The 72,089-nt window shown below is 37.3% G+C and overlaps 1 protein-coding gene across 1 annotated transcript; it reads right to left on the reverse strand.

Moving 5' to 3' along the window:
- Positions 1-418: 418 nt before the first annotated feature.
- Positions 419-45,872, reverse strand: ptprc (protein tyrosine phosphatase receptor type C). The gene is made up of 20 exons (XM_039734901.1): positions 45,658-45,872; positions 43,475-43,535; positions 41,918-42,026; positions 39,264-39,298; positions 35,901-36,010; positions 32,802-32,892; positions 32,641-32,717; positions 31,816-31,852; positions 30,342-30,439; positions 27,979-28,104; positions 27,295-27,452; positions 21,404-21,539; positions 18,401-18,550; positions 16,947-17,037; positions 13,843-13,982; positions 11,853-11,987; positions 11,355-11,477; positions 8,296-8,474; positions 7,669-7,804; positions 419-1,351 (listed from the first exon to the last, which is right to left on the reverse strand). The coding sequence occupies exons 1-20, from the start codon at positions 45,838-45,840 to the stop codon at positions 1,034-1,036; spliced, it is 2,493 nt and encodes an 830-aa protein (XP_039590835.1). The 5' UTR covers positions 45,841-45,872; the 3' UTR covers positions 419-1,033.
- Between the last annotated feature and the right edge of the window lie 26,217 nt (positions 45,873-72,089).

Consider the following 72,089-nt stretch of genomic DNA (forward strand, 5'->3'; position numbering starts at 1 on the left):
ATGGAGGATTAAACTGAAATGTGCATTTATTATGGACAATTATTTATATTTATGTGTAGATTAGGAGGCGTGTACAAGGGAGTATCTATCTATCTATTATCTAGTGCCTTTCATAATTATCTATCTATCTATCTATCATATAGTGCCTTTCATATCTATCTATCAATCATATAGTGCCTTTCATAATTATCTATCTATCTATCTATCTATCATATAGTGCCTTTCATAATTATCTATCTATCTATCTATCATATAGTGCCTTTCATATCTATCTATCAATCTATCTATCTATCAAATCAATGTATTCATTCAATTCAATTTTTAAAGTAATGTTTATTGAAGACTTTAAAATTTGGCAGTTCATACTCAGGTAAAAGAATATTCATCCTTCATACACTCATTTACTTTTCACTAAACACCTGCTTTTCAAATCTAATTTTGCAATAATTTACAATTCAAGCAATTTTCAACTTTATCATATACCATGACACAAAAAATGTAATTTTCATATAGAAAATTTAAACCTATATATACACTGCTCAGAAATGTTGCTAGAAATAGTTTGTTACTCACATTAAGTACCGAAAATTATTTTGTAACACACATAAAGATTTGCAAATTTTTGAAACTCGTGTTTTCATGGATCACACAGAAAAATATTTTATATGGCATTATATTAAAAAAACAATGATGGTCAGCATGATTATTCTTTGATATTTTTTTAGAAAGAAAAGCTTTTAAAATGTGCAAAAACAGGAAAAAAAAATAGTTTGTTACAAAGGAAGCACGTTTGGGAAGTGCAAAAAGGTTACCTGAAAGAAAATGTCCCATGCCATTCCATACCTAACCCTTCCCAGTTGTGATGTGTGGCTCGTAAGTGGAACTGGACGATGGCACAGATCACACAGATTACAATACATTCACACCCTCGCTCAGCATCTGCTACTGGCTGCTCCAAGGGTAGAGTTGTTCAGAGAATTGCAGCCCAAACATACTAGCGCACTGTGTGTGCACATGAATTTGAATTTTCAGATCACTGAACTTCTGAGGCTACGGTGGGGCCATTGGCTGGGTTTTCCGCCGAAGACTTTTCGGCTTCTTTGGGAGCATCATTCTGTGACTTTGCTTCCTTTTCTTCCTTGGGTGGTGGTACAGCTGTAGGATGGGCATTGGATTGATTTAAAGCAGACTCTTGGTTTGATTGCTTTTCTTCTAAATTGGTTGTTTCTTGTTTTTGCTCATTGACCACCTCAATTTTGTCCTCTGTGTTGCAAGGGCTTGCTTTAATATCTCCATTCTGAGGAGCAGGGAATGTCTGAGCCATTATATTATAGAGAAAGCTGTACTGTTCCTATAAAAGGAAAAAAGGGATACAAACAATCAACAATTTTATTACAAGAGTTCTAAACTTTAGAGTGCAAAGAATGTACTCCATTCCAGACAAGATATACCATATAATCAGTAATACTTTTGAAAAGATTAAATTAATGCTTTTTTGCAAGACAATTTCCTTAATTAATACAAACTTTGGCCACACTAGAGGACATTAGGTTGAAGACATGTACTTTAAAAGAAACAGTTAGTGAGTTAAATTATTAATCTTTCATGCCAAGATGTAACAGTTCTAATCAACACACACAGGAATGGGGAATATACGAGGTTCAGGGTGTCAGATGGAAGGGTTTTTTATGCATTAAAAGTGGACGTCCATGTTCTTTTAACCACCATTTTTCAGTTTTTATGAAAATGCATGCAGTTTAATGTCTAAATGTTTCATGAAATCATGGCATAGAACAAATAAACAATGGCAAGTAAAAAATAAGTCAAGGAGTCATTAAGTGTTCAAAATGTTATTCCAATTCTTGAATTATCAAAGTAGCCACATTTTGCTGATATAACAGCCAAGCTGTGGTAACCCCTTTTGATTTAGAATACCAGTCACCCAGTTCAAGTCACCAACTTTGCTTCTAGCAAAAGAACCCCAGACCATTACACTTCCTCCTCCATGTTTGACAGCTGCTGTCACACACTAGGGGGACCACCCTTTCACCAACCTGACGAAGTTCAAACATGCTGCGTGATGAACTGAACATTTCAAATTTTGATTCAAGAGTCCATAAGACTTTCTTCCAGTCTGCAGTAGTCCACAGCCTGTATTTCAAGGCCCGCTTTTGACCTTTAAGGAAAGACTTTCTTACTGCCACTCGGCATGTCAAACTTGCAGCACAAAGTCTCCTCTTCACAGTACAAACTGACACTATCAACCATTCTTAAGTTGTGCTTGAAGCTTTTGTGCTGTGAGGCGCCTATCATGCACGTTAGTGACTCTGACAAACTTGTGTTCTGATTGGGATGTCACTTTGGCTCTGCCAGATCTCTTCCTAGCAGGGTTTCTTCCAGTTTCCAATTACCTTTGGATTGTGTAGGACACCACTGTACTCACTGGCAGTTTCTGTACATGAAAGCCTACACTGTTAAGGGTAACAACACTCTGTCTCGTTTCATTTCATTTGTCAATTGTCATGTTCTTGCCATTATCACTGGAATTTACAAATTTTGGGGGGGTAAAGTGTGTAGTAACACAGTCTGTTCCAGCTCTGCTTTAAGACAGAAAGAGGGTTTTTAAGTAATCAACAGAAGTTGGGACACCTGTTCAAATTGTTTGCTTCAACTTGCAAGGCTCAATTTACTTTAATGGCTCCAGAATATTTGTAGGTTGTAACCTATTAGTTGTTCCCTGGAGAAGGCCTATTTGTAATCCACATCCATCCATCATCCAACCCACTATATCCTAACTACAGGGTCACAGGGGTCTGCTGGAGCCAATACCAGCCAACACAGGGCGCAAGGCAGGAAACAAACCCCAGGCAGGGCACCAGCCCACCACAGGGCGTGCACACGCACACGCACACACACACACACACACACCCCACTATGGACAATTTAGAATCTCCAACCTAACCTGCATGTATTTGAACTGTGGGAGGAAACCCACGCAGACACGGGGAGAACATGCAAACTCCACGCAGGGAGGACCCGCTACCCACTGCACCACCGTGCCGCCCATTTGTAATACAGTATTCTGATATGTCTTTTAGTTTTTGTTAAACAGAACTATAAATTTAAACCTTTGCCAGTTTACTGCCTACCTTGTCACCATTTTCAGGTCATTCACTACATTTCAACTGATTAAATGTGAAGAAAAACTGAGGTATTCCAAACCCTTTATTTATATTAGTGTAAATACAGTAAATGTTCCTGATTGACTCACTGATTGACTTGGCTATTTGCTGACATCTTAAGAAAAGGGGCTGTGGACCACTGTTACGTATGGAGAAGACACAGGCAACAGTGCAATGTGAACAGCATTAATGGGGGCCAAAATTAAAAATCCCTAGTGGTAAACAATTCCAGAAATATTCCACAAATTGATCATTATGTATTTAGGGTGGAGTGGTGGCTCTGAGGCTAAGGATCTGTGCTGATATCTGGAAGGTTACTGGTTCGACTCTGCTGGGTCCTTAACCTGCAATTTTCCCAGGTGTGTTTTATAATGGCTGACCCTGCGCTTTAACCCCAAGGGGTATATGAACACTAGCAAATTCCTAATATAAAAAATTATATAAAGAACAAAAAGAAAAAAAAAACGTGCATTTAGAAAAGATGATTTTCACATGCAGACATAATGAACAGGAACGTCAGGGACTTGAATATACTGGTGTCATATTCTGTGTGAGTGTTCATCTATCTTCTAAATTCATGGTAGTTAGCAATGCCATACAAAGAGGAGCTAGAACAAGATTTCTTTTCAATAGTTAACCAAGCTGGTATAGTTTACATCTTTTTAACATACACTCGTCCATCCATCCATTTTCAAACTTACTTATCCTGAGCAGAGTTGCAGTAGATGCTGGAGCCTATCCCAGCAAACTTTGTAAGAACAATCCCTGGACAAGTTGGGAGTCCATCGCAGGGAGAACACACTCTACACACACACACACACACACGCACACACACTCTACACACACACACACAACCCAGTTTATCATCATCCACCTATCCTGCATGTCAATAGACATCAATCGAACATGCAAACTCCATGCAGGAAGCACCTGGGACCTAAACTCCTTGTTATGGGACAGCACTATAGGCCTTTGAAGAATTTAAATGTTGAATTGAATATTTCAGCAACCCATTTCACTTACTGCATGCCAGTCAGAAGTATTTTTAAAAGATATCAGCCAGGCTTCAATAATCTTTTTTCAGTATTGGTGATAGAAACTAACACTACAATACAAGATTTTCTTTCAAAAAGTTCAACCTTAGGTATCTTGGGACAGAATTAGAAAAGCGACTTTTCAGTCAGAGTTTAAAAAGATGGAGGATTGTATAGTTGCATTTTTCAAATTTTCCATGATAATACAGATATAGCAAAAGTGCATAAAATATGATACAAGCAACTTCATTTTCAAACTATTAATAAAATTCAAACTAAAACAAATCACAAGAAATGAAGGGGAGACTTAATGGCAAAAAAAGAAAAGACTACTCTGTGAAGTTTCATTTTCAGGCTTTTATATCTATGTCATATTCATTATGTTAAATCCATTATATTCATAATGAACACATGTACCGTACGGCCTTATATCTTGTAATTCACAACAAAGCTGAGCCTATTTTACTGCTTGTAGTAGAATTAAGTATGAAATTAGGTGACAGGCTGGGGTGAGCTATTGTAAGCTATCAGTAATAACAGTTGTGCTTACCTATATTAACTATATATAATCAAATATCTATCTGTGTCAGTACATAGCATGAGTACTAAGAAAATAGACAGAAAATAGTCATTGCAAATATAAACTCCTCATCAATTTGTGCAAAGAGGCATTTCAACCAAAAATCATGAACTGACCTCACTTAATCTCATTTTATCTTGACTCAAGTGCACCTTAATACCCTAACTGTGAGTGATGTCATTGGATACCTGCCCTGCCCAGCCACATTTTGGGGCCTTGTCATCCTCAGACTGCACTAGGAAAAAACTTGCATAACTGTAGGATGTTACTGGACTCAGTATCAGTCTTAATCAGTTTAACAGCAGTGTTCAGAGGAAAAATATTGCATTGCAAAAATCTGTTATAATACATTACTCATTCATCACCTTATCTTATTCATGTTAAAAATGACAACTTAGTAACCTTTCTCTAATAGTAGAAATGACATGAATAGCTGGTCTGCCATTGACTGATAAATATGTATGCAAAGAAGCACAAAAGGTGGCACATTCTTTATTCACAGAACGAAGCAAGATTGTTACTTCCAGTGCGGCAAAAAGTAAACTGCATTGCTATATATGAAACAATCAATAGGAAAAAAATGAAGAGGTACTCTAAGTATTGTAAACCTACACAGGCTGAAGGATTTACATTCTCATAATACATACAGTTTGGAGTACCTTTTGAAACAGAAGAAAAATATGAACAAGACATTTCTGTAACACAATGAATTGCCTTTGTCAGTGAAATGAATGCAAGCATTAACTGGAAAATAGAATTGTTGGTTTCTCTTTACAGACACATCAAAATGAATACTTAATTGAAAAGCGTAATCATCATGCACTACTAATACTATTACTACTACTACTACTACTACTAATAATAATAATAATTTGATTACTTCACTCAGTATTAGTTAATTTTTCTTATTTTCTAAACATATAAGAAAAACTACTCCCCAGTGAGAGGTGTCTCCAGTGAGAGTTAGCTTCATATCAATAGATAAACATTCTGGGTCCTTTATTTGGACATTCTGTAATGTTTAAATATGCTAGAATAATATTTGACCCCAGTCTGTCATTTCAAACACACATTACATTACTCTCTAAAACCTGCTTTTATCCAGTTCAAAACATAAAAAATGAACACAGTTTCTCAATATGGAGGATACTTAGAAATCCAATCATGCATTTACTCCTGCTGGAATTGACTGCTACCAATGTGTGACTGTTCAGTTTAACTCTATTTGAAGCTTTCAGTTTATTAATGAATTCAGTGAATTGTTACTAGAACTAGAAAGTACAACTACATAACTCCTGTTCTTAAGTCATTGCAATGGCTACCAGTTAACACTAGAATTACCAGAGCCTACGAAAAAACTTGTAGATCTGGCCCACCCTAAATGCATTCACACCTCTCTGCCAGCGTTGTCATCTAAATGTGCTGATAAAGACAAGCTGCAAGCAGCCGGCTATTCCATCCCCCACCAACTTAGAACGTGCACGAACTTCTCTCAGCTCATGCCTTGATTGAGTATCTGGGAGTGAAGTGGAGTTTTAGAGTGGAAATAATGGATCGTTATTTGGAACACACGCATTTCATGTGTGTTCCGTTTCTACAGTAATCTGTGTAAACACATTGTTAAAACAGACACTTTTTCATATTTTAGTAATAAATAGTACAAAATGTAGGCATAAACTATAAAATGCATGAAGTCCAAAGATCAAATAAACACTTTCACAAAAGGTTCAAGAACAATACAACAGCATCCGTGGTGTACTGGTAAGAGTTGCCGACTCATTTTGTAACATTTATTACGATGAGTTTTTTCGTAGACTTTGGTTAAGTTTAAAATTAATTTCGATATATTTCGATATCCTTCCTCATACATATAAAGCCTTAAATGGCCTTCTGTATGCCTTACTTGACTTATATGAACTTCTCTTTACATACAAACTATGCATTACAATGTTAAGATCCAAAAATGGAAGGATTTGGTCTTTTTATTAGACTACCCAACACATATTTATATAATGTGGGAGATCCATAAGCAGGTGAGTCAATAAATGCCCATTCATTCATCCATCCATCTTACAAACAAACTTATCTACAGCAGGGTAATGAGGTTGCTGGAGTCTATCCAAACAAACATCAGGCACAAGGCAGGAACAATCCTTGGATGGGGCGCCAGTCCATTGCAGAGTAAACACACTCCCACACCACTGAACACCAGGACCAGTTTAACATCACCAGTCCACCTAACCTGCACATTTTTGGACTTTAAGACGAAACCCACATGACCATGGAGAGAACATGCAAACCGGACCTGAGAGCACCTGGGACGCGATCCCTGGTCTTCTTGTTACAAAGCAGTAATGCGACCACCATGCCACCCTAAGTGTCCAGAGTTGGAATCAAATGCCAGGTCACAATCTACGTATGTGGGCTTAGCACATTCTCCTTGTAACGTTATATGGTTTCCTCTCAGTACAGCATGAACTCCATCATTAAACTCATTAGTTTTGTGCCTGCTTCTTTTGTGACCAATTCAAAGCTTTGAGTTATGGCTTAATGTGGAAAATTATACATAAAAATAAAATTGTTATTTTGTTGACTTAAGTATGTTAATTAGAACAAATAAGATCAAACTGAAAATGAAATAGCTATGCATTTTCAAGTTCTCAATCCAGTGATGAAATTACGCCGCACCTTTTTCATTTGAAATTCCCTCAGAGTGCTTTTAATGATACACTAGTACGCTGGTGTGCATTACATGTACATTTGCATCATTAATGTGTTAACCTTGGCTTTTTTATTCATTATTCAGGCCAGAGTGCCTGAATAGTTGCTCCAATACAATACTGGCATTTTGAACAAACAGGAAGCTACTTACAAAGGACATCAGCATTCCAGGCCTTTCTTTTCGCAAAGCTTTTGCAGTCTGGAAAATATCAATCACTTTTTCTGTATTGGCACAGTCGAGTACATTCCACAGGGCACAAAACACACCTGTCCTGCTTGCGCCATCACTAAGAAGAAGAGGAAAAGAGAAAAATAAGTTAACTTAAATTCAACATAATATTGTGTTAATGGATGCTTATATGTACAGTAGTAGTCTAGACTTGTAGGTCTGCAGTAATTTCTTAACACACAAATACTGTAGGTGTAAAAATAAATGTAGCCTCTTGTTCTCTTTACCTGACGTGAGCAAAGGGAGACATTCAGTCAAATCAAGGCTTAGCAAAGCACACAAAGTGGGCCAGACTGGACATAGAGACACAGGTCAAACCACCCACTGTTTTTGCATTATGAGAGGAAGTAAAAAAAAAAAGACAAAATGCAGAAGAACACTGGGAATTGATTTTTTCAGAGATTCGGCACCAGTCTGAATGCTTGAAGACTTTTATGTACATTGTGGAAAATAACTAAACTGATCTAACAGTGATTAAATCTTGACTTTATGTACATTGTAAATAAAAACACCTAACAGTGGATTTTCAAAAGCATCACGTCCACTTACTTGCAGTGGATTACTACTGGCCCATTGCTACTCTGCTTGGAGTCCTCATTAACACAGCTCTTTGGCGTGTTCTCTTTCATTTTTCTTATCATGTCAACCAACTCTTCTGGCTTCTCTGGAAGATCCTGACCAGTCCATTTGTGAAAATGATACTGAGAAATTACCCGACTTTCTTTCCTCTGCAATGAAAAGATGGCAAAAAGTGTCATAACCCTTAAAAATTCACAAAATAAAATATCATTATATGATTATTATTAAGGCAACATGAAAACCAATTATTAACACAACATTCTCAAATCAGTCCCGGGTCATGGGGAGATGCAGTCTACCCTGGCCACACTGGGTGCAAAGCAGGAAACAGACCTGAAGAGGGCGACAGTCCATCACTGGACCCGCTCATGCAATCACTCACAGTCACACAGAGCCAATTTAATGCCACCAAAAAAAAATATTTAATAACAACAACAGTAATGCTGATGATCTATGACAACATAATTTCTAATAATAATAATAATACTAGCAATTTGTTTTCAATAATAATAATAATGCATTCTAGTTATATAGCACCTATAACATCAGGAATGCTAACAATCTATGAATATTTATTATATGAACAATAATAACAATATTCTGACTTCAGTTACAATTTGTCCTAATATGCTCAGCATGCAAGCACAGTCAAGCTAAAATAAAGAATAAAACTGCAAAAACACAAAAATACTCATTGACATGTAACCTAACGATTTATAGATCTCAAATTGGCAAATGATAAATGCATCCTATTCAGTACAAGAATAGGTGGCAAAAAACTGATAAGGGCGCACATATCTTTAAACACATGGCTGTTGGTTCAAATATTATTTAATAAATAAAAAAAGTAAAAAATGTGTTGTTATTATAAGAGGTGATGTGAGTATTCCTTAAAAACTGTATGCAACTAAATATCTGGAAACACTTGCATATTTCCCAGGAATCAGAAGCAGTAGAATCTGTTGGCTTTGACAATGTGGTCTACCACTCTTAGCTTGTTATTGATTGAGCCTTTTAAAGATATGCAATCTAGCAGATGAAGATATGGAGAAAAGCAAAGTTGGGTCCTGTTCTCATCCTGGACCTGTGATGAGTAATCGACCCATATCACAATTTATGCATATTCAGCAGATCTGTTTGAATAAGGTCCACATCATACACACACACATATACACATTATACGTATGGGCTGCAAATGACTTTTTAGTAAATGGGATATAAAAAATCAGATATAAAACAAGAATATAAAAGAGCATTGTATTCCTATCTCGAGAGTTTTTTAAAAACCGAAAATTTGAACAAAATAAAATTGTATGTATTTTAAAATATATTTCAGCATGTTCAAATGTAGTTAAATATATCAGAAGAAAACACAGGCATGAACTTCAGCTTTTTCCAAAATGTACTGCGATTTGGGTTTACGCACAATAAGAAAATTAAGGATTTCACTGTAAAACATAATATTACTTATATAAATACAGGTACTTTGGGGGCTGACATGATGACAGAGAAAGTAGAACATGTTCCCTGTTTAAGGTGAAGAGGCTGAAACAATGTTTTTGAAAGGTACAACAGTGCAACTAATTAACAGTTTTGTTAACACTCACACACACACACACGAGAATAGGAGACAACTTCAGGGCTTCTTATTGTGGTAATTCCACCCCGAGTCGAGGGATGGCACTGTTACTTACTGCCTCTTCTGTCTCCTTTCGCTCAGATCAGAAAAGAGATGGTGTGAGGAACTCCTAAATGTCAATTCTGGTTCTGGTGACCTTAAACCCACTCCTTCCTGCGAGACCACCTTAAATAGAACGCCACCACCTAGCATGGCAGTCAAAACTTGGACTCACATTTGAAAAGATGTTACCAGACAGCACTAGCTGTTCTTACTTATTTTTTCTTCAAGTCTTGTGTGCCTTTTGTATTCACAGCACATTGGAAATGCAGTTCCAAAGGGTGTATATGGCCTTTGCACAAACAGTATTTAGAGAAAATAAACCGGTAAATTGCACTCATAAATTAATGAGCATAAAAATAATATTATACGGGATTATTAAATATCCAGTAGCTAAATATTTCATAACGGGACATAAGGTGGAAAAATGAAAATAGGATTAGAAAATGTCAGATTCCAATTAGTAACTCCTCCATCGTGAGGCAAATTTAACTTAGAACATGAGGACACAGGCCACAATGTGGTTAATGAACTGGATTTTTAAAAATAAATAGCACCAGCAGGTAACAGAATATCAGCAATTCACCTTCATATATTGAGGTGGCTGCAACATGCAACAGTACTGTACGGATGTAAGCTACAAACTGGTTTTATGTATTCATAATACTGTTTATATGTACATATTCAAACAGTTCTTAATGTTTGGCTAAGAAGAAGATACTGAGGGTCTGGTAAGGTGTCAGAATGTGGAGCATCCTACCTTATTGTGGATGTCTATATAATCTGAATGTGAGGATTTGGTTTAATGGACTGCTTTTATTGAACATTTGGGGACTGTAAATTGATGACTAAATAAATATCTTTATAAAGTTTTAAATATACAGTATCTATATAAGAAGGATTTGCTTTTAATATTTAATTTTTCAGTTTCAAGCAGAACATGCTGAGCTGTGTTTGTTGATGATCTGGAAGGTTTCCTGAGCCAATAAAGATCATTATTATAAATTATATATTATTATTTGCGTTATGTTTTTGACAGTATTGGCTTATATTCTCTACAAAAGAAAAGCTTTAACATGTTTAACTGTTCTTGTGCCCTGATTAAATTAAATACTCATGTGTAGGCATACTGTGTGTCCTGTGCTGAATTCTATCAGGGCTTAAAAATGCATTCTCGTTTAATGTGTGTCCTTCCACCCAGGTAGACATTTTACTTACTAATGTATCCTTACATAAACTTTCAACAGTGATGTGTAACATATAACAATACATTGCACACACATTCCTATCTTTCGTTCTTATCATTATTAACTGCAGATTCAGATTCAATTTAAAGAGTACAATCCACTACCTTTGAGTGTCTAACTTCAATTGCACGGACTGTGAAGCCAGGGAATGTATTGCATCCTGTTTCTTTTACTTGCATACTTCCATACGTCGTCATTTCATCATTCCAGTATTTGGAGCAGAATTCCTACAAGTGACAGAAGCATCAATTACAAGTTAGTTTAATCGGTAGGTTTCCTTACAGCTGCAATCATTTTTTTATCCTGTATTTAAATGCATGCTTATGCTAACAAAAGTTTACATGTATTAACTTAATTTGAGATTGTTTTTAAGTTGTAAATAATCAAGTGATTACCAGTAGAATACATGCATTCATAAAAAGCAATATGTAAAATAAATATTTTGTCAAAAACAGTCATTTGTCATTTAGAAAAGAAAATCTGTGAATGGAATCATTAGATGTGCCACTAGAGGGCAGTGTACAGCAGCATTGATGCTCTCTGTGTTAAATGGCCACTATGGCAGGTAAGCTTAAGCATAATAATTTGTGTCAGTTTTTAACCTTTTCTCCCTCTTTGAGTTCAGAAAGCATCACAATGATTTTTGTTTTGCGCTGGAAGACCATCAGCCAGAAATCTTCAGTGGTTTCAGGAAGGGGTCCCTGAGTTGCAATGAGGCTTCTCTTGCTCCAGTAACCCTGAAATAACAATAAGTGAAAAGTTTGAAAAATCAGAAGCATTTTCATGAATTTTAATTGTGATCACATTTTTCATGATTACTTAGAGAATACATAATTGCAAATGGAATTGGAGAGCAGTGTTTTTTGTTCCTTCTAATGTAAAACTGTTTTGCGTGTTTTAGTCCATTTGTTAAGAATGAACAGAAAAGAGTGTTCTTTAACCATTTACATATTTTCATCATTATTTGTCTGTGTGATTTGCATCACATGTTGGGAAGGTAATTCCAGGATATATCACTTTATTAAAGATTTACATCCTGCTCTTTGCTTTCATATGAATTTATGCATTTGCCACAGCTTTTATGTCCTTCCCTTATAATACACTTACTCTCTACTTATAGATACAGACAGCCAGAAAGTCTATAGCATACAAGGCTATTAGTACTTTGAAAAATTAATATTAAACTGTTAGACTACAAGTATGCATCTATTCATAACTTTCTTCATTACAGGGTTGCAAAAAACCAAAGACTAACCAGGTAGCTATGGATGCAAACAGGGATACTAGTTCACCAATTAACCTGCTCTGCACGTCTTCAGGATACCTGACAGCAAAACCCAAGTAAAGTTCATCACGTGCCAACTTCACACAAACAGTGGACAGGCCAGGAATCTAATTTGGGTCATTGGAGCCCTGATTTGCTGCTTCTCAAATAAGCTGTTTTCATTAAATGACATTCTTCCTTAAAAAATAATGAAAATGTATTCTGTGTAGTGGCTCCCATAATTCATCATGTTTATAGAACTAGCCAAAGTACAGGTTGACATTCAAAAAACCAGCAATCTACAGACCTAAGGACAGTGGCGTAGTGTAGTGGGGGCCTGCCCGGGCACTTTAGGGGCGGCAAAGAATTACTGTATATTTTAGTCTTTTAAATTGAAATACCTAAATAAGGCGTGAAATTTGACACCACGCTACGCCACTGCCTAAGGAGTGCTGGATTTTCGAAAATGCTGGATTTTGGATTGTTATATATGCTGTATATACTTCCTTACAAACATTTGCTTTTTTGATCCACTGTCAGAAAAGAACTTTAACAGTTTTTCTTTCTGTTTTTTAATATCATACACTGTTGAAGAACCAATGTCGTATGTTTCACAAATGGTTCGCACAGACACGCCACTATCAAGTATTTTAGCACTTCCACTTTCTCTGCGATCGACAACGCACGATGTTTACGTTTTACGCCCTCTCTTTTCTTTGCTGAATCCATAATGGGGCTATACAGCTGCAAATAAATGATAGAATGAGAAGGAACGAGCAGGAATGCCTGTTAGCAGGTGCAAGCAAGACCCAACAATTGATTATCGACTACAGCACCATCAAAACATAAACGGCACCTCCAGAAAACAGTGGCGTGCCAGCGCGGTAAATTTGAAAATGCACTCCGAAATTCATGCTGGAAATCTGAAGGAACCGATTTATCGATGGCCGGTTTTTGAATGTCAACCTGTACTGGGCAATGTCCGGGTATATTTGTGCAATGGGTTAATGTAACAAAGCAAACGTTTAGGCATTTTCTGAATCCTGACCCCTTTGTCATTTCTGGCTGTCCCATTCATCGTCTACATTGCAGCTCTATGCATTTCTCTGTGCTTGTGAGTTTTGTCAATGATTGGATTGTACAATAGTGGTACGAAAAAATGATGTAAATATTTAAATGTTTGTTCACTATCGACAAGAATTCATCCAATTATTTGTGTGATATTAGATTAAGCAGATTGCGTTTTTCACAGTTGGTTTCCACATTGCAACATATTACAGAGCCTCTAATGGAAGTTGAAATAACTTGTTAAAAGAAAGACTACATACATCTATGAATGAAGCATTAATATATTTGGTTTCAGTTTCATCATCACTGTCATCATCAGAGGAATCATCAGAGTCTTCCTCTTGTTCACTCTCTTGGCTGTTATCCTCATTGATCTTAATGTGCACTCTATTATAGTCATCTGAAAACAAAACATGAAACAGTCAAGACAATGTAAGCTAGGAATTATTATACACGTGCCACATATAACAGACATCTTTTCGTTTGGTGAAAGATTTACTTTTCATGTCTCAAATCCCATGTACCTTTCTCATATATCATTATATGCAAGTATACACATGTTTTAGCCATTTTGATGAATGAGAATATCAATTAAATTACAAGTAACCATCAAGAAAACATTTGAATGTTATCAACAGTTATGTTTAGGGCATCGGAGCAGTGGGAGGTAGAAACACAATTTATCACCATCATGGGGCTCTACTGATACAGTCCTCGGCTGTCCAAGACCCGGAAATAAATATTAAAAAAACTTTTGTCCTGATTTGGGTCCTCAAGTCACTATAGGGCAATATTCTGTGCCTTGCAGGAATACTGGGAAGACGACCAGTCTGGTGCTCCCCAGTGCAACTTTGTGAGGAGAGAAACAGACAAGAACATCTACTATCACTAGGAGGAGTCCTATTCAGTTAGGCCAGAGATGGGCCATGTCGGTCCTGCAAGGCCACAGTGGCTTCAAGTTTTTGTTCCAACCCAGTTTCTTAATAAGAAGTCAGTTATTGCTGATGAATAACTTATTGCTCAAGTGACATTTTGATGCTTCATTTTAGTGGTCTCACATGTTAAGGTTCCCCACACTTAACTGCTTATTTCAGTCTTAAAAAGCTGCATTCACTATTTTAATGGCTCCTTATTACCAATAAGATGTAAATGACAAAGGAGTCATCTAACTTGTTTCCATTTACACCTGTGTGGATTCATGAGGCACTATTTGGTTTAATAAAACACTTAAGAGAAAAATTAGACAGACAGAAAATGATCCATTTTAGGTTTCAAATCATTTGGATGATATCTGGTTATAGTAACCTAACATTGCAGACTAACAAGCCATACAATTAAATAAGGTCTGAGATTGGCAAAAATTGGTTTCTAATTAAGCAATTGGGTTGGAACAAAAATGTGCAGCCACTGCGGCCCTCCAGGACTGACACTGCCCACCCCTGAGACAGGGTGACACATGATTTTGAGTGCTCACTGGATAACTTGAAAGTGTTTACCATGAGTTATTGGGAAATGACTATGGTCCCAGACTTAAAATAATCTTCTGAGCTTGAAATTAGGAAGTGGTGGCTGACGAGGGCTCAGCTGGTGTCAGTGGTGAGACAGGAGAATGGGCGCATGGGCCAGCAACCCAAAGGGGCAGTAAGGGTCCTCATTGTTTACTTATGCCCTGGGGTTTCAGTCTTTGTTGTTTTTACTCTCTTGTGTATATATTTTGCTGTAACTATTCAATCATTTTTCAATAATCTAATTTCTTTTGTTACTTAGAACTTCTGTGTTATGGTTTAGGTTCACAGTCAGCTCTCCAGCACCCCTAAACATTTTGTTTTGTTTTGAAATGGAAAACAGAGTAAAGTAGAAAATAACCAAAAGAACAGACACAGTTAAAACAAAGCTGGGGTTGTAACTGGAATATCAAATTTGCAGTCATCAAAACAAAACTGGAGGACAAGAAATTGTAATCAGACATTCAGGGCTTGATAATCAGTACCCAGAAATATTTCTTTGTTAAAGGGATTGCAAGCAAAGGTTGAGTTATCCGCAGCCTCGGATAAAAAATGTAAAACACTGGTGTCCTCTTAAACTCTCACATTAACAATGTAAATGGTCAATTCTAAGATCACGTAGCACCCGTTTACAAAACAAGACAGCATCACAAAAGAGTTTCAACAAGTGAAAATAACTGTTATCAAAATTGAACTCTCCATCTCTCAAACTCTCCATCTCTCAAACCCCATAACAGGTAGAAATGGTCTAAGAAATATGTGTTTAACATGCAGTCAGATATTTCAAACAGAATCAACTGTGTAATTTTTAGAAATACAAAAATTAGTCTTTATAATGTTAAAGCAATCTGTCAGATCAAATTGAAGGTATTTTACTTAAAGTGGTTGTGGCAGATGGCCGGGATGCCCCGACCATGGAAGGACCGGGGGAGAGAGTATTTTCAAGACCATTTCTCCTCCAGACCGACAGAGGGCAGCTCCCCTGACTTCCAGAGGTTATGAGCATGGAAGCTCAACCCTGCTAGGGCCTGTGGCCACCACCAGGGGGCGTCTGGACATTTTCAGGACCCTATTTGGCAGCACTTCCGCCAAGTGCTGTTGGAAGAAGCTCATTGGGCACATGGACTTCTTCTGGGTGCCCTATAAAAGGAGCCAGTCACCACTACTCAATAGCCAGAGTCGGGAGGAAGACGGAGCTTGTGAGGAGGATTGGAGGCGGAAGGACTGGCTGACAGAAGGGACTGTGTTTTACTGGGCTGGGGCTATTGTGATGCTGTGGGGAGCAGAGAGAAGCTGTGTGGTGAAACTTGTGTCCAGCCTGTCTGTGTCGGGTTAGGACGGCTATACTCGCCCCCAGGCTTCACATAGTAAAACGTTAGAATAGGGGCTACCTATTAATCAATTACTGCTGTGTAATAAAACTTTAATAAACACTTTGCTTGGTCTTAAGATTTGCAAAGCACCAATGTGAACACTTTAGAACTGGGGCTTTGAATAGGGCCTCTATTAGTCAGTTACTGCTATGTGGTAAGACCTTAACAGACAAATTGTTTGGTCTTAATGAGACTTACAAAGCACCAATGACACATCAGGATAAGAGCGACCTATGGTGCAGCAATTAGCCACTTACTGTTATGTAACAAGACCTTAAGAAATACCCTGTTTCATTGTAATAAGACACACAAAGCACTTGCGTCAGCGTACTTAAAAATAGGGTCGCCCGACGGTGCATCTGTTATTCAGTTAGCAAAAAGACCACTTCAAATAAGTCACTATACGATACCCTATGGCAAGCTCTTTAAAGTTCTTATTCTTAAGTACCCTTAAAATGTTACCAAATGACAAGGAGAGATACTCACATGGAATCACGTTAGAGTCACGGCTTTTAGGCACATTGTCTTCATGATTGCCGCTATTTTGTGACCTCCAATTTTTGTACTTTGGAAGTCTCTATAAAGAAAAAATATGTACATATTTAAAAAGGCAACTTATATGTAAATAACACATTGTTTGTTTGCCCCTAGATGGCTTTTTGAAAATATAATATTTCAAAGCTATTATATCCAACATTTGGAATAACATGACAAGCTGATGTTACGTGACTACCACCCATAATACATGATTTGCTTACATGCTGTAACCATAAGTGTCTTTAAATATCAGGATGGTTTGACTGTGAATAAAAAAGACAGTACATTGCAGTTTCTGACCTATGAAGGTCATTAGATATTTGCTCAAATTGTTCTTGAACTTCTCAGCTCTTTCACTGACTTTTGTAAACCTCCAGTCTGTAAACTTAGCGTCATTTTTGACAGTAACTTCTCTTTTGAGAAACACATTAACTCTGTAGTGAAGAGTTGCTTTTTCCAGCTTTGTCTTTTAGCTAAGGTCAAACTTAATTTATCTCCTAGGGATCATGAGAAAGCAACTCATGCTTTTATCTTTTCTCAGCTTCATTACTGTACCTCGTTGCATTCTGGGATTAGCAGATCACTGATATGCAGGTTGCAGCTCGTTCAGAATGCTGCTGCTCGTTTTTTGGTTGGGGTGAGAAAGTTCTACCTTCACTGACACCGCTGGTTTCCCTACTCTTGGTCATCTTCTTTCTTTTTCTTTAACTCACCACTGGATGTGTTTTTATTTTACTGTACTTTATGTCTATGTATCTCTATTTATTTTATTTATGTTCATTGTATGTTTTAATGTTAAGCACTTTGGATACAGCATTACTGATGTGGTTTTAAATGTGCTCTATGAATAAACTGGCATTGACATTGACATTTGGGGCAGAATGTGAATGGCTTCCTAAAAATTCAGCTCAATTTATTTTTGTTTAGACCTATCCTTACTAAGTGCAGGGTAAGAGCACTGAATAACAGATAATATACAAATTACAAATATTACAAACTATACAATCTAATAAGAACACAGAATCCTTTACATTTTGGATTCTTTTTTTTCAATGTCAAGGCTCCCAAGCATTCCTGGTGTCTTTTCCCATGGACAAGTGAACAGCTTGGATGAACAGAAATTAACTTGTCCAGTCATTAAAGGCCTAGAAAATTCAAGTATGTTCTACAACATGATATACAAGAATATAAGAGGACACTCAAGACCGACTAGTCGTAAATCAGACGTGGTGTAACTTCTGTGCCAGCAGCATTTCACTATATATAATCAAAACACATCTAATAATGAATGGAAGTGAACACATTTATTTTGAGGTATCCATAAATAAACAAAACTACATTGACAGAAATCTACCAAATAATTAGTAAAGCTCATTTATAGGTTTGATATAAGGAGGACAGACCTGAAATTCAATTTCGAGCAGGGAAGGCTCTGTTGAAGGCTCCCTTCTGCTTAAGTTGCTCAGTGAAGAATGAAGTTCTGACAGAGGAAGTTCAGTTTCTCCAAACTGGTTGTGCTCAATGAGTGCCTGGTGAATTAAGATGTACTGGGCCTAAAAAATAAACAGTAAAATGATGATGATAAAAACATTCAATTGTGGAAAGATGTGATCTTGAATTTACCTGAAAAAAATGCTAAAAGTACAGAATTTGAAATCATATTTGCATATTATCAGTTTGTTAAGTTCAGATCTTCTTTACATTTTGAAATTCCACCCTGAAATCTGAAATAGCAAAAATGAAGAGGGCAATATTAAAATGGAATTGAAGTGAATTCAATTGATTAAGGAGAATCTTTTATTGCCACAAATACTGGAATAGTGTCGCTGGTGTTTATTCTTTATTGCAAATAAACTGTGTTAACTTTGAATTATCAGTTTTCTTTGTAAATCACCATTTAGGAAAGGAAAAATCCAGATTTTTTACTTAGGGTCCATAACTAGATAGTGGCAATGTGTTACATGTTAGTCCGATCTGCAAGTAAGAATATCTATCTGCTCTGTACATGTCACGGTAACTCTGTTACGAAATATCCGACCACAGGAACTCGCAACTTCTTCACTAGAAAGTAACTAAAGACTAATGACAAATACAAATTCATTAAAATAAGACTATGTTAAAATAGGTGATTTTCAAAGTAGTTCATACTTAATATCCTGATAAATTAGATTTACATCACATCTTCTATAACTCTGTGATGGCAAATGTGATTTTCTACACTGTGATGCTCTGCGCTAGTAACATCACTTCAAGAGAGGCCCACCGAATCAACAAGCTGATTAAAAGGGCAGGCTCAGTTCTGGGATGCACTCTGGACCCCCCTGGAGGTAGTAGTGGAGGAGAGAATTAAAGTAAAACTGAGTGCCATTACAGTATGGACAATGCTGCACATCAATGGTGCACATACTCTCTCTCATACAGAAACACTGAGGACTTTCAGGCAATGAATCATTCAGCAGAAGTACATAAAGAAACATTACAGGGGCTCATTTATACCAACAGCAACATGCCTGCATAAGCCCTCGCTTAGACTGTGACAGCCAAGACAGAAGTGTTCTTTCTTTTTTTAGTCAATCTGGTGTGTGTTCAGATCACAGTGTGTGTGTATATGTATGTATTTTTTACCTTTCTATCTATCTATCTATCTATCTATCTACCTACAGTGGTGTGAAAAACTATTTGCCCCCTTCCTGATTTCTTATTCTTTTGCATGTTTGTCACACAAAATGTTTCTGATCATCAAACACATTTAACCATTAGTCAAATATAACACAAGTAAACACAAAATGCAGTTTTTAAATGATGGTTTTATTATTTAGGGAGAAAAAATCCAAACCTACATGGCCCTGTGTGAAAAAGTAATTGCCCCTGAACCTAATAACTGGTTGGGCCACCCTTAGCAGCAATAACTGCAATCAAGCGTTTGCGATAACTTGCAATGAGTCTTTACAGCGCTCTGGAGGAATTTTGGCCCACTCATCTTTGCAGAATTGTTGTAATTCAGCTTTATTTGAGGGTTTTCTAGCATGAACCGCCTTTTTAAGGTCATGCCATAGCATCTCAATTGGATTCAGGTCAGGACTTTGACTAGGCCACTCCAAAGTCTTCATTTTGTTTTTCTTCAGCCATTCAGAGGTGGATTTGCTGGTGTGTTTTGGGTCATTGTCCTGTTGCAGCACCCAAGATCGCTTCAGCTTGAGTTGACGAACAGATGGCGGACATTCTCCTTCAGGATTTTTGGTAGACAGTAGAATTCATGGTTCCATCTATCACAGCAAGCCTTCCAGGTCCTGAAGCAGCAAAACAACCCCAGACCATCACACTACCACCACCATATTTTACTGTTGGTATGATGTTCTTTTCTGAAATGCTGTGTTCCTTTTACGCCAGATGTAACGGGACATTTGCCTTCCAAAAGTTCAACTTTTGTCTCATCAGTCCACAAGGTATTTTCCCAAAAGTCTTGGCAATCATTGAGATGTTTCTTAGCAAAATTGAGACGAGCCCTAATGTTCTTTTTGCTTAACAGTGGTTTGCGTCTTGGAAATCTGCCATGCAGGCCTTTTGCCCAGTCTCTTTCTTATGGTGGAGTCGTGAACACTGACCTTAATTGAGGCAAGTGAGGCCTGCAGTTCTTTAGACGTTGTCCTGGGGTCTTTTGTGACCTCTCGGATGAGTCGTCTCTGCGCTCTTTGGGTAATTTTGGTCGGCCGGCCACTCCTGGGAAGGTTCACCACTGTTCCATGTTTTTCCATTTGTGGATAATGGCTCTCACTGTGGTTCGCTGGAGTCCCAAAGCTTTAGAAATGGCTTTATAACCTTTACCAGACTGATAGATCTCAATTACTTCTGTTCTCATTTGTTCCTGAATTTCTTTGGATCTTGGCATGATGTCTAGCTTTTGAGGTGCTTTTGGTCTACTTCTCTGTGTCAGGCAGCTCCTATTTAAGTGATTTCTTGATTGAAACAGGTGTGGCAGTAATCAGGCCTGGGGTGGCTACGGAAATTGAACTCAGGTGTGATACACCACAGTTAGGTTATTTTTAACAAGGGGCAATTACTTTTTCACACAGGGCCATGTAGGTTTGGATTTTTTCTCCCTAAATAATAAAACCATCATTTAAAAACTGCATTTTGTGTTTACTTGTGTTATATTTGACTAATGGTTAAATGTGTTTGATGATCAGAAACATTTTGTGTGACAAACATGCAAAAGAATAAGAAATCAGGAAGGGGCACTCCACACCACTGTATCTATCTATCTATCTATCTATCTATCTATCTATCTATCTAATGAGCTTCTATAATGAGCCAAATTTCCCCTGTCTATCTATTTAAAAGTTAACACATAACATAATATTCAAGGGCCCGGCAGGTTACAAATGCTACAAAAAAATGTAACCTACCTCAACTTGAACCATGAGACAACGCTGACGACGAAGTTTGACCACATAGCCATAAACATCGACACGTCCTTCTGCTTCAAGGCCCTCCATCATGGCATCAATGCCAATGTAGGTGCCTGTTCTGCCAACGCCAGCACTGCAAAGATAAACAAACAAGTCAACAGTCAACTCTGGCCACTCCATCAGAAGCACATGTTCATTGAAAACAGTATTCAGCTTTGTGAATTCAATGATTTCAGTAAATTTTATGTAAGCCAATGGATGACTTTGTTCTGTTTATTAAAACAAGTCCAAGTGGAGTGGATAAGATGTCTATGCAGTAGCATCTAACCAATAATGTTGGTATCATTTGAAATAAGCACACTCATTAAATGTTTTTAATGGTACACAAAAGCAAAATAATTAATTCTATATTTTGCATAATGGATATATTTTTCCATTATTTTTATGTTAGGGTGATCATGTACCTGTATTTGTTTCATGTTTTATTTGAATAAAACTAAAAATAGCATACATGACAGACATGATTTTGTTTCAGAAATTATGTTCAGGAGGTTCCAAAACATCAACAAGATGAAAAATTATGGGTAAAATATTCAAAAGTCTTTTCGTTACAAGACTCGGGTATTGGTAAAAGTTGAAGTCAACACCTTTACTGCACACATTTTATTATTCAGCACCTAAATCCACTCCCATTCCAATAATTCAATTTACTGGGAAAGACATACTATAGTGTAAATCATGGTGTTAGCATCATAAGAGCATAAGGAGAACATAAGAAGTTTGAGAAAGGAGAGGAGACCATTCAGACTATCAAACCTGTTTTGGTTAGCTAAATGCTAATATCTCATTTTTGTACTCTCCTGTGTGTTAGACGAACACAAAGCACATTATTGTAGTCTCATCAAGTCAACAAAAGAATGATACACTTGATAAACTGTAATGTGCTTATTTTGACATGAGGGGACACTTACAGGTTCCACCTTTTAATATTATACAATATGTATAAATAGCATAAGTGATTGACCTTCTCAGCCTGTGGACCACACTGGTAAGTACAATGGACCAGATACTGAGAAGACAAGTCACACTACAGTTGTAATCACAGAAGTATCAACTGGATAAAAAACATTTACTACAATAAGCTTAATAACATCTCTGTGCTTAGGGAAAAATCCAACACAGACACAGAAGAATGTGAGCACTTCATATACAGTATACAACGATGGGGAATGAGAATTGGACGAGTCAGCAACATTGACTTCAAATACTTTGAATGTAACTTCTGTTTACTTTACACTTTAAACTTCACTTTAAACTTAACAGAGGAGCAGGAAAGGCAGGAGGGGCTTCAAGTTTCAGTACAGAAGGAAACACATGGCAATCCAGCAAAACTCTGAAAGGTACTGCACAGCAAAAGGTGCTTTCTCACTAAGGCAAGAGTCAAATTCAATCAGGTTGTTCTCAGAGTCAGAGATTCCCAGTGGCTTGACCCACTGAGTCTAGAAGGACGGTCCTCTTCTTGAGCATCTTTAAGCTTTTATTTCTCAGGTGAACTGATAAAATTTATCAACTCAATATTTGTGCCATTTGTCATCTATTTTTTTACTTTTTCTGATAGCTTATTTTAATGGAGTTACAGTAGGTGCTTTAGTTGGACTGGTAGGGCAAACATAAGGATATACAGTACAGGCCAAAGGTTTGGACACACCTCCTCATTCAATGTGTTTTCTTTATTTTCATGACCATTTACATTGGTAGATTCTCACTGAAGGCATCAAAACTATAAATGAACACATGTGGAGTTATGTACTTAACAAAAAGGTGAAATAACTGAGAACATGTTTTATATTCTAGTTTCTTCAAAATAGCCACCCTTTGCTCTAATTACTGCTTTGCACACTCTTGGCATTCTCTCGATGAGCTTCAACAGGTAGTCACCTGAAATGATTTTCACTTCACAGGTGTGCCTTATCAGGGTTATTTAGTGGAATTTCTTGCTTTATCAATGGGGTTGGGACCAGCAGTTGTGTTGTGCAGAAGTCAGGTTAGTTGGACGATCATTTATTTTTCAACAGGACAATGACCCTAAACACACCTCCAGGCTGTGTAAGGGCTATTTGACCAAGAAGGAGAGTGATGGAGTGCTGTAAATGGTCATGAAAATAAAGAAAACACATTGAAGGAGGAGGTGTGTCCAAACTTTTGGCCTGTACTGTATGTTGTACTGTTTAAGATATATATATATATATATACTAGGGGGCTCTGCTGGGCCCTACATGCTTGTCATTTCCCGGATCTGCCGCTTGCGACGAATCCTGCTGTGCTTTCTGTTAAACACGAATATCAACTCTGTCTTTGATAACTCTGTCCTTCGAAACTATTATCGCTGACAATTCGTCACATGTTGGTTTATTATAAATGCGACCATGATCTTTCGGACTCATATAGAAAGCCAAGAAAACTTCTTTGTCTGTGTTATTCAGATAAATTTAATCTAAAGTGCAATAGTTTTGGACGTATGGATTTGTATCCATTATTGGCTGTAGAATTTTTAATATGTCCGATCATTTAACTCTTTCGATTTTACGTTGCATTGCTTTTCCGTAATCTTAAATATAATCCTGACTGATGTGTGGTTTCTTTAAAATTAAACTTGTAGTACTTCAATTGTTTGCGGGACCACAGATTCTCATAGCGTATGGTCCTGAATCATGTAAATCTACGTTTTGAGCATTGAACGATGTGAACACAAACAGATTATTGTAGATGTAGATATTTTGCCTGTAGTGTTTGTAGATTTCATTTTCATCAAATAACAAATCTTTTATTTCTCGCAGATACTCCTCTTCATTGGGAAGAAACACTGCTTTTCTGTGATGGCAACACGAATTAGACGATCTACAAGTCTCCAACTTAAATTTTTAAGAAAAACAATATCTACATACTTCTGACATATCACCTATGTCAACAACATCAACTTTTTTATATAGCACATTTTCATACAAATGATGTAGCTCAAAGTGCTTTACATTGTAGCGGGCCACATAGTTAGTGTTCAAATGTCAGTTCTGTGTGTGTCTCGTTTCATTGTCCCATTGGCTGTTTGTATGTGTATCAGTTAATGCCGTCCCCGTAAAGGAGGACGGATGATGGAAGGAGACCGCAGCCGCAAACCTGGAAAACACCTGTGCTTAATCAATCAATTACTGCCGTCACTGACTATTTAAGAGGAAGGAGAGAGAAGGAAAGAAAGAACCGTGTTTTGTGTCAATCACTTCAACTTGCTTGCTGTCTCATCACATTGCGCTTTGTTCCAGTTTGTTTTCATTAATCCGGACTGTCTTCCAACCTGCATCTGCTGAGACCCGGGTCGATTCATCATCCACCATACGAGGAATCACGGTGAGGTTACTCCAAAACGCCGGAAAATCAAACATCACAATTGCTGCTAGTTCAGTCATCTGAATTCAGGACATTTTACTTTCGGACTCAAGTTCACAACCATTCTGTTTATTAGTCATTTTGTTACTTGTGTGGTGTGTGTTATATGTTATAGGGACAAGGGAGGGTTTTTGTATGTATATTTTGGTGCTGTCTTGAGGTTGCTGGGGTGGAGGAATATTTATATTTGCATTTGTTTTGTGGCATGTCTTGTTTCATTCAATACATTTACTCCGTTTAATTTTACATTCTGTTTTTGTGGACTTGCATTTATACCGTCGATTGTGGGGAAAAGTTTACTTGTGTAGAAGTACGGCTTGATAGTTAGATTTCTCAGCAAATTATCCAGGCCACAGGTCTTGGAGGTGTAGCTGCCGGCTGGGTAAAGGGGTCGGCGTTACAACATGATGAAGGAAAGAGAAAAAAGATAAAATAAATATGAAAATAGAATTAGGGAACACTAATATAACATAGAATAAAAGTAAGGTCCGAATATGTCCATATATTCGATCTCTTTTTGCTGTTCCGTTATCTCACCGAGTAATAATTTCCGTTTGTTAGCGCTAATGCGATCTTTACTATAATGTTTTGAGACTTTCGAATTTTAGTACTTTCATAATCTCTAACCTGCTCTGGATGTGTATTGCGCCAACCTCTTTGCGATGTTTTACTTTGTTTTCTACTCTTTGTCTTTTATTTCCACCTCCCCCTTGCACCTTAGAAGAGCTGAGAGCACATGAACTGTGTGTGACAATAACATTCACACAAATGAGAGGTGAGTGGACCGTGGGCATGGTTAAATCTCCTGGCACAAAGACTCGTCTCGCAGGACTTGAAATTATCTCTCTGAAAAAGTGTGGTCTCCGTCTCTCAGGACTTGAAAGTGTCTGTTCCCAAGATTTTATATATATATATATATATATTATATACACACAGAGTGAGTGAATTTTAAAACACTGCCGAGAAGAAGAGAAGTAGGACATATATTTGCAAGGTTGCTCCAGAAGTAAGTATTTCAGAGATAGCTAAAGAAGCAAGGATAGTTATAAGACCATGGAGACCTTTTACCCTTCTAAATGATGATCCCCAGAGTTATATGTGGCATACGGGGAAATATGTCACAGTATATTCAGCTTCCCTTCTTGTATTATAATAACCAGGTTACTTAAAGGAAGCCTAGCCCTTCAAGGTTATGCTGAGACTCAGTAAGAGAAGTTTCTGACCCACGATGTTGTCTTTGACTGGTCAGGCCTCTGGTGAAACTGAAGTCAGAAGATGAGCAGAACAATAGCTGTGTGTTCTGCTTGTCTTGTTGCGTGTCAGTCATTTAAAAGCCTGTGCAGCATCTGTTCTTTTGTCTCACTGCCTTGTCTCACAGGAAGTTAAAGCGTCTCAGAGAAAATCACGTATAGTCTCCTTCCAAGATTTTTTTTTTATAATAGAGATATACATATATATATATTGCATTGTTATCGGAGATCAGCATGCATTCAAAATTTGAAGGAAATAGTTCGGTAAAAGTGGTTAAAAAATTGATTGCAAAATTTGACTCAGACAAACAGACAAAAATAAAATCATGTAATAATAATAAAAAACACCCAAAATGTTGACTTTAAGCACAGAAATGTGAAGGTTTTAATGAAAATGCCTTAACTTTACACAAAGCAAAAAAGTTTCTGAATGTCACGTTTTTTACAGCTTTTACTCATTCTGAACACTGCCTTGTCAGTTTTGACCCACTATTGACTTTACTGGATTTTACTCATCAGACAGTATATGTTAGTTTGTTTGTTCACCACCTATAAAAATGTCCTGAAAATAATCTCTTTAGCTCAGAAATGTGGAGATATTTGGTTAAGTGCCTTTAAAAAGTTTACACATTTAATAGTTTTGTACAATTCCTATACATTGTGAATACTGCCATGTCCTTTGGGTCATTTTTGACCCAGCATATACTTTAGTGGATTTTACTCTTTATTTACGATGCTTTCTTTGGTCACAACCCATAAAACCATCGTAAATATAATCTGTTTGAAAACATACTTGTTAAGATGGTCAATCAATATAATTTGAAAATTTGACTGACCAGGGAATCTAGAAAGGGGTCAAAAAGGCCTGTAGGGTACAGCATTAGGTCAGCAAATGAACAAATTGTAAGAGTTAATATTACTACGGCCATCTAAGTAATCACTTTAGATTATGGTATGGCTAAAGAGCACCCCTTATCATTCATTATATATTATTTCAAGTGAAAAACATACACACATAAAATGTATTATTTCAAAACCGTTTTCTTCAATATGATCTTAAAATATGGTTCAGCAGAGTCCAAACTATGGCCATTACATTTAAAACCGAAGTGTCTGATAGGGTTTAAGCATTGAAAAAGTACATAGGAATTTCTAAATCCTTATAAATCTGACTAAAAAGAAAAAAAATTCTCCTACCTGCAGTGCACTACTATGGGACCACTGAAGATATTGGTAAAAGAGTTAACTCTCCGGCGTAACTTCAGAAGAAGGTGGGGATCTCCAGGCACACCATGATCTGGCCAGCTGGTAAACTGAATGTGGGTCACAGCTCTCTCTGAATTTTTCTCCCTTTTCTGTCAATGTATATCAAATAGAAATATGTTACTGAGTGTTGATTATTAAAGGAAGAAAAAAATGCTTTTTAACCCTTGACTTCCTTCCATATGTTTATCAGTGTGCCTGTCAGTTTTTAGTCACAGAGAGCTGGAGGCCAGTTTGGCAGCATCAATTTCAATTCAGCAACCAGCACTGGAAGGGTTTCCATTTTGTTGCACTATATACACTCACACTCAGATATAATTAGTGTGCGTGTCAATCACTTCTTTGGGATATAGACGAAAACCCTTAGGAAAGCCCACACACAGGAATGAGGAATACTTGCAAATTTCATATAGTTGGGAACTAGACTGAGATTCAAAACAAGGACTGTGGAGCTGTCAGATACCAGGACTAACCACAGTATCACCATGACACCCAAATGCGGCACAATATTCTTTTTGATAATTGCTAAGCAAGACTGGAAAGACAAAATCAGTATCTAACAATTATAAGATAATCTTAATGAAATTGTTATATTAATGGAACCCAGAAGCTGCTTACGTTTGTCACAGTCAGCTTCCGGATAATATAATCAGGACATATGTTTTCATCAGTGATTTTCACAGCAAAATCACCAAAAATTTCAGCTTCTCTTTCCATGGATGGCCAGTACTCGGCACATTTGTTCTAGAAAATAAAAAAGAACAATGCAACATGTAAACATTCTTCATTATTTGATACAGTTCATTTCATAACTAACAATGTACAAACCATGAATTACACTGTAACCTAAAATATTAAATGAGTTCATCATGTTTTCTCTTTTATTGTCTTTGTAAGCATCACCAGGAACACAAACAGATTCCCGAGCCAGGCTTTCAGTGGGAAACATAAGAAACAGACATCGCAAACATGGGAAACATACAAAGTTTGACAGACTACAGGAATGCATTTTGATCGTCACACTTGTCTGTTTTGCTAAGAGTTAAGTGTTCCCAATATCTTAACTCTTTTAAGTTTCTGAAGTTTCCACTTCAGCTGCATGACTCACTGTTTTTTTCTCGATTAGCTCAACACTTTGTGTGTAGAGGTGCTTTCTGGTTTCTATTATTAAATGCACTTCTCCACAGTTTCTACAAGGTGTTTTAATTTTACTAAAGCCTATGAGATTTTAGAAGACTTGGGAAAATACTCAGAAAATAAAATATGATTGGACTTCTTTGGGTAATTACACTAGATAAATGTCACTGTTTAGGAAAGGTGATCCTAAATCTATGACAAGATGCCTTGTTAGCTGTGTAGTCATAGCACTGATAAAATTAAAGGAAGGGACAATGTTCATTTTGACAATTGCTAGACAAGACTGAAAACATAAAACCAAATGTGACAAAGAGGAGAGGGGATTACTTTGCTTCATTAAAGACACAAGGGCAATTTAAGGGGTAATCAGAAGTGCACACAGAACTCCAGACCTGATCTCAGAAGTGTGTTAAACGGTCTAAGCATGAAATCAGGTCAGGTCAGGTCGGGGAGCATACACTGGTTCTGCACCCATCACACGACCAAAAAGATCAGGAACCTGGTTGGTAACCCCCAGGCAAACACGCAGTCCAGTTCCAGGGGAAGTGACCACCTATCTACCACAGTCAGGTGTTACGTGGGTGTCCCATTGGCCAGGTCCAGCCACTCAGGTCCTCAACAATGATGATCCTGCAAGCTGGATCACCCTCGGGTTATCATGCCACATGGCCATAGTGCCATAATTGATGCTCCCTCACAATGTAGGTAATGTGCCTCATTTGGGACTTTGTGAGCAAACGCTCATTTGACACAAAGTCAAACCAGCGGTACCCAAGGATTCTCTGAAGAGACACAGTAGCAAAGGAGCCTAGTCTTAGTCTCAGGTCACTGGATAGCATCCATGTCTCTCTGCCATATAACGAAACAGGAAGCACAGGGACTCTAAAGACTTGGACCTTCGTCCTTTTACAAAGATATTGGGTGGCATACATCCCTCACCCATGCTCACCTAATTTAACTACATTGGAAGAGTCACCAGAGACATGAATGTCACTGGTAAGGTAAGTAAACCTCTTGACACAGTTGACATTCTCTACACAGACAGACACACTGCGAATGGCTGTGCCCAAAAGGTCATTGATCTTGTTTTTTATCCAAGACACTCACACTCAGACTCCTCACTCAGTCTTCTGAGACCCTACATTGATTCTGCGAAGATCATAGCTTCTTTGTCAAAGTCAAGATCAGTGAATCTTTCTTCAACAGCAGATGCCTCAGGGCTGCTGGACCCACAACTCTGCTCAACACCCAGTTGATGAAAATATTGAACGGAGTAGGAGCAAGAACACAACCCTGACCAACACCAGAGGTTCTGTCTCCACTCTGCACAGTAATCACAAGCACAAAATACTTTATATTTATAATTATCAGTTTTTACAATATAACCAAACATTTTATTTGCTTCTGTGTATTGCGTAGACAATGAAAATGTCAATCTGGACCCCAATTTTTTTAGGGATTATTTCTTCTAGGTCAGCGTCATCCATATTTATTCCCAAGTGTTCACCCAGTTTTAAGATTATCCAGTTCTTTTTGAATTGTTTTTGTGTCTCCTCAGTTTCTACCACCACTCCAATTTTAGTGTCATTTTCATATATACTAAATGTACCAAAACAATATTGTGCTGCATTGCAATAAGAAATGTTTATCTACGTAAAGACACAACAAAGAAGGAAGCTAGACTATGCATGTTTTCTTCCAGTAATTACTTGCCTAACTACATTATAACTAAACATTCCCGTGTATTTATTGCCTTTCCCTAACAACTTGTCAGCTTTAATCTTCACTTCACATTCACTTTTAATTACAAAATTGAAATGATAGTGTCTGAAGAGGCTAATTACCCTGTTCTGCTCTTCACAGCGGGTCACCATTACGATAATAGAGGACTGCTGCTCCCAAATCATTCTCCAAAAATCATCAACAGTTTCATCCTTGGGACCTGATAGAAATAAATGATGTAGAACATAAAAAATAGATTGTCTTCTCCCTTTTTAAAATGATTTCAATTTAGAATAACAACAGTCTTAATGTTGCTATGTCTTTGCCATTTCTGTATTGTTAAGTTTTTATTTGAAATGTATTGCTTTCTTCTGAGCCTTTAAAGAGCCTTGACGTGGTGCATGTTGTTAATTGCACTAATATAAAACAAAAATCGATTAGTTTGATAGCACTAGAGCAGAATGAATAAGCACATGAATAAGCACTGGGAACACTGGATCCTTTTCAAGAGTGGCTTATGGCACAACTTCAGACTTCCAAAGGTCCAAGTCCAGCCCAGTTAATTTGATTATTGTGTTATATTTGGATAATGATGTTTATCTTTCAGGATACATGACAACTACTAACATATATATTCTTTTAAGAACTGGAGCACAGGCAAGTTAAGAGAGGGGCTTTTGAGCTCACAGTTAGTCAGAGGAAAGGACGGGACTTGAAATCAAGACGTTTGAAGTCCAGTGCCTTAGCCATTATACCATACTGTCCATTCTTGATATATATGGGGATTTTTCACTTTCTCCCAGTGTTCACATGGATGTTTGCCAAATGCTTCCAGCTTCCCTCGATAAACTAAAGCCATGAAAGTTATTTTGACAGATATATCTAAAATGCTCTTGTATGAATATGCCCAGAATTGACTTCCTATCCTATCTGAAGGGATAGCTCAATTGCACTCATGCTGACAGTTGGAGATTTCCTTTTTCAGTTTAAAATGCTAACTGTTATAATTTAATTTTTCTACCAAAAAGTGTCAAAAATATTAAATAAATTCTTTAGTATATGTATGCATATCACCTTCCTGGTATTCATGGATTTTGAGTCTTATGTTTAGATTTAATTCCTCCTTACTTTACAGGGGAGGAAACAGTAATCATAATTTGAGTGGCAGCCATTTGCCAGGCCAATACCAACACTTCCTGTCATGTTGGTGTTTTTTTTAACATTCAATTACCTTTGCAGGTTTTGATTTTTCATTTTTACTCATCACTGTATCCCTGTGATATGGCCCTGAATTGGATTAAGTGGCATCTGAAATAGGTGGATGATCAATTTTGATATTTACCATTTACCTATAGTACCTAGTACCTATTCATTGTATTCTTTGCTTAATTACACTTTATTAATGGCATTATATGAAATTAAAACTGTTTAACTGCTTTTGTTTTTAGAACGTCAACCTTCTCTTTGAAATATAAATAACTGTCTAGGTGTAACAGCTATTGCCAATCCATCCTCTACTCAGAATAAACCAGACTAAATTACATTAATGACAATCTGTTTGGGGTAAGATGGCACTATTCGGGAAATGTACAGTACCTTGTGCAGCAATGTACTTTCTTGGTTCTTTGAAACCCTGTAAAAATAAGAGCTGATTAATTAAATGCAGCAATCAAATGTCATCAGTGTTTAGAAAGATTTCTCTTTGTATATATTCCATTAATATGTGAGGCATGGCAAAAAGCGCTGAAGTCCAAATTATATAGAATAGCTCCCAAATGAATGCTGCAGCACCCCCTAGTGTCCACAGGCATTATAGCACAGAGAAGGATGGGATTATGTGCAGTATTTTACACTTGGAGGAAATGCAAAAAAGCTAACAAAATGTTTTCTTGGTAACAGCTACTAGCAGAAACATACCTGTAATCGTTCTTAATGTAAGAACAAAGAAAAAAAGTGACTTTAAACAGCAAGGATGTACAAGCAGCATTCAGAAAAAAATGGTGCTAATTTATATTGCACTAACAAAAATATATTTTTACTGTACAAGTTTTTTTAAATATTCAATATAAAATATTATATTGTTACTGTACAAGCTTTGGAGCTATATTTAATATAAAATATATTGTTAGTGTACAAGCTTTGGAGTTATTTTTCATATATTAACTTAAACACATGTTTATAACCACTATCTTCAAGATAAGTATTCATGAAAAGCAAAGGCTTAAAGGTTAATTTTATAGACAATTTGCTAAAGAGATTTATAAATCTTTTTTTCACAAGAAGCTCACAGTATTTTTCTTCATATAGGCAAAGACCTAAATAAGAATACACCTTATTATTTTTCAAAGACTGTGTTACACCAATCTGATCTTTACTCACAAGTTTTAATAAGGCACTAAAAATGAAAGGTCTCATACGTACATCTATGAAACTGGCATTGATGTAATCAGATCCTGCTTCTCCATTTATTGGGGACAACTGTACTCGATTGTGATCATCTGTGAAGGAAATTCATTGGGTGATATTTTGGAATACATTCATGATGCTGCTCCATAGTTCATGTGTAGCGTATCAGTACTTACATGGCAGAATATCCACATAGCGGTTTTTGTTCTGGTTGCAGCTTTTGCGGGCCTCTTTGATCTGGAATTTACTAAAAACTCTTGGAATGCTCTAAAATACAAAACACATAATTTTAACAATAATAATTGAAACCCATATTGACACACTGAAGCACATACAACCTGCATGCAAAAGAAAAGGACCAAAAGTCCAACTTGTACTCATCTGCTTGTCTGTTTGCTTTCTAAGCTCTTTGTAGTGACTAAACCATTCTGAAAACAAATCAGACTTACTCAGTTTGCTGAAAAGTCATCAAAACACAAATTCCACATAAAAATTTAAACCATAAAGCAATTCTCTAAAGGTAAAGTATATACCATTGTGATTTTCAATATACACTAGTTTAAAAAATTTATTCAGCCATTTATCCATTTGTTATTACTGGGTTGTAGTGTGTCCTTTCAGTATTGGACTATGAGACACCAGCACATCACAGGGCCCACTCTTCTACGCAATGCTAATATAGATCTGCTAATTCATTTTAGACACATCTTTGTGATGTGGAAGGACATCAAGGTACTCAGAGAAAACCCACTCTGATATGGAAAGAATGTACAAATGGAGCAGGGCTTAAAACCAACGAGTTCACTAAGAAGATGAGACACATTCACAATCAGAATAAGTCCGCTTGGTCATTTCAGCCAAGGGAAATTTCTCCTTTGGCTCAACTGGCTATAAAAACTACTTTCTGCACTTTGCTCAAGTCTGGACCCAGGACCCCAAGGGGAGAACAAGGTGACAACTTAATCATTAAAAGGAAATGGAATGAAGTTCAGCCTGCTGCACAAATTGAGATTATGTGAAGGACATGTGTAACTCAGCTCAGTTCGAATGAAACTGCAGTCAGAAGTCCAATTAGTCATTTCTCTAATTGTTACTTTCTGACCTTCAGGCAGGGTGTGGACCCAGGATCTCATCATGAGATCTTAAATTAAATTAGATTAAATAAATCCATAATAATCCCATAACTCAGATGCATAAAGCAGGAAAAAACATAAAAAAAACTAGGATATAGACTCGCACGACAAATAACGATTAATAATAATAATAAAGCCAATCCATCCATCAATCAATTAATCAATAAGTAAATGTATATTTACTTGCAGATATTTCAATATGATATTTCAAAATGAACTTAAGAAGTACACTGGGAGGAAGCACTGAATTGCCTGATAGCAGTGGACTGAAAAGACCCCGAGAGGTGCTTCTTAGCACAAGTGACCTTATTTCAGTGAGCACTGCCAAAACGAAAAGGACCACCATACCACTCTCTGACAGTTCAATGAAGGGAACAAAAAAAAAACCAATGGCTCAGAGAAGTGTCCATAATACTACAGAGTCACCTTTATGTATGCTGTAAGTTTCAGTGACTCTCTCAAATGTTTTACAGACTGCTGTATGCATATAAGCATCTAAATGCAACTTTGGTTATTCAGCCATTGTGAAGACAGTGGGTTCGATGCTCATAGTGGAACAGTTGACATTTTTATAGCCTAATGAAAGAACATTTAGATTTAGCTTTTAGAGTTTTGCAGTTCATTGGTGAATCTTTGATTTATGGTTTGATACACATGAGATGACACCAAAAGTATCAGTTAACTGGATGCGTAGATTTGCCCGGTTTAGAAAAATGATCAGTATTTGAAGTTTTCAGCACATTTACTTTTCTTGATGAACACTTACTTTCTACCACATAAATGTCACAATTATAACATACTAGCTGCAAGTGGTCTTCTGGACAAAAACCAACCTGAAGACTCTCTAGCAGCTTTACTCTATTGAAAACTGGCAGAGGCGTCACCTCAGTGGGCTGGGACTGGACATATCTTGTCCGAGATGGGCATGTAGTCGAGTGCAGCTGTACCATAAACTGAGAAGAACAGGCTGGAACGTATCTCAGGCAGACGTATGGTAGCTCGCTGTGTGAACGTACGACGTGCACTTACCACACAAAGCTGAGTTTGTCTGCTTGGGTTAAATGAGAATTGAGATACATGCAAGTGCTGAAAAAATATAAAAGTGCATGCATGTGCCATCTCAGCAGGTGCAAGTCTCACTTGTATAAGCTTCTACATCTTCCGCAGAATTCACACCAACCCCCGTGGCTGTGGTTGAGTGTGAACAGAGCGGATTACTTCTCACACACACACACACACCCCTACACACCTTTCATAAGGAGGACTGAGGTGCATGCAAGTGGCAAAAAAATGAAAAAGTGCATACATGCGCCATCTAGTGGCTGTCATTGAGCGTGAGCAGAGTGGACCGCTCCATACAGACACACACACACTTCACACACAGGTCTTTCGTTTATATATCTCTAATATTGTACTATATTCTTCAGTAAGTTAACATAATAGCTGTAATAATATTTTAAATGTTAATCATTAAAAATAAAACATTCATCTTCTACGAAAACCAAAGCTGGACTTGTTGGTTTCCTATAACAAAGCATAATCTTACTTAATCATTCTGGTGCAAATTAAGAGCATCCAGTTAACTTCTTAGGATTTAGAATCATGATTTTGGGTTGGTGGAAGGGCCTTTGAGCAGCAATGATTCTTAAATTTAAGTTGTCAAGAGCCTTGTGCTCATAGTGTGCTTTAACCTTGGCAAATTAACCCTACAGGAATGACCTGGCTAATCTGATGTTTGTGTCAGCTATGGAATCCTGCAGGAAGACTTTAACACTGGTGGAAAAATGAGAAAAATACTTAAATGTTTGACACTGGAGGGAATGGCTTAAATGCTCTAAATTGAACTAGTAAACTGTTATTGGATTTCTACAGTATTAATGGTTAGTTAAAAACAAACACACTGTTTGAACACAAGGCTCCTCATAAGTTTATGTGCAACTTGAGTTTGCTGTCTGCTGTACAAGTTATGAACCTGTTTAGTTGCATGCGACTGATCTGTTTCCTATTTTCCGCCTTTAAGGCAGTACTAAAGTATTAGCTTTTTTTCCACAGACACAAGCCCAGGCAGAGGTCACAATGAGCCCATGGGTGTGCTTTTCTAACTTTAATATTTGTAAGTGTAAGGGAAATTATGGTTTTTACCTGAAATTCAGCAAGAAAAAGTCTGCCTTCATCTGCAATCTTCCGTTTATATGTCTCCAGTAACAGTTCTGCTGGAATGGGGTCCACATGGAGAAGCTGTTTATCATCATCTGTAAAATAAAAGCTCATTATGAACACTTTATTTACTGTACATATTAGTGTGCTTATTAGTTTATGATAAGTATTAGTCTAGCGATTGAATGTAAGTGCAGAAGTGTTATGTGAATGAAGGGAATTCAACACAGTGTACTGTAAGTGTGGTCCGCAATTCCTACAAGATCACATGTGACACGTCTCTCAAGGGCGTCATCCTCAACCCACCTATTCCAAGGCGTTTTTCATGTGTACCAATAAAATGTATTGCATTTTGCATTCCAACAGAAGGTGTATACAACCGATGCTATAGCCTATGAAAGAACATTTTCAATAGAAAAAAGATAAGAAAGAAAGATGAAGCACTAATCTAATTGGAGCCAATTGACTGTCACCCAGTGGGAGGGAGCTGATGGTCTACCTGTGGGGATCTCAAACTTGTGTCATAGGAGGCCAGCATGCCCTCTTTATTGATGTTAATTAAACTTGCTATTTTTTTTTACACAATTTATTCCTGCTCTCATTTTGATATATTATTTGAGGGCAGATCACCAGAATACTTAATAGACTCGAATGAGATTAGTACTCCCTCTAGCATTCTTTTTTATATTTGTCCTTATTTAAATTTTTCTTTATTAAGTTATAGAGTCAGTTCAGGTGTTGCCACAGTTATATGGCATTTAGTATAGGATTCTCAACAGAGGTGCTAAGGATTGCAATGTATCATCTACTGGAATTGAAAAATGCATCACAAAATACATTCCAACATCGCAAACGATAACAGTTAATGTGCCTGACAGAGATCAGCTTATATTATATTCATATTCATGCATATCTTGTAACGTACAGCCAGGGCTTATACCCAGCTGGGACAATTTCATAAGTTTACATGGGGCGTTACCTGAACCGGAATGGCAGAGAGCAGCCCCCGCTGGCTTAGGACAGTGCCATGGGTTTGGAGATTGAAAGCTCAGTCCTGCTGGGGCCTGTGGTCACTGCCAGGGGGCGCATTGAGAATGGCAGAGCCCTTCATGGTAGGACTGCCACTACACCTTCTGGGTGCTCTATAAAAGGAGCCGCTTCACTCCATTCTGGAAGCCAGAGTCGGGATGAAGAGGACAATGTTTGCCTGAAGAGGAGTACAGGTGGAAGGTTAAAGGGAAGAAGTGCTGTTTACTGTGTATTTGACTGTTTATTGTGCTTAGTGTACCGTGCATAGGTGAAAAACCAAAAAAGGAAAGTGTTTCCACGCTTAAAAAAAGATTTGTGCGTGCTGGACTTGTGCCTGTGTCTTTTGTGTCGGGTGTTATGGAGTTGGCGAACCCCCAGTGGTCACAATCTATATGCAAAGGAATAAAGTGGAAGGCTATTCTTAAACTCAAAAAACTTGAGAAAAGGGTTAGAGATAATATTTCAGGTATATACTTTAATCTTCATTAAATGTATCAATTGTGATGAAAGCTTTACAGCTGAAGGATTGGGTCTCTATCATTCTTCTCTTTTTATTTTTGTTTTAATTATACTTTTTTAAATTACAGAAGCAGTCTTCACCTTTTTTCTTTAATATTTTTTGGGTGGCAAGCTGGAAAGAAGGTGCCAGGGAGAAACGGGGCCCCAAAACAACTCTCAGTAATAGTAGTATATGTTAGTGTGGAGTAAAATCTGACAGAAGGAAGTATGTCTAGCAGATTGATGGGCTGCAATGGACAGTTAGAGAGATGCTATATTTCAGCCTGGGTCCCTCCCCTGGCTAGGGTTGAAATGTCTTTTTTATGTCTATTTTGTTCACTGTTTATGATACAATTACTGATTATTTAATTTCTTTATGTTTAAGTATTGTTTACTATGTGCTATGTTGTTTTGTGGGTAGTCTTCCAAGTGGCAGGGCCAGCTTCCTATTACTGTCAAGGGACTTCCCTCTGCCCCATGAAGACTGGGATAGCCCATAGTCCTTTGTGGTTCATTGTGTATGTGCTTGTGGTGGGGTGAGCTTTGTGCTTTTTACAATATTTTATTATTATGAACCCTTGTTCTGTTTTTGACTTCACCTTCTAGATTGTACACTTGGACATTGTTTGACTCTGGTTTGCATATTTTGAAGACATTGCCTAATTAGCCTTTGTGCTTATTTTTGTTCAACAGCGCTTTTGTTTAAAAAAATATATTTTTTATTAATAAAGATTCATCATTGCCCTTTTGGTGACTAGCCCAAGTATAACAGTTTCTGCCTCTAATGGGTATTTTGAGTATTTTTGGGACTGTGTGGTGAACTCTCAAGTTCATAACAATAGAGGTATAAGCTCAAAGTACAGGGATCAATACTACAAAATACAGTGCTGCTCAAAGATGTTTAGGTTGGTCAATAAAGTGGCTGTCAGGGATGTCTTACTCACTGAGCAGTATAGGCAGGTATCAGGAAACAACAGTGGACCAAACGAATTACCCAAATCATTAAACATCATTACAGAGTAGTTCTATATGACCTGTGCACACCATGTTTCACAGATCAGACAGGAACATAAAACTGATACCTGCCCCTTTACTGGTCTGTTAACTATGTAAGGATCTCAGGAGGGTTAGGAAACCTGGGGCTGCCAGAGGGAGCACTGAAAGGGAAACTACAAGACTTTCTGAGCGCAGATAAGATACTCAAAGCAGTCTAGGATTACATCAGAAAAGCATCAGAATGAGGATATAAAGCAGTGATGCAACATTATTGTTTAGTCAGGAAAACAGGAAAAGCTGTTAATCTAGACTGAAAGGGACTCAGGCCCAGAAAAGGAGAAAGGATTTGTTTTCATTTGGTTCTTTTGTTGCTTTTTTGTTTTCTTATTATCTCTCCCCCTTTATCTTCATGCCATTATCACTTTGTATAATAAATTAAATATTTTTGTAAAAAGAATGGTTTTGGGCACTTTATGTAAATCAAGAGTATGACACAAGCATATAAAGTCAAAAGTATTAAGATTATATTACATCCATCCATTATCCAACCCACTATATCCTAACTACAGGGTCACTGGAGTCTGCTGCCAATAAATAGGGCGCAAGGCAGGAAACAAACCCGGGCAGGGCACCAGCCCAAGAGGACAATTTAGGATGCCAACACCTAACCTGCATGTCTTTGGATGGGACTAGGAAATCAAACGGGGAGTACTCCATAAGACCGGTCTATACTGTAGCAGCTACAAGATTATATTACATACAAGTTAAAACCAAAACAAAAAAACACATCAATAACAAGCAGAATATGAAAGGCTGGTTACTTACCAGGTCTACCAATGAGCTCTACAGATTCATCAGAACTGCAAACAAAGAGACAATATGTCATATTAATGTGCATTTTTCAGACCAATTTGAAAGAATATGAAAGCCTAAGTGAATGAAGAAAGAAAATGAACCATGTAATAAGTTTAAATAGAGTTTAAAAATGTCAATTTCAAGTTAATGCACTAAATGACTATGCAATCATCTTCTAAAATGGGGTTTTGATGCTGTCACCAACTGTTTAGTAAGTGCTGGCATTTTTCTTCACTGGTACTTAACTGCAAAATATTGCAAAGGTATGATAGCTGAAAGTGAGCACAATGTTTTAAACTTTCTTTCAGAACTTTATAACCAAAAAGGAGTGGGTGTCATACAATACTACTCCCTCATAGCACTCTCAATGAATACCATTACACCAAACCCCATTAAAGGCAGGGTCCCACTGCAAATAAAGGCTCTGCTTTCAGCCCAAAATGGTTTCCTGCCACATTCCATAGATGTTTAATTAGCATCCCTAAATGAGCCAGGTGTGTGTGTGTGTGTGTCAGAGAGAGAGAGAGAGACTGAGAGGGAGAGAGGAGAGAGAGAGAGAGAGAGAGAGAGTGTGTGTGTGAGTGAGAGAGAGAGACAGAGAATATGCTTGCCAATGAATGGGGCAGTACCATTTGCCATTGGTTCATTCCTTGCCCTTGATGCTCTCAGAATTAACTATAACTCCCAGTGTGCATTCAATGGAAATGAAAGGGTTTAAAAGAATGAATGATTTTATGAAATTGAATATAAAATGGTTTCATACAATTAATTAAATGAAGTGAATTAATATGAAGTGGTCATTATACAATTTGTGTTATATAAGGTTATGTTGAGGAAAAGCTTTTCTTGGCCCTGAATGAGAGTACAGGCCTATAATGACTTGAAGTCCCTAAACTTGGGAGCTCCTCAACCCCCTATCATCTACTTAAACTTGTGTAAGTTTGTCTTTTATGTTTTATAGATGTTGGCTTCAGATATATGATATGAATCATAGTAGACCAAAATGTGAATCTTGTAATTAAACGATGGCCTGATTTTCAGTATGTGTGTTCTTAGTAACTAAAGTTTCAGTTTGTGTGGTTTTAGTAACTAAATATTTAATGTTTGTAATCAACCAATAAAACAACTGCAAAGCTTCTCACAAAACTATGGGACAGCACCAAGCTTACACAAAGTTGGCAGCTTTCTCTTAAAGAACACTGTGACTGGCATGCATTCTGTTTTCTGTTGCATTTCCTTACACATTTCCTACAATGTCTGGTTGATATGCAACAAGTTTGTGAGATATTGGGCAAATGAAGAAATTGGTAGTGTAATTTAATTTTTCCATTGGCAACTAAGGGATAAAATATTTACATTTGAACCTATACTATTTAAATCTGTGCTTGAATAATGAAACCTACCACCTTCTAAATTTGCTTCATGTTGTAAATAATGGGGTGCTGGACAGCAACACTGTGCTTACAGCAGAACGTAAACTTGGGATGTTTATTTATCAGAGTGCAAATCGACACATTTAGAATAAATTTAGAATCACTAATCAAACTAATGGACAGAGTATGGAGGAGCAGTGGCTGACACTGATGTGTTCACTTTCCATTCCCAGTTTGTGTCTCCTACCAGGATTCACCTTTTTTATTCAGTCTGTGCACTCAAATCACCTCCCATTTCCCAGAGATACACAGGTTAGGTTAAATCGCAAATCCAAATTGGCTCAGAGCAAGTTTAGAGGTGGGCTATTGTCCTATTCGGGGTAGTTTCATGTTTTGCATTCAAAGCTGAAGGAAAGAGTTTTGTTTCTTTTGTGATTTGGCATTGTAAAAGCACACACTTGATATATGAAATCTTTACAGTCTTCACTTTAAAGAAAACAGGTGTTTTTTATTTTTGTAATTCTTTCCTATATATTTTTAACATCTATGATATGAAATGTTTTATTTTATATTACCATATTAGATAAACAAGCATGTGGAGTGGGTTGCATTGCCATCTCTCATGTCCAACTTCTTGGATTTGAATGCCCAGTCACTGCTCATGTGCAGTCTGCACACTATCCACTTGTTTGCTCATTTTCCTTATTTTCCTTCAGGAAGTTCAGTTGTCCCTGTACATCCCTAAAGATGTGGTGATTAGGTTCTCACATCCTAAAATAAACCTATATGACTGAGAGTGTAGTTGTGTGCGAGTGAGCTGTGTTCAAGGGTATTTTTTACTTAGTGCCCAGTGTTGCTTGGATGGGCTACAGCCCTCACCACCAGTCACTTGAAATGGATTTTACAGTTTTAAGTACGCAGTCTCATGTCATATTTCTCTCAGACCTTTATCCAAGGAAATTTACAATATAATCTTTCACAAAATGTGTTAATATCCATTTATTTCACAGTTCTTCAGGGTCAATTAGTGAGCCAGAGGTGGGAATTGAACCAGAAACCTTTAGCTTCAGTGTCTTAGCCACTCCACCACATTGCCTGAATAAAGTATAGTAGGCAAGATCCATTGAACTCTGATTTATTTGCCCTTCAGGTTTTCAGCTCTCTCAGTGCTGTGTATTGTGTACTTCACTATTTTCAATTAACCCCTGCACAACTGATTACATTGTTGACAGAAAAAAAAAACATAATTACTCATTATTTTTCTTCTGAAGAAGGTATATTTTGTAGAGCACAAACATCAAAGCTAAAGCTGTCAATACAATGAGGAATGCCAGGAATCCAATTAAAGCTTTTTCATTATCTGCAAGAAAGAAACAAATGATATTTAAAGCTATTGCATGTATTCTCAAGTATTACAGAATTTGGCTAATAAACATTTGTTTAAAAACTGTGCTAATTAGCATTTGTGTTGAGAATGAGCAAAGACACACGATGGCTACTTAACTGTGAGTTTATCTGTATAGCTTGTGTTTATTGCATAATATTTCTCTATTCATTGATTTTTAGGTGCATTTACGTAAAATACAAAAACAGCTACTGCTGTCTTCATGGCTGTCTGTCTATCTGAATGAAACAACGTATCACCCAGTGAACCAATTTCAGCTGAAAATGTCTACAATTATTATTGGGATTGTTCAATATTTGTTCAGATGCTTTGAAATTTCGAAAACTCCCATTTTAAAAGCACTGGGAAATGTTTATACAGTACATCTTAAAACAAAGAAGCCTTAATTATGGATTTATTTACTCTTTCAAATTTAACTTGATAGAGGTAATTCCAATGTATTTGTTCTTGTTGTGCAGAAAACAATAAGTACTCCTAACAGCAAAACAATTGTATTAAAACGTCATTAAAATTGTGTAAGCAACTAACTTGATGGCGATTTCCCAAGATGCCTCTTCTCTGTATACTTGTTAAGTACTAAATGTTAAGTTTAGAAATACAAACTGCAATTAACTGCAATTAGACAGTTGACAGCTATTTAAGTGACCACAAACCACCAATGCAGCCTGTATGCCACATATCAGTTTTTAATTATATGATATAGTAAATATTATTAAAAAACATGCATTTTATGTGCTCTATTAATACTGTTAATAACATTCTATTATCTGTAATTTTTAAATATGACTCAAAACAACCTTTCAAAAGAACCTGAAAGTTACACCACACGTATGCTGTCTAACCTGTTACATTAATATTGTGATTATGCTAATTATAAAATGTAATATACTGAGACGCCACTTTATTGGTTACACTCTCTAAAGAAGGAGCTGGCTTTCAGAAGAGCTTTCAGTCACCAATAAATGGACTCAGCAAGATCCTGAAAGTGAGACACAGGGATTTTTAATCCCATGTCAACTACAGCTTTGTTATAAATGATCTTTTTAAAGATCTTTACTCTGAAAAGGTTTTCTCCTTCATTCTAACTCTTTATTAAATGGACTGAGAAGCTCACACAATGAGTAGTCAATTATGCAGATGAACAGATATTTAAAGTATCATTAATGAACTGACTGATTTAATTACGTTGCCTTTTTTACTTTTTCCATCTACATTATCTATTGAATTCAAAGTGTACACCCATTTGGCACACTGGTTGAACTTTGTTGGCTTTACTGCTCTATCTTTATTTTTTCACTCTCAATTAACATTTTACATTTTTTTTATTTTATAGATGTCTTTATAGAACATAGAAGTAAATATTTTTTTTTTTTACTTAAGAGATCAAATATGACATAACTTACATCCCGTATGGAAAGATTCTTTAACGTATTCACTGCAATGTTTGTTATTGCACACTCTTAACTAGAAAGAAAACATAAAAAGAAAAAGATTATGATGATGGCCTCAGCATGCTGATTTGACTGATATGCTAAAAGAATGCATGCACAATGTTCCTTATAAAATCTTCACAAAGGTCCACACAGTGAGTAAAGGACCATTGGGTTTGATGATATAAATGCTCAAATAAATACACAAAGGAAATAAACAAAGCAGGAAACAAAATAAGGCCAGCACATAAACAATGTATCACTTTGCCTTTTCAAATTATTGGTGAATCTTTGAAGTCCAAGGTCACCAAACTAGCCTGTCACTACCCATGTTAATTATCCTCTCTAAAATATGTAAGTATCCTTGGTTTTGGACCAGAGTTTGTCTCTTAGTAAGACCACACAATGCTCTCCATCTACATAGTATCTATGAAAGGGGTTCATTTCCTTGGACCTTCCATGTTTACATTAGATTATCATATTGAATGTAATGATTTCTTTTAATTCTAATGGCTAAGCTGTTTCCATTTGTGTTTTCTCTTTTTGGTGTCTCTGATGATACTTGGTCTGTCATAAAGTGGATACATTATCACACATGAAAAACATTTAACTGGGGCTCTCTGTCTGATTTTGTTAAGTACATGTTTTTTTCTTCCTTTGGTATCTGTTTGTTGTTTTACATTTTTGCTTACTGTTCGGTTTTGTTAATTAACTTGTATTCATTTTATTCTTTGTTAGTTGCACTATTCCATTTTTATTACTATTATTTGCCATCTTTGGGGGTATTTGACTTTGAAGCTTTTCTGGTTCTGTTTTCATGTTGCTGAGGCACAGAGTCAGTTCTTCAGGTTTAAGAGTTTGACTAAACTGTTTGTTAAGTTGGTTCTTATTTGCTAGTAGCTTCTTTTTTGAATAAAGTTATAGGAATGGTAATTAAATTCTAGTGCCATTTAATGCTTAATCAGTTTAAATTTTCTCAGTATTTGTTCTTGAAAATTTTCCTTTGTTTATTTTTTATTTATTGGTTTGCTTGATTGGGAAATCGTTTGGTTGATTTGTCTTGAGCTTTATTGTTTAATCATTACCTTTTGTTTTCATTAATATCTTGGATTAATAATTTCTTTCTAATTATTTAATTACTTATTTCAGGTGTGTGGGTATGTTCTTTAATATCTTCTCCTCCAGTCTGCATTCTCACCTATATCAGAACTTATTTTCAGTTCTATTCTATAGTTGTGTAGTTTGATAAAAAAAAAATTCTCTGTTAAAATATTTTTAGAACAATAGCTTAAGTGGGTATTTGGGATGCTTTTTCTATAGAACCATTCTGTGTGCTTTCTTCACAGTTATATTTTTCCTCAATGTTATGATTAATTATACAAAGTGTATAATGATATTATTTGTTTACAGTCAGATGCCGCCATGTTATTATTCCCATTACCAGCAGGCAGCTCCCAGTTGCCATGAAAATTGTGTAGCATGATGGCACTCCTTGTGCCTTCAGTGCAACCTTCGCAATTTCGTCTATCTGTATACTTGTATATGGTTGAGATGACTATAAAGTTTGCTTTGACTTTCAGTATCTTTGATTTGGATAAAAACTCTAGCAAGTGAAATGTATATTCTTTCTCAAATTTCTGGTTTCCGATTCTATAGTTTCTTTCTCTGACCTTAAATTCTGCTTTACAATTTGGCTTTGGAGTATTACAAATAGTTTTATGGTATTGATTCACATCTGGATTGACAAAAATTTAATCTCCTGGTCCTCTTCACACTTTTGGGAAGAACAAACGTTACTTATGTATATTTTAAATATTTTACAAAATAAATGAACATAAAATAATTCAATACATGTTTGCCAATGCAGGATCCAACTCTACAATGGACACCGTTCTGTCACAAGGCATGCTCACAACTACCTCGAGAAAATGCAGCTGAGCACTGGGAGAACATTCTAACCATACAAAGACAGTTAATTTACAATTCTGAATCTAGAAAGTAAAAATCTAACCAATATAATAATTAGTATTTTGAAACTCTGAAAGTGTATTAAACACTGGACTTTTAAAAGTTCAGTAATTGGTAATAATGTATTTTTTGTTAATGAAAATGCACAGCATTAGTCCAGCATATGAAACAAAAAAAGTGTTTTTTACCTGAAAATCGTAGGTTGTTAGGTAGGAAAGGTCCTTTCTTTGAAACAAACATTTTTCATTACTTTGATTTAGAGAATCAAGTATTAATTCGAAGCGTCTCTTTTCTCCATGCATAGTATTATTATCACATGTGATATTTACTGAATTTTTGTCTATAATGTGAGCCTTAACACTGGAGACCATTTCTGGTTCTAACGTGAAAAGGAAATGAAAAAATACAGCACATTAAATAGCAGGGAATCTTATATCTATGAGCATTTTATCTCTTATAATTTAATCTAACATTTTATGTTCAAAACATAACCTAAGGTTCAACATGTCTGTGAATTACAGGTTCAAGGCATTTACTTGCTCCACTTCTTTCTGTAAAGGGGTCATCTCTAGTTTTCTGTGAAGGAGTTTTTACTTACCACATCACTTCATATAATTGGCCTTCATTGTTTTTCCTTTGCACTCTAATATACTCCTTTCAGTAAAATTTTCCCCCTAACCTCTTGCTGTTACTTCATAGCGTTCTAATGATTTTCCTCTTGAAATACCTTTATGCACACTTACTGAACACTTCACTATTTCTGATGAAACTGCCTTTGCAATTCCAGCATTCAAACTATTCATCCATCCATCCATTATCCAACCTGCTATATCCTAACTACAGGGTCACGGGGGTCTGCTGGAGCCAATCCCAGCCAACACAGGGCATAAGGCAGGAAACAAACCTCAGGCAGGGCGCCAACCCACCGCAGTCAAACCATTTATGATCTGAAATAAATAAACCAAATTGATCAATCTGATCCACCTGTTCTATTCATCTCTGAAATTTACTTCACAACCTCCATTACTTTCCACCCAACTGTTCTACCCTCATAATTTATACTAGATTCTACCAAAGTATCTGAAGTGTACAGGATAGTTACTCATCACATTCTTAGTTTAACTGCTACTATTAATTTCTTCTCTCATTTGAGATTTTTCTTCAACTTAATGTTTACTTATAAAATGAGACTGTCCTCAGGCCTAACCTTCTGAACAGCCTGTTAAGTAATTACATTGATATTCATGTAACCACTAAGACAGTTTATGACCTGTGCATTCAATTTGTTTTTTATTTGATTTTTCAAACACCACTCTTTTTGACCCGGTGAAGTCTACTATTTCCATTTTACTATTCTTTTACAATTTCATTATTACTGCCTTTATCTCATATTTAAGCAAACCTCTCATCTATTTTTTTTCTGGTTAGAACTAATCTATTAAAAAATTATTTTCTGTTAGTATTGTCCATCTCCCTCTATTGTATACTTGGCAGTAAGGGTGTAGTGATGGTTCTGAGACTAAGAATCTGCACTGGTATCTGGAACCTTCCAATTCAAATCTCATTAAGCCAGAAGCCACAAGGAATCCTACTCTGTTGGGTCCTTGAGCAACGCACTCAACCTGGAAATTGCTCCAGGGTTCTGTACAATGGCTGACCCTGCACTATGAACTCCAAAGGTCAGGCAAAAGTCAATTTTCCCTTTGGGATTGACAAAGTATATCCAAAAAATCTCAATTAGAAGGAGCAAGGCTAAAATAAATTCATTCATAATACAGCATTTCTTAAACCCTTACAAAACAATATATTTTTTCATTAAAATAAACTTTTTAAATATGTTCAGACAGTTTTCATTATTATTATACAATTTATAGATAATATTCTTTATCACAGCAAATGCATACTTAAAAACACAAATATCAATATTGGACACTTACTTCCCATTTTTGTTTGCACTGAGGTATAATTTGTATGAATTATTTGATTATTATACCACACATATATAGAACAATTATACATTTTATAAGATTCCAGGTGGTGAAATGTACTTTTACTTGTCATCCCACCTAAAAGTACAAAGAAAACAGTTTATATTTACCATAGTTAATCTCAAAAGGCACTGAACATTTTTTCCTAATAGGAACTAATTTAAAGCAGGTATAGGTAGCAGGTGGTGAAATAATTAATCTTAACATAAATTGTAGAAATTCGCTTTCAGTTGTACAATGTAATTAAGTATATATTAAACTTGAAACAACCTGAATGAAAGCAAGAATTTTGGCTGTCTTATTTTATCTGTATCTGCTAATATGGCAGAGGGAAATAGATAACCAGAGGTCAAAAGGGGAAGAGTGCAGCTATGTTAAATGAAGTCTTGCAATATAAGGAACACAGTCCTTTACAAGAATATGAGGACCATGAGGGTGGAGAACATAGCATTTGTACATGGCTTCCTAGGCAGTGGTTCACATAACTAAAGTAGTAACTAAAGTTACTACTAAAATAATATAAGAGCACAGCGGTGAACAACCAATCGAGATGCTGCCATTTTGTTCTGTAGAACTACCAGAGCCCCATCTCATGAGACAAGCCCTCTACTCCTAGCTCAGCCAAGGTCAGATACCCTTGGAGAAAGAAGGAAGCAGGTCTAAGACACCCTGAAGCCTACCTTAGAAAATATCAAGTCGTCATCATCATAGTCTAGGTCTCCGGACTATGACTGTGACAGACTTTATCTTTTATTCTCTCTTATAATTGACTGTGGACACTCACAGATGTTGGTTTTCCAGGGATACTACTGACTAGAGTTTGTGTTTCCTCTCGTCAGATGTCAACTGGCCATAGTTCAATAATTAATTAATTGACAGCTATTGTTGGATTCCATTTATGTCAATCAGTTTTAACAAATCTGTGTCTTTATCTGTACAAATTCTGTATTTCATAATTTGTAAAATCTATTCTTGTATTTTACCCAAGAATTTGTTACAGTGCAATGCACTCAGTTAAGAACGCTATACAAAAACAAAACTGAACTGAACAGAATTGAATCATCTCTAGCCAAGATAATGTCCTGTATTGCAACACACGTTTCCTCAAAGGAGATTTCACCTTTAGAATGACCTTCTTTTTGAAAAAGTTATACAAAAATGGCAATGGAAGGAGGAGGAGGAATAGGAGAAGAAGGAGCATCTGAATGTTGAAAATGGCTTAAAATTCCAAACTCTTAGCACATACTTTCTGAAGGTCTGTGAATTAAGAAATGGATTCATCAGCAATCTAAACACACAAAAATAGGCTTAATGGTCATCCATCATATTCAGGTTACTGCCGAAAGACACAGAGAAAGACAGACACTAAAATGACATTTTGCTTTGACATTTTAGGGCTGTTCCTGAATATGCTTTCATGTAAGGTCAGTGGGTGGCAATATAATTTGCCAGATATTAGAGTGGAATTGACTGAGAGAAGAGTTTGGGCAACAGGCTATGTTTCAGGTAGGTATAATGGAGCCATATACATCATGCTATGAGTCATACTCTTACATGTAATTGTAAATCTTCCACAGGATCCCACTTGTGGCAATTTAAGTGCTATTCCATGACAGCAATGTGGAAACCACTCTAAATATGGTAAATTAAAGGTTTATATGTGACATTTTAACAGTTTTATACAGTAACTCACTCATAAGACAGTCATAGTGTCCAAAAAGACAGTTAAAGATCATAGGAAGACCAAACACTGCATAAAGACTGAAAATTCTGTGACTCTAGCAAGAAGATAGGTCTTACAACAGAATGACCAAGTCCCCTAAAGCTCTGCAACAAGAGTTATTCCTTGTGCAGCCCAAAATCACACAAGGAATGCCACAATGGGATTTTACAGGCCCTGTTTTTACAGGTGCCCACCTTTGACTGCCCAAGAAGACAAAAAGTGAAAGAAATCTTGATAAAGGTAATTCAGAGAGAGACCCCTTTCCAGGTAGGATAGGAGTGCAATGGGTATCAAAAGGTGGGGTAAATACAATATACAAAACAGAACACAAGTACTCCTCTTTACAGAGCTACATGGCAAATCTATAATTGCCACCTGAGAAATGTAATATAATAGTACAAACTACAAGACAAAATCCAAGAATATACTGTATATCACTCACTAAACACAGAACTATCACATAAGGATACTGATTTGTTTAAATACATCAGCTGTTTGTAGAACCACAGCCAGATTGAAGAAAAGGAGCCAGACAAGCCTAACACAGTCAGAATCGTCAGCCAACAAGCCACCCCCAACACACTGGCCATTCAATAGCTGAGTCAGTGCTGGGCCAGCCAATGTCATGAAAGGACCCTTCTAGTGCTCCTTTATCTGAAATGACTTTTCAATAGACAGGCAAACAAGCTAGCACAACAAAGGAAGTGCACTCAAAAGTGAAAGGCCACTCTATAAAAAGGTACCAAAAAGAAGGCAAGAAATTAAAATAAAATAAAATAATAAAATAAAAAGGAACCATACAACATTTCTCCAATTTAATGTAAAAGCAACCAGTCGCTATCTTTACCAAGAAAAGTGGATTGCTAAAGATATATCTGTCATAAAGAAACATTAGTGTGAAAAATGAAATTGATGTGGTTAAAAATAATTTGGATGGTTCACTAGCCAGCATACAACTTAGCCAAAAACTTACTATGCATAAGTGTAGAACAATGAGTCAGCATACCAAGAGGAGGTGCAGCATTTAACATAATGGTGCAAAGCCAACAATCTGTCTCTGAACATAGACAAAACAAAGGAGATGGTTGTTGACTTCAAAAGAACTAGAAGTGACCACGTGCTCTACATCAACGGCCCAATTGTGGAGATCAGAAGAGCATCAAACTCCTCAGTGTTCACGTGGTGGAGAACCTCACCTGGTCCCTCAACACCAGCTCCATAGCCAAGAAAATGCAGCAGCATCTTCACTTCCTGTGGAGGCTGAGGAAAGCCCATTTCCCACCACCCATGTTCACCACCTTCTAAAGAGGAACGATTGATAGCATCCTGAACAGCTGCATCACTGTCTGGTTTGGGAAATGCACAAACATGGATTGCCAGACCTTGCAGTAGATAGTGGGGACAACTGAGAAGATCATCAGAATCTATCTTCCCTGCATTACAAATATGTACACCACACACAATGCACCCTTAACATAAACTATTCATTCTCTTGCTAACTGGACAAAGGCACTGAAGCATTCAGGCCTTCACTGACAGAATGTGTAATAGTTTCTTCCTTAAAGCCAAAAGATTCTTAAATACTCAGGGACTAGACTAATTGCAAACACCCAACTAGATCATGCCTTTATACTGTATTTATTATTATACTGTTACCTTCTTCTTCCTACATCCAGTGTCATGTTTACATCTGTTCCTTCTATTAAGATATCACATTTTGGCACAACTTGCTTCTTTTTATCTAACTGTAGATATCATAAATGTGTACTGTCCTCATTTGTACCACTGTCTGTCTTTGCACTGTCCTGCAATGTTTGCACATGCTTCTGTACATGCAATATATATTCTAATGTGTAGCTTTTTCTGTAGTCCTGTGTTCTTTGTAGCACCAAGGTCCTGGAGGAATGTTGTTTCATTTCATTATGTAACTGTATAGGGTTGTAATGACAATAAAAGCTACTTGACTTGATTTGACTTGTAGGTCCCTTGTTGTCAACACATATCTGCCAATATCATTTGTCTTTTCACTTTATGGTTGTAAAGTGTCTCGGATGGTGTTCACTAAAGATAGACAGTAAATAAAAACAAAGGTTATTTATTTATGATATATAAAATTAAATGATAGTTTTTTAATTGCTTCCATTGTTATTTATATAAATATTATGTAATGTGTGTCTTGTATCATTCAGCGAGCTTACGACTGAACTTCATTCTCACTTAAATTTTAAATACAATTTATAAGGAATGAAGAATTCTTCTGTGGCTCTTATAGCTGTGGTTTCTTTTCTGTTATTTATAGCACCAGAGAGTGATGATATGTTGCATATTGACACGTGACAGTAATCCACCTAAAAAGAACACGTGTCTGTATGTCTTTGCATCTGTGTGTCCATCTAGTTGATATGTCTCTTTTATCCAATAGATTGTTCAACACAAACATTAGCGCTGCTTCAACGAATCCCATGCCATATGACATATAACAGAGACATAGCAACCAGACAGATGCACAGGCACACTAACATTTGTTCTTTTATAAAGGTGGATATGCTGATTTATGTCCTCCCAGCAGATACTCTCTGTAGGATGCATTCAGCATTAATGTTTGCAGTGCTTTGCTAACGCTTTGCAGAGCAGTGCTAATGTTTGTGATGCGCCATCTGTTGAAATGAAAACGAAATGAATTTTATTACTACATATGTTCATAACCTGCTATCAGTTGGAATGACACATGCAACACATTTTATTACTTCATGCATTACAAAATACATTCTAATAGATGGTGCACCTGTGGCATGCGGCTGGGGTGGTACCCAGCCAGGACGCCAAGAGGACCGGAGGAGGGCTTGCACCTCTTCCAGACCACGAGGGGGCGACCACCCTGGTTGCGTTGGGGACCACTGGTGCAGAGTTTGGAAGCTCAACCCTGTAGGGGCCCGTGGTCACCGCCAGGGGCGACCCGTGCCTGAAGAGCCCTGGACCTCAGCACTTCCGCCACACCCAGAAGTGCTGGGGAAGAAAACTGGGGACACCTGGAGTGCTTCCAGGAGCGCAGCGGTATTTCCACCACACAGAGGAGTGTCCGTGGAGGAGTTTGGGAAGCACCTGGAGTCAATCCGGCTTGTATAAAGGGGCCTCCCCTTCAGACGATGACTGGAGTAGGGCAAGGAGTGGACGAAGTCTTACTGGAGAGGAGTGGAGGCGGCCTGAAGAAGGCAGGCACTGTAGAGAGAGAGGCCTGGACTTTGGGGGATTGGTGCTGGAGGCACTGAGTTGTGCACGGACTTGTAAATATCATTGCAAATAAAAATGTGTGTGTTGGGTGACCAAATGTTGTCTGTCTGTCTGTGTCCGGGGCTCATTCAACACATCATAAACATTAATGCTGAAGTCTATGTTGCTAACATTTCAACCCGTAGCACAGCTAGTGAACCTATAAACAAAACTATAAATATAACACAGCAATGCAACAAGTCTCTGAATGGTCACTATATGTAAAGGCCAATTCAACCATCAGGGACCTTGTTTGTCAAACACAAATTCTGTTCTTGAGCATAGCAGAAGTTAACAATTTAAAACCAGATGGGTTTTGTTTATTCATTTATTTTCTGCTATTGCTCCTATCTTATATGCAGTGCAGCTGCAAGGTATTTCCAGATGGACAGTACCTGTCCTGAGCTTGACTATTTAATACAAATTGTGTTGTTTTTCTTTTACATTAATATTACATTTTAATTGTCAAATATCAGTAAGATATTTGCACACTTCATATGTGCAGGTTTTGGCAATCATTGAATAAAGAATTCTGTTGATTTCTAAAACATGTTGTAATTTTAATTAAATGAAAAGAGATAAGCAATGCCGCATATGTTGCCAAAAATTAGAGGTACTATTGCAGGGCTTAGGAAACAATGTTGAAAATGGGCCTACTTAGACCAAATTCTTATTATTATATAGAATCTTGTGCAAATTTGTTTTAATCACCTTTTTACCAAATGTTTGGATGCATGACGTGTCAGAACCAAATTTGTAATTCGACTCCTGCTGAAAATAGCTGGCATTTTCAACATGTAATTATTGTGATGCTGGTAAATGTCTCCTTAGCTGGAATAAGAAACTTGGAAACCAAGACCTCACTACTTTTAAATACTGCCAATAATGAGGTGAAAAAATGTGACTTTGGTGTAGTTAAAAAGTAACTGTAGTAAGTAGGATGCTTCTCTTCCTTTTGGCAGACAAATAATTAGTAAGGAGGAGAGGAAAAAATTACCACTCTGAAAGACCCCAGCAGCTACACCTGCAGAGATGGACTTGCAGACTCACACATGTCTCTTTTCTTGGACTGCTGTCTCTAATAATCCTATGTGGTTTGTGAATGGAAGTGACTCACTCCTCATGCTAGTCACACAGCATTGTAAGACTACGCTATTGTCTGCACAACACATTTAAATGATAGCTTAACACTTACCTGTTCCACATCCATATGTATAATTAAAATTATAGTTTGCACAATACTTAGTTTTAAAACATTCCTTTAATGTGATCGAATTATTTGTTTTTCATCTTCGATTATTAGGTGTAAATCTGCAAAACAAAAAGATTTTTGTACATTTCATAAAATTGAGTCGTTCAATAAAGCAAGCAATAAAACTCGAGAGACTTCTTGATGACCAGGGCAGCAAACTTTTAGCTCTGTGTTCTACTGCCAGGTGAACACTCTTCCTGTCTAACACTCACACCCCTGACATTATAAATGATACAGTCCAACAGGGCTAACATTTTGTTGTGGGAGTCCAGGTGTACTGGTCAATCAATATAAAGTTACAAATAATATGACACCTGTCAAACAAATGCAGAATGTCTTCCAACATGATGCTCACCGAATACAAACAATAAATGAAGTATACTTTTGCAGACCTGTAGAAAATATTGTTGCTATGGCAAGGACTTCTGGTGTGTATCTAATTATTCACTTACATCAGAGGTAACCTCTGCATATTAGGTTTTACTCATATCCTTCTTCATGTCTTTTGCTTTTCCTGCAATGATATTCTATAGTAATAATGCAGTCACAGACATAATAATACATCATAACCACCTTACCAACAGCTGTAGCCCTTGCCCAACCATCATACATGCCATGATTTACTCCTTGTGACACATCTGGTCACTCAGTAGTGGAGGAATATTTGATTGTTTGTATGAAAAGAAAGGTTAAATAGGCTTGAATGCCATTTTTGGTGTAAAATAATACAGAATTTTCAAAACTTTGTAATCTGATTCAGGGTAAAGGGTAGCCAGAGTCTATCCTGGAAACATTAGATGCATGGCTGAAAACTTTTCTTTCAGAGCTCACCTGCCTACAAACACACACAGTAAACAAATTTGGAACTATGAGGTGACCCAGCTTGCAAATCTTTGGGCATGTAGGAGGAACCCCAGTACTCAGAGAAAATACCCACAATATACAATGGGAAAAGTCTGTTTGCCATGGCCAGAAAGGCTAGACTAGATGTTAGCAAAAGATCAGAAACGTGTGCTTTATAACCTTGACCATTCCTGATTAGAACTTCAATGTTTCATTCAGTTCTGGTATATTAATATTAGACTCATTCATAGCACCATCATTCACAGACATTCACACATGCAAGAGAGCTAAAATGCAGGTCAGCAGCCGGAAGGAATTATAGTGGAGTCATATTCTAATGACGGTATCATGTCAACACACAAATTACAGTGTCAAATGGATAAACAAATATGGAAACCAAAAGTATTTAACATTCACTGCATCAAAACTTGTGTTTAGTGGTTCTAAATGCAACCTTGAATTAAATAGTATGTAATGACTGCACCCCTATAATGCAGCAACTCAGTTAGTTCAGCTTCTGGTGTTTGCAGGAATAGGAATAAAGATCAGTTGGAACAAGGTAGAAAACGTGTGTGTGAATGAGATGAAGGTCAGAGAATTGGTGAGGATGCAGGGAGTAGAGTTGGCAAAGGTGGATGAGTTTAAATACTTGGAATCAACAGTACAGAGTAATGGGGAGTGTGGAAGTAGTGAGTAGTAGAGAGTGCAGGTAGGGTAGAGAAGAGTGTCAGGAATGATTTGTGATAGATTGGAGAGTGAAAAAATGGTCTAGAAGACAGTAGTGAGACCAGCTATGTTGTATGGGTTTGATACGGTGGCACTGACCAAAAACAGGAGACAGAGCTACTGTAGAGGTGGCAGAGTTGTTCATTTTGCATTGGGAATGACAAGGATAGACAGGATTGGAAATGAGTACATTAGAGGGTCAGCTTAGGTTGGACGGTTGGGGAGACAAAGTCAGAGAGGCGAGATTGTATTGGTTTGGACATATGCAGAGAAGAGATGCCGGGTATATTGGGAGAAGGATGACAAGGATGGAGCTGCCAGGCAAGAGGAAAAAGAAAGGCTTAAGAGAAGGTTTATGGATGTGGTGAGAGAGAACATGCAGGTGATAGGTGTAACAGAGCAAGATGTAGAGGACAGGAAGATATGGATAAAGATGATCCGCTGTGGCAACCTCTAACGGGAGCAGCCGAAAGAAGTAGAAGAAAAGAAGACTTTAGCACCACTAAAGCTATTGAATCTAACATTGCATGTAACTTGCTCATTACATGTCCCATGCAACAACAACCACCGAGCACAAGTATTAAATCGCTGAATGCAAAGCTCTGGTATGTTGTTATGCCTGTGAGTTTTGGAAAGTTTAACTATAAAGAACATGTTTATCTTCTGCATGGATCATCATACCCTTATTACTCCCATTGACCACCACAGGCCTCAGTCCAATCCTTTCTATATTTACTGAAAATGGACAAAGACCTCTAAGGATCTCCTCAACCTGCTCCCTACTCGCTACAGATCTTAATGTCATCTGCAAACATCATAGTCCATGGGGATTCCTGTCTAATCTCATCTGTCAACATGTCCATCATCATTGCAAATAAGAAAGGGCTCAGAGCTGATCCCTGCTGTAATCCCACCTCTATCTTGAATGCATCTCTCACACCTACCACAAACCTCAGCCCTGTCACACTTCCCTTGTACATATCTTTTACCACTCTTACATACTTCTCTGCCACTCCCGACTTCCACATACAATAACATAACTCCTCTATAGGCACCCTGCCATGCTCTTTCTCAAAGTCCATAAAGACAAAATGCATCTCCTTCTGGCCTTCTCTATACTTCTTCATCAACACCCTCAGAGCAAACATCACATCTGTAGTGCTATTTCCTGGCATTAAACCATACTGCAGCTTACTAATCATCACTCTTCCCATAACTTCATGCTTTGGCTCATCAATTTTATCCCTCTGTAGTTACTACAATAGTACCTACTGCACAATACAAGAGTATTAAGACTCAGATTAAGACACTCTCTGGGTGCGTCTTCTCTGTTGTCTCAGTGTATGCTCTGACTACAGTGAGTGATGAAGAAGACATTTCATTCACAACAGCGCTTGTTGGTTGATGGGTGCCTGTAAAGTGACACTCCTCTGGCCATAGGTGACTTCAGTGCAACCACTGGCACTGACAGGCTGGCTATGAGGATTGTATCGGTCTCCATAGGTATGGAGACCTAACCTGCTGCACATATTTCTTAGCTCGGTCCTTCTGTCTAACCAATCAGTACAGGTACTTTTCTCCCTCCTTAGTGTCCAGCCTCTCATACACTTTTTCTTTATCCTTCCCTGCCTCTTTCTTCACCTTACACCTTATCTCCTTGTACTCCTGTCTATTTTTTGCATCTCTGACTATCCCACTTCTTTGAAAACCTCTTCCTCTATATACTTTACTGTACTTCCCTTTCCAACACCAGGTTTCCTTTTCCTCCTTCCTCTGTCCAGATGTCACACCAGGCTCCCTTCTCGCTTTCCCTCTTACTGCTTCTGTTGTAGATGCCCAGCTATCTGGTAACTCTTCACTGCCACCCAGTGCCTCTCTTACCTCTTCCCTGAGCTCAACCTTACAGTCTTCCTTTTCAACTTCCACCATTTGATCCTTGGCTCTGTCCTCACTCTTCTCCTCTTCTTGATATCCAATATCATCCTACAGACCACCATCCTATGCTACGCCTTCCCTGCCACCACTTTATAGTCTCCAGTCTCCTTCAGACTGACGCTCCTGCATTGACTATAATTTACCTGTGTGCATCTCCCTCCACTCTTGTATGTCACCCTGTGTTTCTGCCTCTTCTTAAAATATGTATTCACCACAGCCACATACACCCTTTTCACAAAATCCATTACCATCTGACCTTCTGCATTCCTCTCCTTGATACCAAGCATTGTACTGTTTATACTTGTGTGTGTATTTTACGTAAATCTGGAAGATTCCACCAGGTGGCAGTGTCAGATATTATAATGGTGAGAAAACAACATTTGGCTGTGCTGTGTTGAGAATTGCCCAAACATCCACTAAATTCGAGGACACCTTGCCACAATATCCCTGAAAAGGATGGATGTTTATTGATTACATCTATCAATCCAGGAATGCACCCATTCCAGCAAGCATCAGACATGAGGCAGAAACAATCCCTGGATAGGGCATCAGCTTATTGCAAGGTGAATACAAGCACACACACACATACACTAGCGCCATTTTAGCGTCACCAAATCACCAAACCTTCATGTCTTTGGAATAAAGATCAGGGACGTGATTCCCTGTGAGGCAGCAGTGCTACCGCTCCGTCACCATGCAGCCCTGACATGTGTAATTAACAGTATTCACTATTTAAATGAAGTTAATGATTAATCTGTAAAATGTAATATACATACTTTAGTGCATTTCATCATGAAAGTGATATCAAGTATAAATCTAAGGATTCTAAATGTACAGAGAGCTGGAATATCTTACATTTAATGTGTTCGGTGTATGATTGCTGCTTGCCACTGCTGTCTGTTCAGGAGGGAGCCCCAGAAGCACATAACGATTAGCAAGTGGGTCGGTTTAAAGATGATGTTTACAACGGCCTACTTTAATGATAAAACAAACTATGCGACTAAAGTGACAATTTTGAGATTAAAGCTGAAATTTCCATTTTAATCACAGATAGACCTTTCTACTGTGTCCCCATTTTTTTCTCTGTGGCTCAAATATGCCACCATACATTCTGATGCTGTTCTGAAGGTGCAAAAAAAAAAAGACAGCACAGAAGATGATATGCCTAGAACCTTAGCATGTATTATGTCATTATGTTGGGAATACGTGATGCTTGAATATAAAACCACCATGAAAGGTTTATACTTCACCACATCGAACAATTCATCAACCTTTAAAGCACGCACATTGATCCTGTAGGATCTATCTGCAAAGGGGCTTGCCATAAACAGAGACTGTGATGTCACGTTCCAGCTTGAACACACTGCGCTGATACTGCAACTCGCGATTCGTGTCATGTTAATTTATGAGGGCGTCTTCAGAGGACGCCCAATGAATGCTGGGAAAGTGTGGCAACCATGATGCATACACAAACATGTTCTGAGCATGAAGAGTTCACATTTAAAAATACTGAATGGATAAATATGTGTACAAATGTTTTGTCATGCAGAAGATTAAGATGACTTTCAAGGGGACTGAATAATTTTGCACACCACTGTATCACACACGAACACTAATGTAGCTGTCAGTTTGAATAAAACTGTGTGTTTTATAACAAATCTAATTTTTCATGTTAAAATATGGTAGGTTAGGCCTAAAATAACAGCAGATTTATTAAATAGCTTACAATAGGTGTCATTTACATTGACTCTCACATAATGACCAATATGAATGTGAACACAATAAAACACCCAGGACTTATGTTGTAATATAACTCAATGATTTTCCAGTCTTATTAGGTCAGTCCATAATATGAATAATACAACATCTTATACAGTAATTTGCACTACTGGCAGTTAATTCAGGATACTGTTAGTGGCTGCTGCTGTCACAAGTTCAGGCTTTCAGTTTTTATTTTTCTGCTGCCTTTAAATCTGGTTTCTATTAATTGATTGAGGTCCATTCAACTTTTATATTAAATTTGTTCAGATAGATAGATGGATCAAATTTTATTTATTGTTAAATTAAAACTACTGTTTTTAATAAAACACAACTATTATGAACTCCTTATGTTATTAGTGTATTATAGCTAATTCACTGGTGAGGAAAAGTAGACAACATCATTGTGGTCAAATAAATACTTTTGAATCTTTAATCCACTATTCCAGTCTGAGATTTGTAGTGTCTACAATTTTCTTATTGAATGTATAGTAGTTTACACAACAAATTACATTTACTATCAGATATTTTAAGTATTACATCCACCCATCCATCCATCATCCAACATGCTATATACTAACTACAGAGTCACGGGGTCTGCCAGAGCCAATCCCAGCCAACATAGGGCGCAAGGCAGGAAACAATCCCAGCCCACCGCAGGGCACACACACACACACCCATACACCAAGCACGATTTAGGATCACCAATGCACATAACCTCCAGGTCTTTGGACTGTGGAAAAACCCACGCAGACATGAGGAGAACATGCAAACTCCACGCAGGGTGGACCTGGGAAGCAAACCGGTCTCTAGCTGCGTGGCAACAGCGCTACCCACTGCGCTACCCACTGTGCCACCATGCTGCCCTGTAAGTATTACACACCTTTCTAAAATAATGTTTAAAAAATGTAAAATTAACACCTACCACCACAAGTTGTATTGAGAGTCATATTGATTTGTCTTTTGTTAATACCATAGATGATTGATCCAGAGAAACTATAATTCTTATATAATTCCAAATCAGAAATAGTAACTTTTGATCCATTTACATGTTGTATTTGAGAATGACCTATATAAAGAAATAAATAAATAAAATAAGGTAATGAAAAACTTATATAAGATGGGTCATTTCATATGAAAATGTATATTTTTGTTCAGTAGCCTTGAGGAAATAAAATATTGAATGCCAGTTGTAAAATAAACAAAATGTCAATTATGAAATAAATATCACCATCCTTTTTCATGTGATATTTCATAATTGTTATTTTAGACCACCCTTGATCATCACCTTGACATGTTGTGCACCTTAGACATTCAGAGCTAGGCACCTTGGTGAACAAGTTTAATGTTGAAAGGTAAGACAAAGAACAGTTCACAATGACCTTCATGATGGTACACATTAAAAACAGTGCCAGGCCTCAGGATTGGATTCACTGGCAAGCACCTAGTGGTCAGGGAATCCACATAACCTGGCCAGGCATAGAAGCAGAAGAACACTGTCATATGATCACATATGACAAATTCTCTTGATGGCTTGGAGGATTATACAGATATGTCCTGGGAAAGGAGAGACAAGCTTTATTTTCCTAGTTAACAGAAACTTTAGCCTTGATACTTTACAATGAAGCACATTTTCCCTGTGTCTATCTGATTTGGGAGTTGACCTTTGCTAAGGAAAGAGAACCTGCAGACCTTTGGATATATTTTTATTTGTGTGTAGTCCTTTGAAATTTCCTGGATAAAGGATTTTCCTACAGTGCCCTTGGAGTAGTTTTGGTAGGCCAACCACCTGAAACAGTAGTAAACCTTCTCTCAAGTGTTCTTCTGTGGAGATTATGATTCTGGTGGTGGGTGGTGGAGTCCCAGAGCCTTAGAAATGACTTTATAGCCCTTTCCAAACTAAAAGATTTCCAATCTCTTCATCACTGTCCTTTGATTGTGGTACTTTGTGCTTTGCATCCTTGTGCTGGCAACCTGAGTCACAGTAAGGATGAAAATAATCAAGACCTCTACTGAGCTGGACGGTTTATGTTTATGTTTATGAGGAAGTTGATCCAGTGTGCAAAAAGCGTCTCAGAAAAAAAAATGGTTTGGGTTACAGTATTTCCCTTTTGTGTTTTAATGAATACTAGCCAACCAGCGTACCATACAGCGTATAATCAGGCCGGTTTTTAATGATTTTTAAGCACAGGAGAAAATTAACATCTTTGTACAGTCCACATGCACCTGTGACTCACGTAGACTTTCCGTGTTCCTGCAGGAGCATCTAAGAAGACGCATGTTTGTCGCGGATGCGAATTGCTGTATGTAGCGTGTAAAACAGTTTGCTATGGTGCACGCGGTCGTGCGCCACAACTGAAAAGTTGGCTATTTACTTCATTGTGTTTTAACCTCAGTTGTAAAGGATTGTTTTAAGGATCCCATGGGATACCCTCGCAAAACCGTTTTACATGATGCATATGGCGATTCACCTCTGGCGTGGCTCCTTCCTGCGCGCCATAGGTGTCTTACTTGTCGGCGGCTTAGTGAATCCACGCCCCTTCCGCGTGCTTTCCATGGTTGTCTTGCCTTAGTGAGTTATATATATAGATTTACGCTTACTGAGCAAATGGTTAAGAGCACCTTTACACCTACTTATCCATGCAGATACTTAATCAGTCAATCATGTTGCAGCAGTGCAGTGCGAAAATGATGCACATACAGGTCAGGAGCTTCAATTAATGTTAACATTAAACATCAAAAACCACACTATACAACTGTAGTGAGCAGAAAAGAATCTCGTAATATACAACACAGTAAACCTCAAGGCAGATAGGCTACGACAGCAGAAGACCACTTTGAGTTCAATTCCTGTCACCCAAGAACAGAAGGCTGAGGCTGCATTTTGCACAGGCCCACCAAACTGGACAGCTGAAGACTGAAAACATGTAGTCTGGTCTGATGAATCTCGATTTTGCACACGGATAGAAGGGGTCAGAATTTTGTACCAACAGAAGGAATCCATGGACCCAACCTGCTTTGTGTCAACAGTCCAGGCTGGTGTTGGTGATGAAATGGTGTGTCCATTAATACCAATCAATCACCATTTCAGTGTCAGAGCCTATCTGAGTCTTGTTGCTGACCATGTGCATCCTTTCATTCCCACACTTTTACCCATAAAAGCCACTGTTGAGGGTTTTGATGGCATGAATTTAGGAATAAAATCTGAGTGTGTGAACTTGACACTAGAGTGTGCACTTGAAATTGTCAATAAAAGTTCACTGCAGTATGTAATGAGAGTAAAAAACTCCAAGTATAAAGTGATTTTAAAAATGACAGCTTGAAATCAACATGCCCTTAGGCTGACTGTTCTTGGTCTAGGTCTGGTTTTTGGTAACATGACTTAACTTTTCTTGCAGTGTATCCCATCAATTCTGTTTAAATTGCATATTTAAATTGATTATTTTCCTTATTACATGTAGCATAAGCTGTGAAAACTTCAGAGTATTCACAGCAAACTTTTATTTTGACAACTTCATTTGTGACAAATTTTTATTTTGAAAACTTCATGTCCCTCCTACTTAACGTTTGGCTACTGGCTTGGTTAATCAGGAAAAATATACTGAAGGAGAACTTGCAATTCCACCCAGGAGACTGCTGCAAACACTCTGGTAATTTAATTCTGTTGAGTTCTTTGCTTTTCAGAGTGTTATTTTGTTACTTGTATTACTTATTCTTTGGCTGATACCTTTACCCAAGGTGACTTACAACATTCAAGACACAATTTGTTTAATTGTGGAAAACTGATCAAAAGAGAGGGTGCCACATATATGAATATTCCCTCTCAGTATTACAGGTGTAAGGATGCATCTGTGTAGTCCTGTTTGAGGAGGTGGGTAACTGAAATGGAAACTACTATGCAGGTACTTGCTAATATATTTGTGTCCATCATATTATAGAATATGATAAATTAAATGATTTTAAAGATGAGCCAAATTTGAATATCTTTGGAAAAATGTTGTCCAATTGCTATCTTTTTAATGTTTCCTGCATGCCTTATTACTGAAACAGCAATGTGGAGACAATTTATGGGTTCATTACCTGCAAGATGAATGGTGACGGTCGGGAGTGATGCCAGTTTAGTGGCAGCCATAGGTGGGAAAGACCTAGATGGATTAAACCCTGGCAATGGAAACTGGCTTTAGGAAGATGGAACATTAACTTTCTAGCAGGTAAGGAGCCTGAGCTGGTATGAGAGGTGAAAAAGTACCAGCTAGATAAAGTTTTTATCACCTCCACAGTATATTATGGATTCTGGAATCAAACTTCATGATTGGGGGTGGTCTCTCTCTCCTACTCTGGAGTTTCGTTGTATGAAAGTCCTTGTGTAGGTGTGGGGATTCTCACAAGTTCCTAGATGAGGGATGCGTAATTGGGATTTTCTTTTGTGGACTAGATGATTGCCTCAATACAGCTAGCTATGAGTCTCATGGAAGAAAGCTCTGACTATTGTTTGTGCATATGCACCATACAGCTGTTCAGGGTATTCAGCCTTTTCAGAGAAGGTAAGTGAGGTACTTCAAAAGGTGTCGTCCTCTGACTGAGTAATATTATTGGGTGAATTCAGTGGTAACGCCGGGATTGGCAGAGATACCTGGAGGGCATGACTGGGAAGTGCCAGATTGGAACCAGAAGTGTAAGTTCTTATTGGATTTCTGTGCTAGTCATGGATTGTTCATAACAAACACCATGTTCGAACACAAGGGGCTCATAAGTCTACCTGGTACCAGAGAACCTTGGGCCAAAGGGCAATGACAGACTTTGTAGTTGTGTCATCTGACCTGAGGCAATATGTTTTACCCACTCTGGTGAAGAGACGGACAGAGCTGACAACTGATCACCAATTGTTAGTAAGTTGGAGTTACAGCAATTTAGCTGGAAAGTCCAGGAAAGCCTGGATGGGCAGTTAGGGTCTCCTGGGAAAGTCTGGTTAAGGCTTCCATTGTGATAATTTTAACTCAAACCTCTGAAAGAACTTCTCCCATGTGCAGAGTAGGACTGTCACATTAGCCAAAAATAAGGTTTCAATATTCAACAAAAGTAGATATTTGAATATATTTGAACTGAGGTTAACAATTCTGGGAGTTACACATATGTCTGTATGTGCTTTTAAAACTTTATTATTATGGTAATGGCCAGAGCAAGAACTACGGAAGCTCTGAACTGCACAATGAAAAAATGGGATAACCTCAATCCATACATGAAAGTATCTCATATGCGTGAAAACATCTTGCGACGTACAAGATATTTTCATGTATGTACGAGATAAGGGCCATCCCATAATTTTTCATAATAAACCAAGCGTACCTACGTAAGCTTGGTTTATTTATTACCTGCAATTTAGCTTAGGCATCTATCTTGTCAAAATGTGATAATAAAATGGCGCAGCACAGTTTAATTCTCTGCTGTTCCCTTTAAAATCACAGCTTGTTCAGATGGCCCAGTGTGCCAGGTTTGCCAGTGGATTTGATTAGGATATTCAAGTTTGGCTTTATAACAAGGGCATAGCTCTTGTCAAAAAAAAGAGAATTAAAGTGGCCCAATTTGGATTTAACTCTTTATATGCATATTAAATATCACAGTCCAATGGTTTAGATAAGCGAGAGTGCCAGGTTTACCAGATAATTAAGTTAGTGTACCCACATTGGGCTAGACAAACTTTACATGCAATCAATATGTGAAATATGAATCCCTTTGAAGGAAGAAATTGACTGTGAGCTAGTCAGTAGAAGTGAGTGGTTAGCTAACTAATGTCATTTCCTTTTACTACACATTAGTGCAGTGGTTTAGCTCTGCTGCTTCAAATATCCAACGGCCTGGGCTTGAATGAATAGACTACATTTATGACGTGCCAAAATCCATTTCTGGGAAGTGTAACTGTGTGAGTAAAACATTAAATTGTTAAGTGATATGTCCTATTTCCAAAAATGATATACAGTTGCACGCAATGGTATTTGGTGCTTATCTAAATGTATGCAGCACCCACACAATATTTTCTGATACAACCTTAAAGTACCTGGTGTACAGGCTATGGTAAGTACTGGGTACAAGATAGTACGTTATGAGGTGTTATTTAAGGAAAAAAATCATGTTTTTAGCGCAGCTATGTTGAAACACTGGTGAGCACAAGATAGTAAGTGTTTCCCAGAAAAAAATAACACCATGTCCCTAAGGTGCTCTGTACAAGTAACCCATGCAAACTGATAACTGTAAACATAAAGCATGTACTTAAACCATCCCACACTCATTTAATAAATAAATGCCCACCTGTATACTTTTTATATCACTGTGCTACATGCGATGGAAGTGACATTAAACTGAAGTGCTGTGGCCTTGGTAAAGTTATAATTAGGTAGTCCTGAAGCGCACTTTTGTAATTTCTTAATCTAAATTTATCTTGAATGTACATGTAAGTATCTCGTACATATGTGAAAACATCTTGTACATATGTGAAAGTATCCCCTACATAAGAGATATTTTCACATACATATGAGATAAGTGTGATCCCAAAATGTTTTTCATATTTAAGAAGGGTGATCAGAGAGTGTGTTCCAACAACAAAGGGATCATACTCCTCAGCCACTAATTTGAACCAAAGATACAGGAAGAACAATATGAATTACATCCTGGCAGTGAGACAGTTGACCAGCTCTTCCTTCTGGAGGTGTATGTGAGTATGAAGTCTAGATGTGTTTGTAGATTTGGAAAAAGCATATGACTTTATTCCTTGACATGTGCAGGCTATGGTAAGTACATGTATTGTGGGAGGACATGTATTATGGGATGTACTGCAGGGATATTGGGTAACACAGCCACTGTTGTGTGCTATTCATTCCTATATGAATACAGAAAGAGCTGTGTCCAAATACTTGATGTTAAGTTAAATTAATTTACTGCTGGACTCCATCATGGCTGTGTCTTTTCATCACTCTTATATGTGGTTTCATAGACAAGATATCAAAGCACAGCTGATGATGTTAGGGTGTCCAGTTGGAAAGGCTAGTGGCAGCATCATTGCTTTATGCAGATTATGTTGTCTTCTTTGCCTCATTCAAATATGACCTTTGGCATGCACTCGGTAATTTGCTGCCGAGTGTGAAGCAGTTGGGTTGAGGATCTGCTCCTCCAAATCTGAGATTGTGGTTCTCTCTTAGAAAAGAGTGGATTGCTCTCTCTAGATGAGGGGAACAAATGCCCTTAATGGAGAGGTATAAGTATCTTATGATCTTTTCAAGAGTGTTGGAAAAGGGAATGTGACAACAACAAGTGAATTGAAGCTCTTTTTGAGCCCTGTACCAGTCTGTGGTGGTATAGTGGGAGCTGAGTCTAAAGAAAAGCTCTTGATTTACCAATCAATCTGCATTCCTGTCCTTACCTGTGGTCGTGTAAGCAATGACCGAAAGAATGATATTGCAGTTATAAGTGGCGTAAATAGGGTAAGAAGTTCAGCATTTCAGGAGAGCATCAGAGTAAAGTCACTACTCCTACACATCGAAAGAAGCCAGTTGAGGTGGTCTGGGCATGTCGTAAGGATGCTACCCATGTGGCCTTCCCAAGAGCTGCTCCGGGCACATCCCACTGGGCAGAGACCCTGTAGCCGACCCAGGACATGCTGGAGGGATTGTATCTTTGGGCAGGCTTGGGAACACCTGGAAATTCCCAAGAAGAACTAAAATCTCCAGCAGGCAACAGGGAAGACTGGGCAGACCTGCTTGGATTGCCACCATTGTGACCCTCACCAGGAAAAGAGGTTTCAATAAACGAGATGAAATCATTGACATTTTATTTATCTTATTTTGACACAAATGGTATTCCATAAGGAAAACATTTGTATGTATGTTGTATCTTTATGATTAGGAGTTATCCATAGGAATTGTTTATTAACCTCTGAAATTAAAATTTGAGTTCCTGAAAATGTGTGTGATTAAATTTTGTAAGTAGACTTAATTAAAGGTGCCTTTGATATAATGGGAATATTTATAGGAATGGGAATATTTAAAATTAGAGCTTTGTACTTTTGTTGTAGACTTAAGAAAGACACAGCATACCTTTCTCCTCTTTTGAAGCAGGAAATGTGGCCAAGTAGCTAGGAATGCTACCCATCTAACCCTGACTTTCTGCATTGACCTGAGCCTATCATGTGATTTGTCTGTGCTTCAACCAAAAAAAAATCTCTTAATTGTGAACAGGTTGGGCTTTTGTACTACAGAAATGTGCTATATAAAATATGTATGTATGTTTACACTGCAAAATCACTGTCATCTACTCTACTTTGAGCCAAAGGAATATCACACCTGGGGTTTCCTCTTTGTCTAAAACTCTGCAGTAAGTGTTCTAACCAGATCACCTTTATTTCAAACAGCACTGCTTACTTGTGGCATTTCACATTTATCTAAATCATGATGAAACAAGCCTTGAAAAGCACAAGAACAGAAGTGCCAAAATTAACTAAGAAAGGGGTTGAAGCAGCAGCCTTACAAAATCTATCTATGCATTAATTTTCTGAATCTGTTTAACCAAACACAGGATGATAAATCTATCCTAGCAGCACTAGCAAGATGAGGATCAGCTGTGGATAACATGGCAGATCAAACATACACTCAAAATTACTGTATATATGTTACACTTAAAACTCATTTCATTACCTGGAACATAGTTGTATTCAAAGAGGACATCTTTGCAAGTTTCTGGTAAATTCGTCCATTCAAGAGTAACTGAAGAATCATTCGCACTTTCTTCTAATATGAGTTCAGTTACATTTGCTATATGATGGACAAAATAAAAAGTTAAAGAACTAAAGTTACTAACTTAGAACTAAAGAACTATAGTTACTAATTTAATTATTGCCTTAGAGTATCAAAAGACATTTTGCCCCCTTCGATTAAAAGTGATTGCTTGAATAAGGATGTGTTTAATTATCGATATTAGTTTATATAGTGCCTTTCACAGTAAATATTTTATACATTCTTTATATCAACATATTCAAAATAGGACAACATGCATGCAAACAAACTACAGTAGATTACAGTGAAACAATATCTGCATTCTGATATAAGGTATGGGAAAATGTAAAAATGGACTATTCCTTTAGAAAAGTAGGGCTGAAGAGGTTTATTATTAGACTTTGGTCTACACCTGAAAGAGATATTATGAAACATCTCAAGAAGTGTAGGCCAAGTGTTACAGATAAATGGTATTGGAAGGATGTCCATGAAAAATTAAAACATCTTAGGTATTAGCAAATCAAAATATCTTTGATGGCTTTTTGTAAAGTTTGTATTTGTATTTGTATTTATAAAGTGAATATAACTAAACCTATGTGAAACTAAGCATTAAGCTGCTGTTAAGAGTTTCAGTTAAAATAAAAAGTGAATTGACCTTTCATTAAATCAATCAATCAATCAAAAAGTGTTGATACTCTATACCTGAACAGACATTCTAACACGTTATAGAAAAAATAAAGAAAGCCACTGAGTAAATGAGCAATACAAATTGTGTGCTGTCTGTACATTAAATTGAAATAGACAGAGAATTTATTGATCATTTAATTACAAATGAAATTTCTTCAACAACAGTCCATTACAAATATCACAGGGAAGATTACAATGGTCAGGTTATTTTCCATAACATAATAATTACTATTACAAATGCAGATAAAATGGTGTAAAGAATGTGAGCAGTTGTTTACAGAACAATGAGAAAATGGGTACTCGTGTGTTATAACCCTGCACAGGCTCATGCAAGAGAAAAATAATTATTTTTACATGCATTTATTTACAAAACAAAAACAAGAATATGCAAAATTAGATTTTAATTACTTTTGAAACATTACTTCATGCGCACGGTGGCGCAGTGGGTAGCACTGCTGCCTTGCAGTAAGAGACCTGGGTTCACTTCCTGGGTCCTCCTGTGTGGAGTTGCATGTTATCCCCGTGTCTGCATGGGTTTCCTCCGGATGCTCGGGTTTCCTCCCACAGTCCAAAGACATGCAGGTTAGGTGCATTGGCGATCCTAAATTGTCCTAGTGTCTGCTTGGTGTGTGGGTGTGTGTGTGCCCTGTAGTAGGCTGGTGCCTTGCTTGGGGTTTGTTCCTGCCTTGCGCCTGGGATTGGCTCCAGCAGACCCCGTGACCCTGTGTTAGGATATAGCGGGTTGGGTACTGACTTAATGACATTACTTCTGTCGCGAAGTTTCTAATGTTGTTAAATACAACATTGAAAGGGTCATTGCCATTGGTTTTAGTTCTCTGCAAGCGCTATCTGGATTCAGTGGTGGGGTTATAACACACGAGAAACAAAAATGTCATAATGTGAAGAGTCATCCTTGACCTTCTTCTGAACATATATATGAACACATGTGGTACACAGAAAGAAGTGGATAGATCAGAATTTGTGTTTCTCACCGTAAAGGGTTCAATTGGCTATGTTATGGTGTGGGGTGCAATTGAAATGGTTCAGGTCCACTGATAAAGACCCTAACCATAACCCTTAAATTTAGCTCTGGATGGTGAATGATTTCCATCTGGGTAGAAACCAAAATAAGTACTTATGGAAGGTTCTGGAGATAAATTTGAGTTATTATTTTCACCACTATAATCAAAATAGAAAATATTGGAATTATGTCTGAACTAATCGTTCAAATACCCCCTAAATTTACACACACTTTCAAAATCTACCTCATGGCATAGTAAAGCCACTCACTTGACTCTTGGAGTTCCAATGCTCTATCAAAACAATGTATGATTAGTCTCTCTTCAGTCGATTACCTATTTTCATACATATTTCCCTTAAAATATCTTCCATAATTCTACCCATTCATCCATATTGTGAACCTTTTTATACAGTACAGCATTACATTGAGTCAGATTCTGTCTTAGCAGAAATGGCTGTAAGCAACCCTTCATGGAACACAAGTCGACTACAGAGCAAACCTTCAAACACATAGAGTACACACTCACAAACACTTGTCAAAATGAGAGACATCAATTTCACTAATATGAATGTCATTCGGATTTGGGAAGGAACCAGAATAAAACAGTAATACAGAAAAGGTGCAACATCTACACAAAGCAGTTGTTGAACCAAAGTCCTTGAACTATAAGTGGCCACATTATCATCCCTAAGTCAGCTTGCCACCTTCTTTTCCAGTAACATTTCTTAAATAAAACTAGAAATATGAAGTTTTTCCATTGATTTTTAGCAAAATTCTGACCTCTGCAATAAATTCAAAAAGAAAAATATCAATTGAAAGGAACACATCGATCCATATTACTGTAGAAGATAGTATATTTTATTAAAATTGATTGGTTTATTTTTCATGAAATATATTTTTAAATAATCTGTAAAATTGCTAAAGCAACAACTATGGCTTGTTTCACATTTACTGTTTAATACAAAACAAAAACATATTCAATAAATACCTTTTGGTTGTACAGACTCACTCTTCGGCGCATGCCCACATTTACTCATTATGTTAAGTGTGAAGGAATAGTTTTTACACAGCTCCAAGTTCTCCCACGTAAAGCAGCCACTGTCATTAAATATATATGTTTCAGGATGGTCACTGCATGTTAAATTTAAATTAACAAATGGCTTTGCTTTAGATGGCACCTCACAGCACATGTTTAAAGATTTACTTTTAGCATCTGAATGGGTCAACTTAAAGTTGCTATAATCTAAAAAAAAAAAAAAAAAAGAAAAGTTAACTGTCTAGTCAGGATAAGTATTTTCCAAAACTAAAGTTAAGTATAAAATTACACTAGCAAAATACCATCAGATAAAAAATAAAAATAACAAGCTAAAGCTGTTTTCCCTTTAAAAGGGAGCAAAGGCAGCTGAGTGTTTGGAAAGGTCACTTCTTGTATTCAAAACTGTAGCATCTGCAAGGTAAAGCACAGCATGGAGCAGGGCAGGATGAGCAGAAAGTAGTTGTACAAACCAGCAAGTCTGTAAGCAGATAACTTGCATTGTAGCAACAAATAGTTAAAAGTAACAGTGGTTTCTTAGTGGAAAGAAGTTATAATTAAATAGAGCCCCATATAGCACATGTACATCTTCTTGTGTAAATAGCAATGACAGACACTTGCTGACTGCATTATTAATTAATTATTTTATTAAATCCAATAACATGTGAACAAGGTCTTAGTCTCTTACAGTACACACTTTCATTAAAACATCCTGTCCCCTATACCAGACAAAACCACCACCTACTCCCAGGATAACCCTGTAACAGATTAGCATAGCAACACCCCTACTGATAGCAACTGGAATTGCAGATGGGTAACACGGCTTACTTAAGTCTGTCCATGATACTACATACAGTTACACACTAGTGCTAGTAGAAAGCAAAGACATACACATTCATTCCTTAGGAAGAAAGCACTTATTTTAAGGAAAGGTAGGTGGTTGACTTAAAAGTGGTAAAGAGAGGGTCTCAACGTTAGGTAGAAAGGCATCCAGCGAGGAGCAAGGATCAGGGACAAGCGGTGGTAGAAACAGACAAGTAAATAAAAAATAACTAGCAGTGGAAATTCAGTAGGTGAGTTTTCTTAATAGGAACGATGAAAGGAAGAAGGAAATAGTGTGTGAAAAGTTTAACTCGATAGAATACTTTCTAGCGTGCAGGAAAGTTAGCACAGTTAAGAGGGCAACAGCATAAGGGTTCATTAATAGGAAAGGGTACAAGCGGTGTAAGCAGAGAGCTTCAAAGTAAGAAAGTAATAAGAGGGGCACAAAGTTAGAATAATAGACAATGAAAAGTAATGTTTAATAACATGAAAGAAAGACATACAGCAGGCAATCAAGGGGAGAGTATTACAGAAGCATAAGGGAGTGAGAAGGTGTTAAATAACTGCAGTAGTTCTTTAATCTAATGTTAAATCATGTAAATGTAATACAAAGGGTTTGAGCAGTTCAGTAATTCAAAGCTAAATTTAAAAACGAGGCCAGTAGAATACAAGTCCTTTAAGATGTTGTCCTTGAAGGCTACCTGTGGAAGAGTGTCAGCTGAGCTAGTACCTTGAGCTCAGGGTGGTTGAACTGTAGGAGGAATTGGTTGGCCTGCGTTGTAGTAGAGAATTGGCAGACT

This window comes from Polypterus senegalus, chromosome 14, assembly GCF_016835505.1.
Source record: "Polypterus senegalus isolate Bchr_013 chromosome 14, ASM1683550v1, whole genome shotgun sequence".
NCBI classification, from domain to species: Eukaryota; Metazoa; Chordata; class Cladistia; order Polypteriformes; family Polypteridae; genus Polypterus; species Polypterus senegalus.

Bases quoted from the DNA above. Each gene is read 5' to 3' on its own strand.
- ptprc (XM_039734901.1), bottom strand. From the start codon at position 45,840: ATGGTCTCCAGTGTTAAGGCTCACATTATAGACAAAAATTCAGTAAAT. The intron at 32,893-35,900 runs GTAAAAACCATA...TTTGTATTTTAG, and splicing joins TTTTTCTTGCTGAATTTCAG to AGCATTCCAAGAGTTTTTAG. The intron at 21,540-27,294 runs GTAGGAGAATTT...TTATCTTTGCAG, and splicing joins CCCATAGTAGTGCACTGCAG to TGCTGGCGTTGGCAGAACAG.